This window comes from Chiloscyllium plagiosum, unplaced genomic scaffold (genome assembly GCF_037043375.1).
Source record: "Chiloscyllium plagiosum isolate Xiang-an unplaced genomic scaffold, Cpla_swu_hap1 HiC_scaffold_41, whole genome shotgun sequence".
In the NCBI taxonomy this organism is placed as follows: Eukaryota; Metazoa; Chordata; class Chondrichthyes; order Orectolobiformes; family Hemiscylliidae; genus Chiloscyllium; species Chiloscyllium plagiosum.
Window position 1 is genome coordinate 41,781,601 of NW_028270179.1, and position 69,134 is coordinate 41,850,734.

The 69,134-nt window shown below is 56.4% G+C and overlaps 2 protein-coding genes across 4 annotated transcripts in view; both read left to right on the plus strand.

The window, feature by feature from the left end:
- LOC148138261 (RING finger protein 112-like) overlaps nucleotides 1-5,762 on the plus strand; it is a 149,726-nt gene extending 143,964 nt beyond the window's left edge. Inside the window, exons 9-10 of the mRNA XM_087981906.1 lie at nucleotides 4,209-4,283; nucleotides 5,238-5,762. Coding sequence (XP_087838032.1) covers nucleotides 4,209-4,283; nucleotides 5,238-5,762 — 600 coding nt within the window. The remainder of the gene's footprint in view (nucleotides 1-4,208; nucleotides 4,284-5,237) is intronic.
- Nucleotides 5,763-27,505: 21,743 nt separating this feature from the next.
- LOC122548197 (interferon-inducible GTPase 5-like) lies at nucleotides 27,506-39,522 on the plus strand. 3 transcript variants are annotated; one of them, XR_015754031.1, is made up of 3 exons: nucleotides 31,037-31,200; nucleotides 33,943-36,651; nucleotides 36,706-39,522. XR_015754031.1 is itself a non-coding variant. In XM_043686741.2 (2 exons), exon 2 carries the CDS (start codon nucleotides 33,950-33,952, stop codon nucleotides 35,327-35,329), a length of 1,380 nt encoding a protein of 459 aa, XP_043542676.2. In that variant the 5' UTR covers nucleotides 27,506-27,603; nucleotides 33,943-33,949; the 3' UTR covers nucleotides 35,330-39,522. The 3 variants fall into 3 exon arrangements, 2 of the variants coding, with proteins under 2 accessions (XP_043542676.2, XP_043542675.2); XM_043686741.2 differs by lacking the exon at nucleotides 31,037-31,200 and adding an exon at nucleotides 27,506-27,603 and having other exon boundaries at nucleotides 33,943-39,522; XM_043686740.2 differs by having other exon boundaries at nucleotides 33,943-39,522.
- Nucleotides 39,523-69,134: the final 29,612 nt, after the last annotated feature.

A 69,134-nucleotide genomic window follows, 5' to 3' on the forward strand; every position in this document is an offset into this window, starting at 1 on the left:
ACTAAGAGACACCAGTCAGTGTACAGATATCTCCCTGAGAGAGAGAGGGGCCTGAGAGACACCAGTCAGTGTATAGATATCTCTCTGAGAGAGAGAGGGGGGCCTGAGAGATCAGTCAGTGTACAGATATCTCCCTGAGAGAGAGAGGGGGTCTGAGAGACACCAGTCAGTGTACAGATATCTCTCTGAGAGAGAGAGGGGGGCCTGAGAGATCACATTCAGTGTACAGATATCACCCTGAGAGAGAGAGGGGGACTGAGAGACACCAGTCCGTGTACAGAAATCTCCCTGAGACAGAGGGGACTGAGAGACGCCAGTCAGTGTACAGATAGCTCCCTGAGAGAGAGAGAGGGTACTGAAAGACACCAGTCAGTGTACAGCTATGTCCCTAAGAGTGAAGGGTCTGAGAGACACCAGTCAGTGTACAGATATCTCCCTGAGAGAGAGAGAAGGGACTGATAGACACCAGTCAGTGTACAGATATCTCCCAGAGACAGAGAGGGGACTGAGAGACACCAGTCAGTGTACAGACATCTCCCTGAGTGATAGAGAGACAGGACTGATAGACACCAGTCAGTGTACAGATATCTCCCTGAGAGAGAGAGTGAGGGGACAGAGAGAGACCAGTCAGTGTACAGATATCTCCCTGTCAGGGAGAGGGGTCTGAGAGACACCAGTCAGTGTACAGATATCTCCTGGAGAGAGAAGGGTGTACTGAGAGACACCAGTCAGTGTACTGATATCTCCCTGAGAGAGAGAGGGGACTGAGAGACACCAGTCAGTGTCCAGATATTTCCCTGAGAAAGAGAGGGAACTGAGAGACACCAGTCAGTGTACAGATATCTCCCTGAGAGAGGGAACTGAGAGACACCAGTCAGTGTACTGATATCTCCCTGAGAGAGAGAGGAGACTGAGAGACACCAGTCAGTGTACAGATATCTCCCTGAGAGAGAGAGAGGGGACTGAGAGACACCAGTCAGTGGACAGATATCTCCCTGAGAGAGAGAGAGGGGACTGTGAGACACCAGTCAGTGTACAGATATCTCTCTGAGAGAGAGAGGGGGGCCTGAGAGATCACAGTCAGTGTACAGATATCTCCCTGAGAGAGAGAGGGGGTCTGAGAGACACCAGTCAGTGTACAGATATCTCCCTGAGAGAGAGAGAGGGGACTGTGAGACACCAGTCAGTGTACAGATATCTCTCTGAGAGAGAGAGGGGGGCCTGAGAGATCCCATTCAGTGTACAGATATCACCCTGAGAGAGAGAGGGGGACTGAGAGACACCAGTCCGTGTACAGAAATCTCCCTGAGACAGAGGGGACTGAGAGACACCAGTCAGTGTACAGATATCTCCCTGAGAGAGAGAGTGAGGGGACTGAGAGAGACCAGTCAGTGTACAGATATCTCCCTGAGAGAGAGAGGGGGGACTGAAATACACCAGTCAGTGTACAGATATCTCCCTGAGAGAGAGAGGGGGGACTGAGAGACACCAGTCAGTGTACAGATATCTCCCTGAGAGAGAGAGAGGGGACTGAGAGACACCAGTCAGTGTACAGATATCTCCCTGAGAGAGAGAGGGGGGACTGAGAGACACCAGTCAGTGTACAGATATCTCCCTGAGATAGAGAGAGGGGACTGAGAGACACCAGTCAGTGTACAGATATCTCCCTGAGAGAGAGAGTGAGGGGACTGAGAGAGACCAGTCAGTGTACAGATATCTCCCGGAGAGAGAAGGGGGTACTGAGAGACACCAGTCAGTGTACTGATATCTCTATGAGAGAGAGAGAGAGGGGACTGAGAGACACCAGTCAGTGTACAGATATCTCTCTGAGAAAGAGAGGGGACTGAGAGACACCAGTCAGTGTACAGAAATCTTTCTGAGACAGACAGGGGACTGAGAGACGCCAGTCAGTGTACAGCTGGCTCCCTGAGAATAAAGAGAGGAGGGACTGAGAGATCACAGTGTACAGATATCTCCCTGAGAGAGAGAGAGACGGGACTGAGAGACGCCAGTCAGTGTACAGATATCTCCCTGAGAGAGAGAGGGGACTAAGAGACACCAGTCAGTGCACAGATATCTCCCTGAGAGAGAGAGGGGGGACTGAGAGACACCAGTCAGTGTATAGATATCTCCGAGAGAGAGAGAGAGGGGCCTGAGAGACACCAGTCAGTGTACAGATATCTGCCCGAGAGAGAGAGAGAGAGGGGGGACTGAGAGACCCCAGTCAATGTACAGAAAGCTCCCTGAGAGAGAGAGAGAGAGAGAGAGAGAGGGGGGAGACTGAGAGACACCAGTCAGTTTACAGATATCTCTCTGAGAGAGAGAGGGGGGACTGAGAGACACCAGTCAGTGTACAGATATCTCCCTGAGAGAGAGAGAGAGAGAGAGAGGGGACTAAGAGACACCAGTCAGTGTACAGATATCTCCCTGAGAGAGAGATAGGGGACTGAGAGACACCAGTCAGTGTACAGATATCTCCCTGAGAGAGAGGGTGGGGGGGAACTGAGAGACACAAGTAGTGTACAGATATCTCCCTGAGAGAGAGGGGGGGGACTGGTAGACACCTGTCAGTGTACAGATATCTCCCTGAGAGAGAGAGAGGGGACTGAGAGACACCAGTCGGTGTACAGATATCTCCCTGAGAGAGAGAGGACTGAGAGACACCAGTCAGTGTACAGATATCTCCCTGAGAGAGAGAGAGAGGGGACTGAGAGACACGAGTCAGTGTACAGATGTCTCTGAGAGAGAGAGAGGGGTCTGAGACACCCCAGTCAGAGTACAGATATCCCCCTGAGAGAGAGAGGGGACTGAGACACACCAGTCAGTGTACAGATATCTCCCTGATGGACAGAGGGGCCTGAGAGACATCAGTCAGTATCCAGATATCTCATCTGAGAGAGAGAGGGGGGACTCGTAGACACCAGTCAGTGTACAGATATCTCTCTGAGAGAGAGAGAGGGGACTGAGAGACACCAGTCGATGTACTGATATCTCCCTGAGAGAGAGAGAGAGAGAGGGGACTGAGAGACACCAGTCAGTGTACAGATATCTCCCTGAGAGAGAGAGAGAGAGGACTGAGAGACACCAGTCAGTATATAGATATCTCCCTGAGAGAGAGAGAGGGGACTGAGAGACACGAGTTAGTGTAAAGATACCTCCCTGAGAGAGAAAGGGAGGACTGAGAGACACCAGTCAGTGTACAGATATCTCCCTGAGAGGGAGAGAGAGAGAGAGAGAGATAGAGGGGACTGAGCGACACCAGTCACTCTCCAGATACCTCCCTGAAAGAGAGAGGGGGTACTGAGAGACACCAGTCAGTGTACAGAAATCTCCCTGAGAGAGAGGTTCTGGGAACTGAGAGACCCCAGTCAGTGCACAGAAATCTCCCTGAGAGAGAGAGGGGGTACTGGTAGACACCAGTCAGTGTACAGATATCTCCCTGAGAGAGAGAGAGAGAGAGGGGACTGTGAGACACCAGTCAGTGTCCAGATATCTCCCTGAGAGAGAGAGAGAGGGGGGACTGGTAGACACCAGTCAGTGTACAGATATCTCCCTGAGAGAGAGAGGGGACTGTGAGACACCAGTCAGTGTACAGATATCTCCCTGAGAGAGAGAGAGAGAGGGGGACTGAGAGACACCAGTCAGTGTACAGATATCACCCTGAGAGAGAGGTGGGGGGAACTGAGAGACACCAGTCAGTGTACAGATATCACCCTGAGAGAGGGGGGACTGAGAGACACCAGTCAGTGTACAGATATCTCCCTGAGAGAGAGAGGGGACTGAGAGACACCGGTCAGTGTACAGATATCTCCCTGAGAGAGAGAGAGGGGACTGAGAGACACCAGTCAGTGTACAGATATCTCCCTGAGAGAGAGAGAGGGGACTGAGAGACACCAGTCAGTGTACAGATATCTCCCTGAGAGAGAGAGAGGGGACTGAGAGACACCAGTCACTGTACAGATATCTCCCTGAGAGAGAGAGAGGGGACTGAGAGACACCAGTCAGTGTACAGATATCTCCCTGAGAGAGAGGGGGGACTGAGAGACACCGGTCAGTGTACAGATATCTCCCTGAGAGAGAGAGAGGGGGGACTGAGAGACACCAGTCAGTGTACAGATATCTCCCTGAGAGAGAGAGAGGGGACTGAGAGACACCAGTCAGTGTACAGATTGTAATTTAATTTTTATGGTCAATGATTGTTTTAACAGATGGCCAGTTTGCTTTGGAACGTGAATCGTCAGAACATAATAATTCAGGATTTTGATGAAATCCTCAAACTACAGGTACCTGTTCATCCATATTCCCTTTCCCTGGGAGTGTTTGATGGTGGAACAGCGTAGAGTGACCTTTACTCTGTATCAACACCGTGCTGTCCTTGTCCCTGGGAGTGTTTAATGGGAGGACAGTGTAGAGGGAGCTTTACTCTGTATCTAACACCGTGCTGTCCCTGTCCCTGGGAGTGTTTGATGAGGGGACAGTGTAGAGGGAGCTTTATTCTGTATCTAACCCCGTGCTGTCCCTGGGAGTGTTTGATGGGGGACAGTGTAGAGGGAGCTTTACTCCGTATCTAACCCCGTGCTGTCCCTGTTCCTGGGAGTGTTTGATGGGCGGGACAGTATAGAGGGAGCTTTACTCTGTATCTCACCCTGTGCTGTCCCTGTCCCTGTGATGGGGAGACAGTGTAGAGGGAGCTTTACTCTGTATCTAACCCCGTGCTGTCCCTGTCCTGGGAGTGTTTGATGGGGGGACAGTGTAGAGGGAGCTTTACCCTGTATCTAACCCTGTGCTGTCCCTGTCCCTGGGAGTGTTTGATGGGGGGACAGTGTAGAGGGAGCTTTACTCTGTATCTAACCCCATGCTGTCCCTGTCCCTGGGAGTGTTTGATGGGGGGACAGTGTAGAGGTAGCTTTACCCTGTATCTAACCCTGTGCTGTCTCTGGGATGGGAGGACAGTATAGAGGGAGCTTTACCCTGTATCTAACCCTGTGCTGTCTCTGGGATGGGGGGAACAGTGTAGAGGGAGCTTTACCCTGTATCTAACCCCGTGCTGTCTCTGGGATGGGGGGACAGTGTAGAGGGAGCTTTACCCTGTATCTAACCCCGTGCTGTCTCTGGGATGGGGTGACAGTGTAGAGGGAGCTTTACCCTGTATCTAACCCCGTGCTGTCTCTGGGATGGGGTGACAGTGTAGATGGAGCTTTACCCTGTATCTAACCCTGTGTGTCCCTGGGTTGTAGGAGCAGGACTCGGATGGGTTGTTTAATAGTGTGAAGACCAGGCCGAGTCAGATGAGGATGTTGCTGGAGGTGAAGGAGAAGGATCTGATGGAGAAGTTTGAGAAGGCGGTGAGAGGGAGTGTGGAGGAGAGGGACCGAGCGATAACCGAGCTGCAATACCGGCTGCACAGGGAGAAGGAGACCTTCTGCAGGAAGCACAGCGACAACTTCAGGAAGGGCGTGATCAAGTGTGGCATCATGGCAGGCACTGGCACCATTGGGGCAGTGGGGGCTGTGGTGGGGGGTATTGTAGTAGGCCCTGCCCTGGCAGCAGGTGCTGCTGTAGTGGGTGTTGTTCAGGGAGCCGGGGTGGCCCTGGGGCTGGGGGTCGGGTTGGGGGTGGGGGCTGGGGTGGGTGCCGGGGTGGGGGCCGGAGTGGGGGGTGCCCTGTCATCGTCCCAGGCAGCTGGTGATGCCACACCGAGCAGATCAGCCGAGAACAGGGAGGACAAGGAGGCACTGCTGAAGGAGCAGGACGGAGAGTGAGCTCCGAGCTGTGTCATGGGGGGAGTGTTGGCGAGGGTGGAGGGGGGGTGAGGTGGGGGCGGGAGTGTTGGCGAGGGGGGAGGGGGAGTGAGGGGGGAGTGTTGGCGAGGGGGGGGAGTGTTGGGGAGGGAGGAGGGCGGGGGGGGGGGGGGAAGTGTTGGCGAAGGGGGAGGGGGAGTGAGGGGGGAGTGTTGGCGAGGGGGGGGGGAGTGTTGGGGAGGGGGGAGGGGGGGGAGGAGGGCGGGGAGTGTTGGCGAAGGGGGAGGGGGAGTGAGGGGGGAGTGTTTGCGATGGGGGATTGGGGGTGTGGGGGGAGTGTTGGCGAGGGGGGATTGGAGGGGGTGGGGGGGGGAGTGTTGGCGAGGGGGGATTGGAGGGGGTGGGGGGGGGAGTGTTGGCGAGGGGGGATTGGAGGGGGTGGGGGGGGGAGTGTTGGCGAGGGGGGATTGGAGGGGGTGGGGGGGGGAGTGTTGGCGAGGGGGGAGGGGCGGGGAGTGTTGGCGAGGGGGGAGGGGCGGGGAGTGTTGGCGAGGGGGGAGGCGGAGCGGGGGGAGGGGGGAGTGTTGGCGAGGGGGGAGGGGGATTGGGGGGAGTGTTGGCGAGGGGGGAGGTGGGGGGAGTGTTGGCGGGGGTGGAGTGGGGGGGTGGGGGGAGTGTTGGCGAGGGGGGAGTGGGGGGGGGAGGGGGGAGTGTTGGCGAGGAAGGAGGTGGGGGGGAGGGGGGAGTGTTGGCGAGGGAGAAGGTGGGGGGAGTGTTTGCGAGGGGGGGCGGGGGATTGGTGTGGGGAGGTGCGGAGGAGAGGGTGCCTGCTGAAACCCATCACATGGTCTCCATCAGTGACCTGTGTCCACACTCACTCAGCAGAGACACCAGCTTCCCACACGGTAACAGGGAGCAGTAGACATTGCTGCCTCTCTGCCTGTTTCCCCCCCCCCCCGTCACTCCTGGGCACAGGCACAGAATCTGTCACACTGTCAATCCTGCTTCCAAACGTCCAATGGATCAGACCGTTCCAACAACAAACTGAACCACAAACTTATTCCCTGACCAGAAGTTACTCCGGAATAGATTCTCCTGCAACACAACAGCCTTTAGTGTCAGTGACAAGGGAATGTGTGCAGGGACATAGATATCATGTCACCCCTCGATACTTTCAGCGGTGTTACAGAACTGACATGGGAAGTGACGTTCAGATGAGCCTGGGAATGGAGAGCTGTTAATGAGTCCGGAATGACAATGAAAACTGATTGAGAAAGAACCGAAATTTCATGTCGTTAACATGAGTCTGTTTCACGAGGCTTCACAACACCGGGGAACACTGGCTCCACGCGCTGCCCTCTGACTGGGAATATGTCCACCCCGGGATTGGTCACTCTCTCCCCCAATTACCCCCACTCGCCACTCTCCCAGGACACACACACACCCACCCTCAGGGAGCCCCGCACTATCGGAGGGTCAGTGCTGAGGGAGCCCCGGACTGTGGGAGGGTCAGCACCGAGGGAGCCCCGCAATATGGGAGGGTCAGCGCTGAGGGAGACCCGCACTGTCGGAGGGTCAGTGCTGAGGGAGCCCCGCACTGTGGGAGGGTCAGTGCTGAGGGAGCCCCGCACTGTGGGAGGGTCAGCGCTGAGGGAGCCCCGCACTGTGGGGAGGGTCAGCGCTGAGGGAGCCCCGCACTGTGGGAGGGTCAGCGCCGAGGGAGCCCCGCACTGAGGGAGGGTCAGTGCTGAGGGAGCCCCGCACTGTGGGAGGGTCAGCGCCGAGGGAGCCCCGCACTGTGGGAGGGTCAGTGCTGAGGGAGCCCCGCACTGTGGGAGGGTCAGTGCTGAGGGAGCCCCGCACTGTGGGAGGGTCAGCGCTGAGGGAGCCCCGCACTGTGGGAGGGTCAGTGCTGAGGGAGCCCCGCACTGTGGGAGGGTCAGCGCTGAGGGAGCCCCGCACTGTGGGAGGGTCAGCACCGAGGGAGCCCTGCACTGTCGCAGGGTCAGTGCTGAGGGAGCCCCGCACTGTGGGAGGGTCAGCGCTGAGGGAGCCCCGCACTGTGGGAGGGTCAGCGCTGAGGGAGCCCCACACTGTGGGAGGGTCAGCGCTGAGGGAGCCCCGCACTGTGGGAGGGTCAGCACCGAGGGAGCCCCGCACTGTCGCAGGGTCAGTGCTGAGGGAGCCCCACACCGTGGGAGGGTCAGCGCCGAGGGAGCCCCGCACCGTGGGAGGGTCAGCGCTGAGGGAGCCCCGCACTGTGGGAGGGTCAGCACCGAGGGAGCCCCGCACTATCGGAGGGTCAGTGCTGAGGGAGTCCCGCACTGTGGGAGGGTCAGCGCCGAGGGAGCCCCGCACTGTGGGAGGGTCAGCGCTGAGGGAGCCCCGTACTGTGGGAGGGTCAGCGCCGAGGGAGCTCCGCACTGTGGGAGGGTCAGTGCTGAGGGAGCCCCGCACTGTGGGAGGGTCAGTGCCGAGGGAGCTCCGCACTGTGGGAGGGTCAGTGCCGAGGGAGCCCCGCACTGTGGGAGGGTCAGCGCTGAGTGAGCCCCGCACTGAGGGAGGGTCAGCGCCGAGGGAGCCCCGCACCGTGGGAGGGTCAGCGCTGAGGGAGCCCCGCACTGAGGGAGGGTCAGCGCCGAGGGAGACCCGCACTGTGGGAGTGTCAGCGCTGAGGGAGCCCCGCACTGAGGGAGGGTCAGCGCCGAGGGAGCCCCGCACTGTGGGAGGGTCAGCGCTGAGGGAGCCCCGCACTGTGGGAGGGTCAGCACCGAGGGAGCCCCGCACTGTCGGAGGGTCAGTGCTGAGGGAGCCCCGCACTGTGGGAGGGTCAGCGCTGAGGGAGCCCCGCACTGTGGGAGGGTCAGCACCGAGGGAGCCCCGCACTGTCGGAGGGTCAGTGCGGAGGGAGTCCCGCACTGTGTGAGGGTCAGCGCCGAGGGAGCCCCGCACTGTGGGAGGGTCAGCGCTGAGGGAGCCCCGCACTGTGGGAGGGTCAGTGCTGAGGGAGCCCCGCACTGTGGGAGGGTCAGCACTGAGGGAGCCCCGCACTGTGGGAGGGTCAGCGCTGAGGGAGCCCCGCACTGTGGGAGGGTCAGTGCTGAGGGAGCCCCGCACCATGGGAGGGTCAGCGCCGAGGGAGCCCCGCACCGTGGGAGGGTCAGCGCTGAGGGAGCCCCGCACTGTGGGAGGGTCAGCGCTGAGGGAGCCCCGCACTGTGGGAGGGTCAGCGCTGAGGGAGCCCCGCACCGTGGGAGGGTCAGCGCCGAGGGAGCCCCGCACTGTGGGAGGGTCAGCGCTGAGGGAGCCCCGCACTGTGGGAGGGTCAGCGCTGTGGGAGCCCCGCACTGTGGGAGGATCAGTGCTGAGGGAGCCCCGCACTGTGGGAGGGTCAGCGCTGAGGGAGCCCCGCACTGTGGGAGGGTCAGCGCTGTGGGAGCCCCGCACTGTGGGAGGGTCAGTGCTGAGGGAGCCCCGCACTGTGGGAGGGTCAGCGCTGAGGGAGCCCCGCACTGTGGGAGGGTCAGTGCTGAGGGAGCCCCGCACTGTGGGAGGGTCAGGGCTGAGGGAGCCCCGCACTGTGGGAGGGTCAGTGCTGAGGGAGCCCCGCACTGTGGGAGGGTCAGCACCGAGGGAGCCCCGCACTGTCGGAGGGTCAGCGCTGAGGGAGCCCCGCACCGTGGGAGGGTCAGCGCTGAGGGAGCCCCGCACTGTGGGAGGGTCAGCACCGAGGGAGCCCCGCACTGTCGGAGGGTCAGTGCTGAGGGAGCCCCGCACTGTCGGAGGGTCAGTGCTGAGGGAGCCCCGCACCATGGGAGGGTCAGCGCCGAGGGAGCCCCGCACCGTGGGAGGGTCAGCGCTGAGGGAGCCCCGCACTGTGGGAGGGTCAGCGCTGAGGGAGCCCCGCACTGTGGGAGGGTCAGCGCTGAGGGAGCCCCGCACCGTGGGAGGGTCAGCGCCGAGGGAGCCCCGCACTGTGGGAGGGTCAGCGCTGAGGGAGCCCCGCACTGTGGGAGGGTCAGCGCTGAGGGAGCCCCGCACTGTGGGAGGGTCAGCGCTGAGGGAGCCCCGCACTGTGGGAGGGTCAGCGCTGTGGGAGCCCCGCACTGTGGGAGGGTCAGTGCTGAGGGAGCCCCGCACTGTGGGAGGGTCAGCGCAGAGGGAGCCCCGCACTGTGGGAGGGTCAGCGCTGAGGGAGCCCCGCACCGTGGGAGGGTCAGCGCCGAGGGAGCCCCGCACTGTGGGAGGGTCACTGCTGAGGGAGCCCCGCACTGTGGGAGGGTCAGTGCTGAGGGAGCCCCGCACTGTGGGAGGGTCAGTGCTGAGGGAGCGCCGCACTGTGGGAGGGTCAGTGCTGAGGGAGCCCCGCACTGTGGGAGGGTCAGTGCTGAGGGAGCCCCGCACTGTGGGAGGGTCAGCGCTGAGGGAGCCCCGCACTGTGGGAGGGTCAGTGCTGAGGGAGCCCCGCACTGTGGGAGGGTCAGGGCTGAGGGAGCCCCGCACTGTGGGAGGGTCAGTGCTGAGGGAGCCCCGCACTGTGGGAGGGTCAGCACCGAGGGAGCCCCGCACTGTCGGAGGGTCAGCGCTGAGGGAGCCCCGCACCGTGGGAGGGTCAGCGCTGAGGGAGCCCCGCACTGTGGGAGGGTCAGCACCGAGGGAGCCCCGCACTGTCGGAGGGTCAGTGCTGAGGGAGCCCCGCACTGTCGGAGGGTCAGTGCTGAGGGAGCCCCGCACCATGGGAGGGTCAGCGCCGAGGGAGCCCCGCCCCGTGGGAGGGTCAGCGCCGAGGGAGCCCCGCACTGTGGGAGGGTCAGCGCTGAGGGAGCCCCGCACTGTGGGAGGGTCAGCGCTGTGGGAGCCCCGCACTGTGGGAGGGTCAGTGCTGAGGGAGCCCCGCACTGTGGGAGGGTCAGCGCAGAGGGAGCCCCGCACCGTGGGAGGGTCAGCACCGAGGGAGCCCCGCACTGTGGGAGGGTCAGCACCGAGGGAGCCCCGCACTGTGGGAGGGTCAGTGCTGAGGGAGCCCCGCACTGTGGGAGGGTCAGTGCTGAGGGAGCCCCGCACTGTGGGAGGGTCAGCGCCGAGGGAGCCCCGCACTGTGGGAGGGTCAGCGCCGAGGGAGCTCCGCACTGTGGGAGGGTCAGAGCCGAGGGAGCCCCGCACTGTGGGAGGGTCAGCGCTGAGGGAGCCCCGCACTGTGGGAGGGTCAGCGCCGAGGGAGCCCCGCACCGTGGGAGGGTCAGTGCCGAGGGAGCCCCGCACCGTGGGAGGGTCAGTGCTGAGGGAGCCCCGCACTGAGGGAGGGTCAGCGCCGAGGGAGACCCGCACTGTGGGAGGGTCAGCGCTGAGGGAGCCCCGCACTGAGGGAGGGTCAGCGCCGATGAAGCCGCGCACTGTGGGAGGGTCAGCGCTGAGGGAGCCCCGCACTGTGGGAGGGTCAGTGCTGAGGGAGCCCCGCACTGTGGGAGGGTCAGCGCTGAGGGAGCCCCGCACTGTGGGTGGGTCAGTGCTGAGGGAGCCCCGCACTGTGGGAGGGTCAGTGCTGAGGGAGCCCCGCACTGTGGGAGGGTCAGTGCTGAGGGAGCCCCGCACTGTGGGAGGGTCAGTGCTGAGGGAGCCCCGCACTGTGGGAGGGTCAGTGCTGAGGGAGCCCCGCACTGTGGGAGGGTCAGTGCCGAGGGAGCCCCGCACTGTGGGAGGGTCAGTGCCGAGGGAGCCCCGCACTGTGGGAGGGTCAGCGCTGAGGGAGCCCCGCACTGTGGGAGGGTCAGTGCTGAGGGAGCCCCGCACTGTGGGAGGGTCAGTGCCGAGGGAGCCCCGCACTGTGGGAGGGTCAGTGCCGAGGGAGCCCCGCACTGTGGGAGGGTTAGCGCTGAGGGAGCCCCGCACTGTGGGAGGGTCAGTGCTGAGGGAGCCCCGCACTGTGGGAGGGTCAGTGCTGAGGGAGCCCCGCACTGTGGGAGGGTCAGCGCTGAGGGAGCCCCGCACTGTGGGAGGGTCAGTGCTGAGGGAGCCCCGCACTGAGGGAGGGTCAGCGCCGAGGGAGCCCCGCACTGTGGGAGGGTCAGCGCCGAGGGAGCCCCGCACTGTGGGAGGGTCAGTGCTGAGGGAGCCCCGTACTGTGGGAGGGTCAGCGCCGAGGGAGCTCCGCACTGTGGGAGGGTCAGCGCTGAGGGAGCTCCGCACTGTGGGAGGGTCAGCGCTGAGGGAGCCCCGCACTGTGGGAGGGTCAGCACCGAGAGAGCCCCGCACTGTGGGAGGGTCAGCACCGAGGGAGCCCCGCACTGTGGGAGGGTCAGCGCTGAGGGAGCCCCGCACTGTGGGAGGGTCAGTGCTGAGGGAGCCCCGCACTGTGGGAGGGTCAGTGCTGAGGGAGCCCCGCACTGTGGGAGGGTCTGCGCTGAGGGAGCCCCGCACTGTGGGAGGGTCAGCGCCGAGGGAGCCCCGCACTGTGGGAGGGTCAGCGCCGAGGGAGCCCCGCACTGTGGGAGGGTCAGCGCCGAGGGAGCTCCGCACTGTGGGAGGGTCAGTGTTGAGGGAGCTCCGCACTGTGGGAGGGTCAGTGTTGAGGGAGCCCCGCACTGTGGGAGGGTCAGCGCCGAGGGAGCCCCGCACTGTGGGAGGGTCAGCGCCGAGGGAGCCCCGCACTGTGAGAGGGTCAGCGCCGAGGGAGCCCCGCACTGTGAGAGGGTCAGCGCCGAGGGAGCCCCGCACTGTGGGAGGGTCAGCGCCGAGGGAGCCCCGCACTGTGGGAGGGTCAGCGCCGAGGGAGCCCCGCACTGTGGGAGGGTCAGTGCCGAGGGAGCCCCGCACTGTGGGAGGGTCAGCGCTGAGGGAGCCCCGGACTGTGGGAGGGTCAGCGCTGAGGGAGCCCCGCACTGTGGGAGGGTCAGCGCCGAGGGAGCCCCGGACTGTGGGAGGGTCAGTGTTGAGGGAGACCCGCACTGTGGGAGGGTCAGTGTTGAGGGAGACCCGCACTGTGGGAGGGTCAGCGCCGAGGGAGCTCCGCACTTTGGGAGGGTCAGTGCTGAGGGAGCCTCGCACTGTGGGAGGGTCAGCGCCGAGGGAGCCCCGCACTGTGGGAGGGTCAGCGCCGAGGGAGCCCCGCACTGAGGGAGGGTCAGCACCGAGGGAGCCCCGCACTGAGGGAGGGTCAGCGCTGAGGGAGCCCCGCACTGTGGGAGGGTCAGCGCCGAGGGAGCCCCGCACTGTGGGAGGGTCAGCGCCGAGGGAGCCCCGCACTGTGGGAGGGTCAGCGCCGAGGGAGCCCCGCACTGTGGGAGGGTCAGCGCCGAGGGAGCCCCGCACTGTGGGAGGGTCAGCGCCGAGGGAGCCCCGCACTGTGGGAGGGTCAGCGCCGAGGGAGCCCCGCACTGTGGGAGGGTCAGTGCTGAGGGAGCCCCGCACTGTGGGAGGGTCAGCGCCGATGGAGCCCCGCACTGTGGGAGGGTCAGCGCCGAGGGAGCCCCGCACTGTGGGAGGGTCAGCGCCGAGGGAGCCCCGCACTGTGGGAGGGTCAGTGCCGAGGGAGCCCCGCACTGTGGGAGGGTCAGTGTTGAGGGAGCCCCGCACTGTGGGAGGGTCAGCGCCGAGGGAGCCCCGCACTGTGGGAGGGTCAGTGTTGAGGGAGCCCCGCACTGTGGGAGGGTCAGCGCCGAGGGAGCTCCGCACTTTGGGAGGGTCAGTGCTGAGGGAGCCCCGCACTGTGGGAGGGTCAGCGCTGAGGGAGCCCTGCACTGTGGGAGGGTCAGTGCTGAGGGAGCCCCGCACTGTGGGAGGGTCAGCGCCGAGGGAGCCCCGCACTGTGGGCGGGTCAGCGCCGAGGGAGCCCCTCACTGTGGGAGGGTCAGCGCTGTGGGAGCCCCGCACTGTGGGAGGGTCGCTGTCATGTTAATAGCCTCTGCAATGTTTGTTGGATCAGACTGAGACATCCCAGCTCTGAATTGTAGCCATATGCACAGAGACAGCAGTAACACTCCTTCAGCCGCAAGATCAACAGGTTTCGGACCACCCAGAGAGCGTCCTTCACCGAGTTGATGATCCTCCAGTCACAGTTGATGTTCGTCTCGGTGTGTGTCCCGGGGAACAGGCCGTAGAGCACGGAGTCCCGCGTCACGGCGCTGCTCGGGATGATACACCACTGCATTCCTCTGCAGACTTCCACTGCGTAGGCACATTCCAGAAGGAGGTGTGTGACAGTCTCGTCCCCCCCCCCCCCCCCCCCCCCGCAGCAGCTTCGAGGGCCGCGTGCGGTGCGGCTGAGAGTCTGGGCCTGCATAAAGGATCTCACAGGCAGAGCCCTTCTCACCACCAGCCAAGCCATGTCTTGGTGCCTGTTGGAAAGTTCTGGCGATGAGGCATTCTGCCAAGTGGCTTTGACAGTCTGCTCAGGGAACCGCTCGATAGGATCCGCCCTCTCCTTTTCCCGAAGGAGAGGGATCCCCGCACTGTGGGAGGGTCAGCGCTGAGGGAGCTCCGCACTGTGGGAGGATCAGCGCTGAAGGAGCTCCGCACTGTGGGAGGGTCAGCACTGAGGGAGCTCCGCACTGTGGGAGGGTCAGCGCTGAGGGAGTCCCGCGCTGAGGGAGCCCCGCACTGTGGGAGGGTCAGGACTGAGGGAGCCCCGCACTGTGGGAGGGTCAGCGCTGAGGGAGCCCCGCACTGTGGGAGGGTCAGTGCTGAGGGAGCCCCGCACTGTGGGAGGATCAGCGCTGAGGGAGCTCCGCACTGTGGGAGGGTCAGCGCTGAGGGAGTCCCGCGCTGAGGGAGTCCCGCACTGTGGGAGGGTCAGTACCGAGGGAGGGTCAACGCTGAGGGAGCCCCGCACTGTGGGAGGGTCAGCACCGTGGGAGCTCCGCACTGTGGGAGGGTCAGCGCCGAGGGAGCCCCACACTGTGGGAGGGTCAGCGGCGAGGGAGCCCCACACTGTGGGAGGGTCAGCACCGAGGGAGCCCCGCACTGTGGGAGGGTCAGCGCCGAGGGAGCCCCGCACTGTGGGAGGGTCAGTGCTGAGGGAGCCCCGCACTGTGGGAGGGTCAGCGCTGAGGGAGCACCGCACTGTGGGAGGTTCAGTGTTGAGGGAGCCCCGCACTGTGGGAGGGTCAGCGCCGAGGGAGCCCCGCACTGTCGGATGGTCAGTGTTGAGGGAGCCCCGCACTGTGGGAGGGTCAGCGCCGAGGGAGCTCCGCACTTTGGGAGGGTCAGTGCTGAGGGAGCCCCGCACTGTGGGAGGGTCAGCGCCGAGGGAGCTCCGCACTGTGGGAGGGTCAACGCTGAGGGAGCCCCGCACTGTGGGAGGGTCAGTGCTGAGGGAGCCCCACACTGTGGGAGGGTCAGTGCTGAGGGAGCCCCGCATTGTGGGAGGGTCAGCGCCGAGGGAGCCCCGCACTGTGGGAGGGTCAGCGCTGAGGGAGCCCCGCACTGTGGGAGGGTCAGCGCTGAGGGAGCCCCGCACTGTGGGAGGGTCAGCGCTGAGGGAGATCCGCACTGTGGGAGGGTCAGCACTGAGGGAGCCGCGCACTATGGCAGGGTCAGCGCTGAGGGAGATCCGCACTGTGGGAGGGTCAGCGCTGAGGGAGCTCCGCACTGTGGGTGGGTCAGCACTGAGGGAGCCCCGCGCTGAGAGAGGGTCAGCGCCGAGGGAGACCCGCACTGTGGGAGGGTCAGCACCGAGGGAGCTCCGCACTGTGGGAGGGTCAGCGCTGAGGGAGCTCCGCACTGTGGGAGGGTCAGCGCCGAGGGAGCCCCACACTGTGGGAGGGTCAGCGGCGAGGGAGCCCCACACTGTGGGAGGGGCAGCACCGAGGGAGCTCCGCACTGTGGGAGGGTCAGTGCTGAGGGAGCCCCGCACGGTGGGAGGGTCAACGCTGAGGGAGCCCCGCACTGTGGGAGGGTCAGTGCTGAGGGAGCCCCGCACTGTGGGAGGGTCAGCGCCGAGGGAGCCCGACACTGTGGGAGGGTCAGCGCCGAGGGAGCCCCACACTGTGGGAGGGTCAGCACCGAGGGAGCCCCGCTCTGTGGGAGGGTCAGCGCCGAGGGAGCCCCGCACTGTGGGAGGGTCAGCGCCGAGGGAGCCCCGCACTGTGGGAGGGTCAGCGCCGAGGGAGCCCCGCACTGTGGGAGGGTCAGCGCCGAGGGAGCCCCGCTCTGTGGGAGGGTCAGCGCTGAGGGAGCCCCGCACTGTGGGAGGGTCAGCGCCGAGGGAGCCCCGCACCGTGGGAGGGTCAGCGCTGAGGGAGCCCCGCACTGTGGGAGGGTCAGCGCCGAGGGAGCCCCGCACTGTGGGAGGGTCAGCGCTGAGGGAGCCCCGCACTGTGGGAGGGTCAGCACCGAGGGAGCCCCGCACTGTCGGAGGGTCAGCGCTGAGGGAGCCCCGCACTGTCGGAGGGTCAGCGCTGAGGGAGCCCCGCACTGTGGGAGGGTCAGCGCTGAGGGAGCCCCGCACTGTGGGAGGGTCAGCGCTGAGGGAGCCCCGCACTGTGGGAGGGTCAGCGCTGAGGGAGCCCCGCACCGTGGGAGGGTCAGCGCCGAGGGAGCCCCGCACTGTGGGAGGGTCAGCGCTGAGGGAGCCCCGCACTGTGGGAGGGTCAGCGCAGAGGGAGCCCCGCACTGTGGGAGGGTCAGCGCAGAGGGAGCCCCGCACTGTGGGAGGGTCAGCGCTGAGGGAGCCCCGCACCGTGGGAGGGTCAGCGCCGAGGGAGCCCCGCACCGTGGGAGGGTCAGCGCCGAGGGAGCCCCGCACTGTGGGAAGGTCACTGCTGAGGGAGCCCCGCACTGTGGGAGGGTCAGTGCTGAGGGAGCCCCGCACTGTGGGAGGGTCAGTGCTGAGGGAGCCCCGCACTGTGGGAGGGTCAGCGCTGAGGGAGCCCCGCACTGTGGGAGGGTCAGTGCTGAGGGAGCCCCGCACTGTAGGAGGGTCAGCGCTGAGGGAGCTCCGCACTGTGGGAGGGTCAGCGCTGAGGGAGCCCCGCACCGTGGGAGGGTCAGCGCTGAGGGAGCCCCGCACCGTGGGAGGGTCAGCGCTGAGGGAGCTCCGCACTGTGGGAGGGTCAGCGCTGAGGGAGCCCCGCACCGTGGGAGGGTCAGCGCTGAGGGAGCCCCGCACTGTGGGAGGGTCAGCGCTGAGGGAGCCCCGCACTGTGGGAGGGTCAGCGCCGAGGGAGCCCCGCACCGTGGGAGGGTCAGCGCTGAGGGAGCCCCGCACTGTGGGAGGGTCAGCGCTGAGGGAGCCCCGCACTGTCGGAGGGTCAGCGCTGAGGGAGCCCCGCACTGTCGGAGGGTCAGCGCTGAGGGAGCACCGCACCGTGGGAGGGTCAGCACCGAGGGAGCCCCGCACTGTCGGAGGGTCAGTGCTGAGGGAGCCCCGCACTGTCGGAGGGTCAGCGCTGAGGGAGCCCCGTACTGTGGGAGGGTCAGCGCCGAGGGAGCTCCGCACTGTGGGAGGGTCAGCGCCGAGGGAGCTCCGCACTGTGGGAGGGTCAGCGCCGAGGGAGCCCCGCACTGTGGGAGGGTCAGCACCGAGGGAGCCCCGCACTGTGGGAGGGTCAGCGCTGAGGGAGCCCCGCACTGTGGGAGGGTCAGCGCTGAGGGAGCCCCGCACTGTGCGAGGGTCAGCACCGAGAGAGCCCCGCACTGTGGGAGGGTCAGCACCGAGGGAGCCCCGCACTGTGGGAGGGTCAGCACCGAGGGAGCCCCGCACTGTGGGAGGGTCAGCGCTGAGGGAGCCCCGCACCGTGGGAGGGTCAGCGCCGAGGGAGCCCCGCACCGTGGGAGGGTCAGCGCCGAGGGAGCTCCGCACTGTGGGAGGGTCAGCGCTGAGGGAGCTCCGCACTGTGGGAGGGTCAGCGCTGAGGGAGCCCCGCACTGTGCGAGGGTCAGCACCGAGAGAGCCCCGCACTGTGGGAGGGTCAGCACCGAGGGAGCCCCGCACTGTGGGAGGGTCAGCGCTGAGGGAGCCCCGCACTGTGGGAGGGTCAGTGCTGAGGGAGCCCCGCACTGTGGGAGGGTCAGTGCTGAGGGAGCCCCGCACTGTGGGAGGGTCTGCGCTGAGGGAGCCCCGCACTGTGGGAGGGTCAGCGCCGAGGGAGCCCCGCACTGTGGGAGGGTCAGCGCCGAGGGAGCCCCGCACTGTGGGAGGGTCAGCGCCGAGGGAGCTCCGCACTGTGGGAGGGTCAGTGTTGAGGGAGCTCCGCACTGTGGGAGGGTCAGTGTTGAGGGAGCCCCGCACTGTGGGAGGGTCAGCGCCGAGGGAGCCCCGCACTGTGGGAGGGTCAGCGCCGAGGGAGCCCCGCACTGTGAGAGGGTCAGCGCCGAGGGAGCCCCGCACTGTGGGAGGGTCAGCGCCGAGGGAGCCCCGCACTGTGGGAGGGTCAGCGCCGAGGGAGCCCCGCACTGTGGGAGGGTCAGTGCCGAGGGAGCCCCGCACTGTGGGAGGGTCAGCGCTGAGGGAGCCCCGGACTGTGGGAGGGTCAGCGCTGAGGGAGCCCCGCACTGTGGGAGGGTCAGCGCCGAGGGAGCCCCGCACTGTGGGAGGGTCAGTGTTGAGGGAGACCCGCACTGTGGGAGGGTCAGCGCCGAGGGAGCTCCGCACTTTGGGAGGGTCAGTGCTGAGGGAGCCCCGCACTGTGGGAGGGTCAGCGCCGAGGGAGCCCCGCACTGAGGGAGGGTCAGCGCTGAGGGAGCCCCGCACTGTGGGAGGGTCAGCGCCGAGGGAGCCCCGCACTGTGGGAGGGTCAGCGCCGAGGGAGCCCCGCACTGTGGGAGGGTCAGCGCCGAGGGAGCCCCGCACTGTGGGAGGGTCAGCGCCGAGGGAGCCCCGCACTGTGGGAGGGTCAGCGCCGAGGGAGCCCCGCACTGTGGGAGGGTCAGCGCCGAGGGAGCCCCGCACTGTGGGAGGGTCAGTGCTGAGGGAGCCCCGCACTGTGGGAGGGTCAGCGCCGATGGAGCCCCGCACTGTGGGAGGGTCAGCGCCGAGGGAGCCCCGCACTGTGGGAGGGTCAGCGCCGAGGGAGCCCCGCACTGTGGGAGGGTCAGTGCCGAGGGAGCCCCGCACTGTGGGAGGGTCAGTGTTGAGGGAGCCCCGCACTGTGGGAGGGTCAGCGCCGAGGGAGCCCCGCACTGTGGGAGGGTCAGTGTTGAGGGAGCCCCGCACTGTGGGAGGGTCAGCGCCGAGGGAGCTCCGCACTTTGGGAGGGTCAGTGCTGAGGGAGCCCCGCACTGTGGGAGGGTCAGCGCTGAGGGAGCCCCGCACTGTGGGAGGGTCAGTGCTGAGGGAGCCCCGCACTGTGGGAGGGTCAGCGCCGAGGGAGCCCCGCACTGTGGGCGGGTCAGCGCCGAGGGAGCCCCTCACTGTGGGAGGGTCAGCGCTGTGGGAGCCCCGCACTGTGGGAGGGTCGCTGTCATGTTAATAGCCTCTGCAATGTTTGTTGGATCAGACTGAGACATCCCAGCTCTGAATTGTAGCCATATGCACAGAGACAGCAGTAACACTCCTTCAGCCGCAAGATCAACAGGTTTCGGACCACCCAGAGAGCGTCCTTCACCGAGTTGATGATCCTCCAGTCACAGTTGATGTTCGTCTCGGTGTGTGTCCCGGGGAACAGGCCGTAGAGCACGGAGTCCCGCGTCACGGCGCTGCTCGGGATGAAACACCACTGCATTCCTCTGCAGACTTCCACTGCGTAGGAACATTCCAGAAGGAGGTGTGTGACAGTCTCGTCCCCCCCCCCCCCCCCCCCCCCCGCAGCAGCTTCGAGGGCAGCGTGCGGTGCGGCTGAGAGTCTGGGCCTGCATAAAGGATCTCACAGGCAGAGCCCTTCTCACCACCAGCCAAGCCATGTCTTGGTGCCTGTTGGAAAGTTCTGGCGATGAGGCATTCTGCCAAGTGGCTTTGACAGTCTGCTCAGGGAACCGCTCGATAGGATCCGCCCTCTCCTTTTCCCGAAGGAGAGGGATCCCCGCACTGTGGGAGGGTCAGTGCTGAGGGAGCCCCGCACTGTGGGAGGGTCAGCGCTGAGGGAGCCCCGCACTGTGGGAGGGTCAGCACCGAGAGAGCCCCGCACTGTGGGAGGGTCAGCATCGAGGGAGCCCCGCACTGTGGGAGGGTCAGCGCTGAGGGAGCCCCGCACTGTGGGAGGGTCAGCGCTGAGGGAGCCCCGCACTGTGGGAGGGTCAGCGCCGAGGGAGCCCCGCACTGTGGGAGGGTCAGCGCCGAGGGAGCCCCGCACTGTGGGAGGGTCAGCGCCGAGGGAGCTCCGCACTGTGGGAGGGTCAGTGTTGAGGGAGCTCCGCCCTGTGGGAGGGTCAGTGTTGAGGGAGCCCCGCACTGTGGGAGGGTCAGCGCCGAGGGAGCCCCGCACTGTGGGAGGGTCAGCGCCGAGGGAGCCCCGCACTGTGAGAGGGTCAGCGCCGAGGGAGCCCCGCACTGTGGGAGGGTCAGCGCCGAGGGAGCCCCGCACTGTGGGAGGGTCAGCGCCGAGGGAGCCCGACACTGTGGGAGGGTCAGCGCCGAGGGAGCCCCGCACTGTGGGAGGGTCAGCGCCGAGGGAGCCCCGCACTGTGGGAGGGTCAGCGCCGAGGGAGCCCCGCTCTGTGGGAGGGTCAGCGCCGAGGGAGCCCCGCTCTGTGGGAGGGTCAGCGCTGAGGGAGCCCCGCACTGTGGGAGGGTCAGCGCCGAGGGAGCCCCGCACTGAGGGAGGGTCAGCGCTGAGGGAGCCCCGCACTGTGGGAGGGTCAGTGCTGAGGGAGCCCCGCACTGTGGGAGGGTCAGCGCCGAGGGAGCCCCGCACTGTGGGCGGGTCAGCGCCGAGGGAGCCCCTCACTGTGGGAGGGTCAGCGCTGTGGGAGCCCCGCACTGTGGGAGGGTCAGCGCTGAGGGAGCCCCGCACTGTGGGAGGGTCAGTGCTGAGGGAGCCCCGCACTGTGGGAGGGTCAGCGCCGATGGAGCCCCGCACTGTGGGAGGGTCAGCGCCGAGGGAGCCCCGCACTGTGGGAGGGTCAGCGCCGAGGGAGCCCCGCACTGTGGGAGGGTCAGTGCCGAGGGAGCCCCGCACTGTGGGAGGGTCAGTGTTGAGGGAGCCCCGCACTGTGGGAGGGTCAGCGCCGAGGGAGCCCCGCACTGTGGGAGGGTCAGTGTTGAGGGAGCCCCGCACTGTGGGAGGGTCAGCGCCGAGGGAGCTCCGCACTTTGGGAGGGTCAGTGCTGAGGGAGCCCCGCACTGTGGGAGGGTCAGCGCCGAGGGAGCCCCGCACTGTGGGAGGGTCAGCGCTGAGGGAGCCCCGCACTGTGGGAGGGTCAGTGCTGAGGGAGCCCCGCACTGTGGGAGGGTCAGCGCTGAGGGAGCCCCGCACTGTGGGAGGGTCAGTGCTGAGGGAGCCCCGCACTGTGGGAGGGTCAGCGCTGAGGGGGCCCCGCACTTTTGGAGTGTCAGTGCTGAGGGAGCCCTGCACTGTGGGAGGGTCAGTGCTGAGGGAGCCCCGCACTGTGGGAGGGTCAGCGCCGAGGGAGCCCGACACTGTGGGAGGGTCAGCGCCGAGGGAGCCCCGCACTGTGGGAGGGTCAGCGCCGAGGGAGCCCCGCACTGTGGGAGGGTCAGCGCCGAGGGAGCCCCGCTCTGTGGGAGGGTCAGCGCCGAGGGAGCCCCGCTCTGTGGGAGGGTCAGCGCTGAGGGAGCCCCGCACTGTGGGAGGGTCAGCGCCGAGGGAGCCCCGCACCGTGGGAGGGTCAGCGCTGAGGGAGCCCCGCACTGTGGGAGGGTCAGCGCCGAGGGAGCCCCGCACTGTGGGAGGGTCAGCGCTGAGGGAGCCCCGCACTGTGGGAGGGTCAGCACCGAGGGAGCCCCGCACTGTCGGAGGGTCAGCGCTGAGGGAGCCCCGCACTGTGGGAGGGTCAGCGCTGAGGGAGCCCCGCACTGTGGGAGGGTCAGCGCTGAGGGAGCCCCGCACCGTGGGAGGGTCAGCGCCGAGGGAGCCCCGCACTGTGGGAGGGTCAGCGCTGAGGGAGCCCCGCACTGTGGGAGGGTCAGCGCAGAGGGAGCCCCGCACTGTGGGCGGGTCAGCGCCGAGGGAGCCCCGCACTGTGGGAGGGTCAGCGCCGAGGGAGCCCCGCACCGTGGGAGGGTCAGCGCTGAGGGAGCCCCGCACCGTGGGAGGGTCAGCGCTGAGGGAGCTCCGCACTGTGGGAGGGTCAGCGCTGAGGGAGCCCCGCACCGTGGGAGGGTCAGCGCTGAGGGAGCCCCGCACTGTGGGAGGGTCAGCGCTGAGGGAGCCCCGCACTGTGGGAGGGTCAGCGCTGAGGGAGCTCCGCACTGTGGGAGGGTCAGCGCTGAGGGAGCCCCGCACCGTGGGAGGGTCAGCGCTGAGGGAGCCCCGCACTGTGGGAGGGTCAGCGCTGAGGGAGCCCCGCACTGTGGGAGGGTCAGCGCTGAGGGAGCCCCGCACTGTGGGAGGGTCAGTGTTGAGGGAGCCCCGCACTGTGGGAGGGTCAGCGCCGAGGGAGCCCCGCACTGTGGGAGGGTCAGCGCCGAGGGAGCCCCGCACTGTGGGAGGGTCAGCGCTGAGGGAGCCCCGCACTGTGGGAGGGTCAGCGCCGAGGGAGCCCCGCACCGTGGGAGGGTCAGCGCTGAGGGAGCCCCGCACTGTGGGAGGGTCAGCGCTGAGGGAGCCCCGCACTGTCGGAGGGTCAGCGCTGAGGGAGCCCCGCACCGTGGGAGGGTCAGCGCTGAGGGAGCCCCGCACTGTGGGAGGGTCAGCACCGAGGGAGCCCCGCACTGTCGGAGGGTCAGTGCTGAGGGAGCCCCGCACTGTCGGAGGGTCAGCGCTGAGGGAGCCCCGTACTGTGGGAGGGTCAGCGCCGAGGGAGCTCCGCACTGTGGGAGGGTCAGCGCTGAGGGAGCTCCGCACTGTGGGAGGGTCAGCGCTGAGGGAGCCCCGCACTGTGGGAGGGTCAGCACCGAGAGAGCCCCGCACTGTGGGAGGGTCAGCACCGAGGGAGCCCCGCACTGTGGGAGGGTCAGCGCTGAGGGAGCCCCGCACTGTGGGAGGGTCAGCGCTGAGGGAGCCCCGCACTGTGGGAGGGTCAGCGCCGAGGGAGCCCCGCACTGTGGGAGGGTCAGCGCCGAGGGAGCCCCGCACTGTGGGAGGGTCAGCGCCGAGGGAGCTCCGCACTGTGGGAGGGTCAGTGTTGAGGGAGCTCCGCCCTGTGGGAGGGTCAGTGTTGAGGGAGCCCCGCACTGTGGGAGGGTCAGCGCCGAGGGAGCCCCGCACTGTGGGAGGGTCAGCGCCGAGGGAGCCCCGCACTGTGAGAGGGTCAGCGCCGAGGGAGCCCCGCACTGTGGGAGGGTCAGCGCCGAGGGAGCCCCGCACTGTGGGAGGGTCAGCGCCGAGGGAGCCCCGCACTGTGGGAGGGTCAGTGCCGAGGGAGCCCCGCACTGTGGGAGGGTCAGCGCTGAGGGAGCCCCGGACTGTGGGAGGGTCAGCGCTGAGGGAGCCCCGCACTGTGGGAGGGTCAGCGCCGAGGGAGCCCCGCACTGTGGGAGGGTCAGTGTTGAGGGAGACCCGCACTGTGGGAGGGTCAGCGCCGAGGGAGCCCCGCACTGAGGGAGGGTCAGCGCTGAGGGAGCCCCGCACTGTGGGAGGGTCAGTGCTGAGGGAGCCCCGCACTGTGGGAGGGTCAGCGCCGAGGGAGCCCCGCACTGTGGGCGGGTCAGCGCCGAGGGAGCCCCTCACTGTGGGAGGGTCAGCGCTGTGGGAGCCCCGCACTGTGGGAGGGTCAGCGCTGAGGGAGCCCCGCACTGTGGGAGGGTCAGTGCTGAGGGAGCCCCGCACTGTGGGAGGGTCAGCGCCGATGGAGCCCCGCACTGTGGGAGGGTCAGCGCCGAGGGAGCCCCGCACTGTGGGAGGGTCAGCGCCGAGGGAGCCCCGCACTGTGGGAGGGTCAGTGCCGAGGGAGCCCCGCACTGTGGGAGGGTCAGTGTTGAGGGAGCCCCGCACTGTGGGAGGGTCAGCGCCGAGGGAGCCCCGCACTGTGGGAGGGTCAGTGTTGAGGGAGCCCCGCACTGTGGGAGGGTCAGCGCCGAGGGAGCTCCGCACTTTGGGAGGGTCAGTGCTGAGGGAGCCCCGCACTGTGGGAGGGTCAGCGCTGAGGGAGCCCCGCACTGTGGGAGGGTCAGTGCTGAGGGAGCCCCGCACTGTGGGAGGGTCAGCGCCGAGGGAGCCCCGCACTGTGGGCGGGTCAGCGCCGAGGGAGCCCCTCACTGTGGGAGGGTCAGCGCTGTGGGAGCCCCGCACTGTGGGAGGGTCGCTGTCATGTTAATAGCCTCTGCAATGTTTGTTGGATCAGACTGAGACATCCCAGCTCTGAATTGTAGCCATATGCACAGAGACAGCAGTAACACTCCTTCAGCCGCAAGATCAACAGGTTTCGGACCACATTCCATACTAGTGGTGGGTCACTGCTTGTGTGGAAGGTTAAATATAAATCTTACCCGAATGTACAATGTCAGTCAGAATATTACTCTTCGTCACTTCTCTATCTGGCTGTTTGACATATTTCACATATAAAGCTTCAATAAGTCTTTACCTAACAGTGATAAAAGAATTTTTTTAACAACTCGAAGACTTGGGAGTCACCTAATCTCCACAGTGGTCTCCCAAAGTAGTGACACTCTAAATCAAATTCACCATTTCTCAATATTCACATCTCCCCTGATGAACACAATAAGCAATTAATGAGAGCAAGAAGTGACCATGAAATAACCTTGGGAAAAGGGATAAGTAAAATCCCAAGGCATTCTATACCAACATTACAAGGAAGAGGATAACTAGGGAGAAGGTCGGACCACGCAAGGATAAAGGAGGGAACTTGTGCCTGGAGGCAGAGGGTGTGGGTGAGATCCTAAATGAGTACTTTGCATTGGTGTTCACCCAGGAGAAGGTTATGGAGGACAGTGAGATTTGTGTGAGTGTGCTACTGTGCTAGGGTATTTTAAGATCAAGAAAGAAGTGATGTTGGGTCTCCTGAAGAGTATTGAGACAGGCAAGTCCCCAGGACCTGATGGTATATATCCCAGGATACTGAGAAAGGCAAGAGAAGAGATTGCTGGCACCTTGACCAAGATCTTTGTATCCTCACTAGCCACTGGGGAGATCCCAAAGGACTGGGGAGCAGCTGATGCAGTTCTTCTGCCACCGGGGCAACACGATGGCTCAGTGGTTAGTCCTGCTGCCTCATAGTGCCAGGGACCTGGGTTCAATTCCAGCCTCGGGCAACTGCCTGTGTGGAGTTTGCACATTCTCCTCGCGTCTGCGTGGGCTTCCTCTGGGTGCTCTGGTTTCCTCAAACAGTCCAAATACGTGCATGTTAGGCGCATTAGTCAGGGGTAAATATAGGGTAGGGGGAATGGGTTTGGGTGGGTTGCTCTTCGGAGGGGCGCTGTGGACTTGTTGGGCCGAAGGGCCTGTTTCCACACTGTAGGGAATCTGTGAATGCTGTTCAAAAAAAGGAAATAGGGATAATCCAGGAAACTATAGACTGGTGAGTCTCACATCGTTGGTTGGGAAGCTAGTGGAGAGAATTCTTCGGGATAGGATGTACACACAGTTGGAAAAGCATTGCCTACATAAGGACAGTCAGCATGGCTTTGGGCTGGCCAGGTCATGTCTCACTAACTTAATTGAATTTCTAGAGGAGGTAACCGAGATGATTGATGAGGGTCGTGCAGTGGATGTTAATTACATGGATTTTAGTAAGGCTTTCGATAAGGTTCCACATGGTAGGCTCACACAAAAGGTTAATATGTTTGGGAACTAGGGTGACTTGACCGCGTGGTGGATTCAGAATTGGCTTGCCGATAGAAGGCAGAGGGTAATGGTGGAAGGAAATCTGTAACCAGCCATGTTCTGTAAGGTGTCCATAACTGAACTCCAAGTGTGGCCTCACCAAACATCCTGTATAACTGCAACATCACTTCCCAACTTGTGTACTTAATGCCCTGTCTGATGAAGGCCAGTGTGCCGAAAGCCTTCCTCACTGCCCTGTCTACCTGGGGCTCCACTTTCAGAGAACTGTGAACCTCTGTTCCACTGTTGCACTCCTTAAAGGGCCCTACCATTCACCATGAAACTCCTCCCCTGATGTGACTTTCCAAAATGCAAGTTCTCACATGCATCTGGTTTAAACTCCATTTGCCATTTCTCGGCCCACTTTCCCCAGCTGATCAAGGTCCGGCTGAAATTTCTGATAATCTTCCTCACTGTCCACGATACCGTCGATTTTAGTGTCATCACCAAACTTACTAATCATGCTTTGTACATTCTCATCCAAATCACTGATATAGGTAACAAACAGTAGTGGGCCCAGCACTGACCCCTGAGGCACTCCACTAGTCACAGGCCTCCAGTCTGACAAGCATCCTTCCACCATTACCACCTGCTTCCTCCCACCAAACCAATTGTGTATCCAATTTGCCACCTCCCCCTGGATTCCGTGTGATCTGACCTTCCAGAGCAGCCAGCCATATGGAACCTTATCAAAGGCCCTAGTGAAATCCATACAGATTTCACTACCTCCCACAGTGACCCTCCCACAGTGCGGATCTCCCTCAGCGCTGACCCTGCCATAGTGCGGGGCTCCCTCACCACCAGACGCCTGGAGGAAGAACGCCTCATCTTCCGCCTCGGAACACTTCAACCCCAGGGCATCAATGTGGACTTCAACAGCTTCATTTCCCCTTCCCCCACCTCATCCTAGTTTCAAACTTCCAGTCCCCTTGACTTGTCCGGACTTGTCCGACCTGCCTAGCTCCTTTTCCACCTATCCACTCCACCCTCTCCTCCCTGACCTATCACCTTCATCTCCTCCCCCACTCACCCATTGTACTCTATGCTACTCTCTCCCCACCCCCACCCCCCTCTAGCTTATCTCTCCACACTTCAGGCTCTCTGCCTTTATTCCTGATGAAGGGCTTTTGCCCGAAACGTCAATTTTGCTGAAGCTCCTCGATGCTGCCTGAACTGCTGTGCTCTTCCAGCACCATTGATCCAGAATCTGATTTCCAGCATCCGCAGTCATTGTTTTTACCTCCTTCTGGAATGTGCCTACGCAGAGGAAGTCTGGAGAGGAATGCAGTGGTGTTTCGTCCCGAGCAGTGCCATGACGCGGGACTCCGTGCTCTACGGCCTGTTCCCCGGGACGCACACCGAGACGAACATCAACTGTGCCTGGAGGATCATCAACTCGGTAAAGGACGCTCTCTGGGCGGTCCGAAACCTGTTGATCTTCCAGCTGAAGGAGTTGACCCTGACTGAGTGTTGCAGACTGGCACATTCCAAGGTCCAGCACGATGTGTTGAGGGACGCGCTGAAGCTTGGGGCAGCTTCTGCCAAGGCGCGGGGGGAAAGACCACCGTGTAATGTCTGCCTGCCTAAGAACAGGGGGCCGACGCAGTAAGGGGGCTCTGCTGACCCCCCTGTTAAATATATAATCGTACAGACCTGTCTATATGAATGATTTCTGTGTCTCTGTACACCAAGAAATGGAATGTTTACAGAGGTATGGCAGGACCAATTGTACAGATCAGCAAAACATTTTATGAATAAAGTATATTTTTGAAAAAAATAAAAATCACGTGGTTTCCCAGAATCTGTGGGACAGACTCAATTTGGAGTCTGAGTACGTGACACTTTTAGACTGAGCCACACCTTGCATTTCCCAGACTATGCAGGTATCTCACTGGGGACTGACTCCAACGTTCTCACTCCTGGAGAGAGCTCGGACTGAGTGAGAGGGTCTGATCCCAGCTGGATCTGTCCAGGACCATCTTCCTGTCTCCTTGCTGCCAGCCTAGGTTACACCGGCTCGTCACCAGGTACTGCCTCCTCTGTCTGTGTGTGTGAGAGACTCAGGTACGGCGAGGGCTTAAAGGAACAGCAGACACGACTTCTCCAATTCCTTATCCTGTACCATCTCCCCCTGAAAATCTCTCAGTCTGCCTCTCTTACTGACAGACTGATACTTCGGACAGTGGCTTTGTTGTCTCTGTACTTATGGCTATAATTCAGAGCTGGGATGTCTCAGTCTGCTCCAACAAACATTGCAGAGGCTATTAACATGACAGCGAGCCTCCCACAGTGCGGGGCTTCCACAGCGCTGACCCTCCCACAGTGCAGGGCTCCCTCAGCGCTGATCCTCCCACAGTGCGAGGCTCCCTCAGCACTGACCCTCCCACAGTGCGGGGCTCCCTCGGCGCTGACCCTCCCACAGTGCGGGGCTCCCTCAGCGCTGACCCTCCCACAGTGCGGGGCTCCCTCAGCGCTGACCCTCCCACAGTGCGGGGCTCCCTCAGCACTGACCCTCCCACAGTGCGGGGCTCCCTCAGCACTGACCCTCCCACAGTGCGGGGCTCCCTCAGCACTGACCCTCCCACAGTGCGGGGCTCCCTCAGCACTGACCCTCCCACAGTGCGGGGCTCCCTCAGCACTGACCCTCCCACAGTGCGGGGCTCCCTCGGCGCTGACCATCCCACAGCGCGGGGCTCCCTCAGCGCTGACCCTCCCACAGTGCGGGGCTCCCTCAGCGCTGACCCTCCCACAGTGCGGGGCTCCCTCAGCACTGACCCTCCCACAGTGCGGGGCTCCCTCAGTGCTGACCCTCCCACAGTGCGGGGCTCCCTCAGCGCTGACCCTCCCACAGTGCGGGGCTCCCTCGGCGCTGACCCCCCCACAGTGCGGGGCTCCCTCAGCGCTGACCCTCCCACAGTGCGGGACTCCCTCGGCGCTGACCCTCCCACAGTGCGGGGCTCCCTCGGCGCTAACCCTCCCACAGTGCGGGGCTCCCTTGGCGCTGACCCTCCCACAGTGCGGGGCTCCCTCGGCGCTGACCCTCCCACAGTGCGGGGCTCCCTCAGCACTGACCCTCCCACAGTGTGGAGCTCCCTCAGCGCTGATCTGCCCACAGTGCGGGGCTCCCTCAGCACTGACCCTCCCACAGCGCGGGGCTCCCTCGGCGCTGACCTTGTAACAGTGTGATGACAATTATTTACTCTGTGTCTTACTCACAGAAAGATAGAGAGTGAGAATGTGTCACAGCCACTGAGGGGTGTGGAGCGGAAGATCCCACAGAGAGGGAGAGTGTGTCAGAGTCAGTGAGGGGTGTGCAGAGGAAGATCCCAGAGGGAGGGAGAGTGTGTCAGAACCAGTGAGGGGTGTGCAGAGGAAGATCCCAGAGGGAGGGAGAGTGTGTCAGAACCAGTGAGGGGTGTGCAGAGGAAGATCCCAGAGAGGGAGTGAGAGAGAGAGAGAGTGTCAGAGCCAGTGAGGGGTATGCAGAGGAAGATCCCAGAGAGAGTGAGAGAGAGTGTCAGAGCCAGTGAGGGGTGTGCAGAGGAAGATCCCAGAGAGAGAGTGAGAGAGAGAGTGTCAGAGCCAGTGAGGGGTGTGCAGAGGAAGATCCCAGAGAGAGAGAGAGAGAGAGAGAGTGTCAGAGCCAGTGAGGGGTATGCAGAGGAAGATCCCAGAGAGAGAGTGAGAGAGAGAGTGTCAGAGCCAGTGAGGGGTGTGCAGAGTAAAATCCTGAGGAGATAGATCGGGGTTTGTTGAGAGGGCTGTTGTCTAGTAAATGGTGCCTTTAGGAGTCTGCAGACTCCTTGCTCTGTTTCTACATTATTAGTTTCCTGTTACCTTGGTGTGAATCAGGAAAAGGTCACAGTCCAAGAGGTCACAGTCAGTGACACAGAATGTAACTCTATACAAAAACAACACTTTCAAGCGTGGAGAAGCACGGTGGCACAATGGTTAGCACTGCGGCCTCACAGCACCAGAGACCCGGGTTCAATTCCCACCTCAGGTGACTGACTGTGTCTGCGTGGGTTTCCTCCGTGTGCTCCGGTTTCCTCCCACAGGCCAAAGATGTACATGTTAGGTGAATTAGCCATGCTAAGTTGCCTGTAGTGTGGGTTAGGTGCATCATTCGGGGATGAATGTAGGGAAGGGGAATGGGCCTGGGTGGGATAATCTTCAGGGGGTCAGTGTGAACTTGTTGGGTAGAACAGCCAGCTTCGGCACTGCAGTGATTCTATGAAAACTTAATGTTTGAACAGCTTTACCTGTCCCCACTGGAGTAGAGTCATAGAGCTGTACAGCACAGAAACAGACCCTTCAGTCCAACTAGATGTCCTAACCTAATCTAGTCCCATTTGCCAGCGTTTGGACTATATCCCTCTAAACATTTCCTATCCATGTCCCCATCCACAGATGCCTCTTAAATGTTGTAATTGTACCAGCCTCCACCACATCCTCTGGCAGCTCATTCCATACACGTACCACCCACTGTGTGAAAAAGTTACCCCTTAGGTCTCTTTCATAGCTTTCCGTTCTCACCCCAAACCCTCTAGTTCTGGACTCCCCCACCCCAGGAGGAAAATACCTTGTTTATTTACCCTGGCAACATCCTTGTAAATCTTTTCTGAACCCTTTCAAGTTTCACAACATCTTTCCGATAGGAAGGAGACCAGAATTGCACACAATATTCCAACAGTGGCCTAACCAATGTCCTGTACAGCCACAACGTGATCTCCCAACTCCTGTAGGTAAAAGCAAGGACTGCAGATGCTGGAGATTACAATCTAGATTAGAGTGGTGCTGGAAAAGCACAGCAGGTCAGGCAGCATCTGAGCAGGAGAATTGACGCTTCAGGCAAAAGCCCTCCATCAGTACTCAATACTCTGACCAATAAAGGAAAGCCTACCAAACGCCTTCTTCACTATCCTATCTACCTGCAACTCCACTTTCAAGGAGCTATGAACCTGCACTCCAAGGTCTCTTTGTTCAGCAACACTCCCCAGGACCTTACCATTAAGTGTATAAGTCCTGCTAAGATTTGCTTTCCCAAAATGCAGCACCTCGCATTGATCTGAATTAAACTCCATCTGCCACTTCTCAGCCCATTGGCCCATCTGGTCCAGATCCTGTTGTAATCTGAGGGTAACCCTCTTCGCTGTCCACTACACCTCCAATTTTGGTGTCACCTGCAAACGAATCCCATCAGAGCGGCTGTATCGGAAGGAACAGGGAGAGGGGGTGGAGATGAATTGCTGACAGACTGTCGAGCTCAGTGGGAGAGGATGGGGGTCAATCCAGGCTCTCTATCAGACTGTCCAATCCAATGTGGTTCATGTATTCCATGCACTGGGAGAGCAGTGGGACAGTCACGTGATTTCCCAGAATCTGTGGATCAGACTCAATTCGGAGAAAACGAAACTGAGTGCAGTGAGTACGTGGCATCTTTCGACAGAGCCACACCTTGCATTTCCCAGACTATGCAGGTATCTCACTGGGGACTGACTCCAACGTTCTCACTCCTGGAGAGAGCTCGGACTGAGCGAGAGGGTCTGATCCCAGCTGGATCTGTCCAGGACCATCTTCCTGTCTCCTTGCTGCCAGCCCAGGTTACACCAGCTCGTCACCAGGTACTGCCTCCTCTGTCTGTGTGTGTGAGAGACTCAGGTACGGTCATCGAGGGCTGAAAGGAAAAGCAGACACGACTTCTCCAATTCCTTATCCTGCACCATCTCCCCCTGAAAATCTCTCAGTCTGCCTCTCTTCCAGACATACTGGAACTTGGGACAATGTTACTGCTGTCTCTGTACATATGGCTACAATTCAGGGCTGGGATGTCTCAGTCTGATCCAACAAACATTGCAGAGGCTATTAACATGACAGCGAGCCTCTCACAGTGCAGGGATCCCTCAGCGCTGACCCTCCCACAGTGCGGGGCTCCCTCAGCCCTGACCCTCCCACAGTGCGGGGCTCCCTCAGCGGTGACCTTCCCACAGTGCAGTGCTCCCTCAGCGCTGACCCTCCACAGTGCGGTGCTCCTTCGGCACTGACCCTCCCACAGTGCGGGGCTCCCTCAGCACTGACCCTCCCACAGTGCGGGGCTCCCTCAGCACTGACCCTCCCACAGTGCGGGGCTCCCTCAGCACTGACCCTCCCACAGTGAAGGGCTCCCTCGGCGCTGACCCTCCCACAGTGCGGGGCTCCCTCAGCACTGACCCTACCACAGTGTGGGGCTCCCTCAGTGCTGACCCTCCCACAGTGCGGGGCTCCCTCGGCGCTGACCCTCCCACAGTGCGGGGCTCCCTCAGCGCTGACCCTCCCACAGTGCGGGGCTCCCTCAGCGCTGACCCTCCCACAGTGCGGGGCTCCCTCAATGCTGACCCTCCCACAGTGCGGGGCTCCCTCGGCGCTGACCCTCCCACAGTGCGGGGCTCCCTCGGCACTGACCCTCCCACAGTGCAGGGCTCCCTCGGCACTGACCCTCCCACAGTGCGGGGCTCCCTCAGCACTGACCCTCCCTCAGTGCGGGGCTCCCTCAGCGCTGACCCTCCCACAGTGCGGGGATCCCTCGGCACTGACCCTCCCACAGTGCGGGGCTCCCTCAGCACTGACCCTCCCACAGGGCGGGGCTCCCTCAGCACTGACCCTCCCACAGTGCGGGGCTCCCTCAGCACTGACCCTCCCACAGTGCGGGGCCGCCTCAGCACTGACCCTCCCACAGTGCGGGGCTCCCTCAGCGCTGACCCTCCCGCAGTGTGGGGCTCCCTCAGCGCTGACCCTCCCACAGTGCAGGACTCCATCGGCGCTGACCCTCCCACAGTGAAGGGCTCCCTCAGCACTGACCCTCCCACAGTGCGGGGCTCCCTCAGCACTGACCCTCCCTCAGTGCGGGGCTCCCTCAGCGCTGACCCTCCCACAGTGCGGGGCTCCCTCGGCACTGACCCTCCCACAGTGCGGGGCTCCCTCGGCACTGACCCTCCCACAGTGCGGGGCTCCCTCGGCACTGACCCTCCCACAGTGCGGGGCTCCCTCAGCGCTGACCCTCCCACAGTGCGGGGCTCCCTCAGCACTGACCCTCCCACAGTGCGGGACTCCCTGAGCGCTGACCCTCCCACAGTGCGGTGCTCCCTCAGCCCTGACCCTCCCACAGTGCGGGGCTCCCTCGGCACTGACCCTCCCACAGTGCGGGGCTCCCTCAGCACTGACCCTCCCACAGTGCGGGGCTCCCTCGGCACTGACCCTCCCACAGTGCGGGGCTCCCTCGGCACTGACCCTCCCACTGTGCGGGGCTCCCTCAGCACTGACCCTCCCACAGTGCGGGGCTCCCTTGGCACTGACCCTCCCACAGTGCAGAGCTCCCTCAGCGCTGACCCTCCCTCAGTGCGGAGCTCCCTCAGCACTGACCTTTCCCCTCGCTGGGACCGGGGTGTGTTAGATACACTGTCCTTACCCCCCCCACCCGTCTCTCTGGGACCGGGGTGTGTTAGATACACTGTCCTTTCCCTCCCCCACTCTCTCTCTGGGACCAGGGTGTGTTAGATACACTGTCCTTACCCCCCCCACCCGTCTCTCTGGGACCGGTGTGTGTTAGATACACTGTCCTTTCCCTCCCCCCACTCTCTCTCTGGGACCGGGGTGTGTTAGATACACTGTCCTTTCCCCCCTCTGGGACAGGGGGGACATGGTGTGTTAGATACCACTGTCCTTTCCCCCCTCTGGGACAGGGGCGTCACGGTGTTTTAGATACACTGTCCTTTCCCCCCTCTGGGACTGGGGGGTCACGGTGTGTTAGATTCACTGTTCTATCCCCCCTCTGGGACAGGGGGGTCACGGTGTGTTAGATACACTGTCCTTTCCCCCCTCTCTCTCTGGGACCGGGGTGTGTTAGATACACTGTCCTTTCCACCCCCCCCTCTCTCTCTGGGACCGGGGTGTGTTAGATACACTGTCCTTCCCCCCCTCTCTCTCTCTCTCTCTGGGACCGGGGTGTGTTAGATACACTGTCCTTTCCCCCGTCTCTCTCTCTGGGACCGAGGTGTGTTAGATACACTGTCCTTTCCCCCCTCTGGGCCTGGGGGGGGGTCACGGTGTGTTAGATACACTGTCCCTTTTCTGGGAGTGAGCTGTCATGGCGTGTTCTATACCCTGTCCTTTCCCCTCTCTGTGCCCGGGGGTCACAGTGCGTTAGATGCTTTAACCCTCAGCAGTGTACTTAGTACATGGATTTGAATGAATTTATTATTGTTCAGACTCTTGTGGACATTTTCGATTTGTCCATGTGGATTCTAATTCACCCTGCTATTTTTTGCTGTATAAATTTAGGATGGAAATCTGAGGTTTCACTCCTCCTCATGTTTCATTTCCACCCTCAGATATACCATGGCCACTGGCAGCAGGGTGTCGAAATTGAAGGATATGTTTGAGACAAATGCTGAGGAACAAGTTGATCAAAGAAGGCAGCGTAGCTTTGAGAAGTATCAGACTTCAACGGCTCTCTCTGAAGAGTCTAATCTGACAAAGTTGAGTCATCTTCAACTGGATCCAGCTGGTGATGAGGCAATGCTGTCAGATCTGAAAAAGTCTGGGAGTGACCATATTTTCTCCAATGCAAGGAAATTCATGGCTTTGTTTAAGACAGGCGGATTAGACTCAGTCATTCTTGAAATACAGTCAGAATTGAAGAGGTTTCAGGATACAGTGGTTCACATTGCAGTGACCGGAGAATCAGGCACTGGGAAATCATCTTTCATTAACGCCTTACGGGGTGTCAGTGACACTGATACGGAAGCTGCTGGAATAGGTGAAATGGAAACAACCATGGAACCTACAAAGTATAAGTATCCGAACTGGGACAGAGTGGCTGTCTGGGATCTTCCTGGGATTGGAACACCGAATTTCCAAGCTGCCACGTATTTGGAGCGTGTGGAGTTTGACCGATATGATCTCTTCCTAATCGTCAGCACCACTCGCTTTAAAGAGAACGATATGTTCCTGGCTAAGGCAATTCAGGAGAGGGGGAAGAAATTTTATTTCATCCGCAACAAGATAGATCAAGATTTGAAGTCTAAGAAACGACGCAGCATGTCACAATATGACCAGAAGGAAGCTCTCAGGGAATTATACAAATCCTCCTTGGACAATTTGACAAAGGGCGGGATTGAATCCCCTCAAATCTTCCTGATCTCCTGTTGGTACATGGAGAAATTTCACTTCGAGGCACTCCTTGAGGTTTTGGAACAGGGCCTTCCAGATCTCAAGAGACGTCTCTTCTCATACTCTCTACCCAATGTCACCTCCAAAGTCATAGACAGGAAGAAAGTAGTCATGTTGAGTGAAATCTGGAAGGATGCTTTTTACTCAGCTGTAGCTGCTGCGGCCCCAGTCCCGGGTCTGACCACAGCCTACAACATTACCTCGTTGGTCACAAAACTCTCCCAATGTCGCGCCGACTTTGGGCTGGATGATAATTCCCTCCGGAGACTGGCAAACAGAATGAGGAAGAAACCAGACGAGCTCAAATTGGTCGTGCAGTCCACATTTGGGGTGGAGGTGTCTGCAGGACTCATTAAAAATGAGCTTTCCAAACTGTCAGGGCCAGTGGGTAAGCTGCAGAAAGCTGTGAAATACCTGCCTTTTGTTCGGCAGGTGACAGCAGGGAAAGGTACTTATACCACAACATATTCCTTGCTGAAGACAGCTATTGAGGAGATGGCAGAAGATGCCAAAAGGGTGATTGTGACAGCCTTCAGTGAGAACTAGTGGGATGCAGCTGCCTCTGATTCCAGGAAACTTACCCAAATGCTCCTCACACCGATCAGACACATTTACAAGCACTTCGCTTTGAATTTAGGGTGCCCTGTAAAGTAGAATCCTTTCCGAATTTAGACTCATGCTTTGAACATGAGACCTCATTTAAAGTAGACGCTAGCTTTCAAAAATGTGAAACAAATCTCGAGCTGTCGAAATGCGAGCAAGGTCACGAGAGTGACCAAGGTCATGATCTTCCATTGGATGGGTATGAAAGATTTACCTGGTGCTCTATGTACCCTCTTATCAATGCAGTGCTGGGGAAATGAAATTTTAACTCTTCGATAGAATGATAAAGCAACTTCGACTGAAGAGCGGCAAGTGGAGAAGACCAGAAGAAACGAGAAGCCTGCGCAGTCACTCTGAGATCACTCTGATCCTCAATTCCACATTTGTGGCCTTCTACCATAACCCTGGATATTTTTTCTGATCAGAACTCTTGATGGCTCAGCCTTGAAGACACTGAATAACCCAGCCTCAATGGTCCTCTGTGGTACTCTCTGAGAGAGGAAATTCCTCCTCAGCTCTGTCCCAATTGGGTGATTTCTTACTCTGAGATGATGCACTCTGGTCCTAGACTCTCTCACAAAGGGGAAACAGTCTTTCCACATCTACCCTGTTAATTCCAATAAGAATCTGTTATGTTTCAATAACCTCTCCTCTCATTCTTCTAAACTCCAGTGAGTACAAGCTCAACCCACTCAACCTCTCCCCAAAAGGAAATCCTTCCATTCCCAGGATCAATGGAGAAAACCTTCTCTCTGAACAGCCTCTGATGCCAATTTCTCATTACTTATATAAGGAGACAAATGCTTTCTTAAACCTGATGGTGTCCTGTTTAGACAATAGTCGTCCTGACCTGAATAGATTGGGACAGCATGGTGGCACAGTGGTTAGCCCTGCTGCCTCACAGCGCCAGGGACCAGGGTTCGATTCCAGCCTCGGGCAACTGTCTGTGTGGAGTTTCCTCCAGGTGCTCCGGTTTCCTCCCACAGACCAAAGATGTGCAGGTCAGGGTGGATTGACCGTGGGAAATTGTCCCGTAGTACCCAAGGATGTGCAGGTTAGGGTGGGTTGGCCATGGGAAATTGTCCCGTAGTACCCAGGGATGTGCAGGTTAGGGTGGATTAGCCGTGGGAAATTGTCCCGTAGTGCCCAGGGATGTACAGGTTAGGGTGGTTGGCCGTGGGAAATTGTCCCGTATTGCCCAGGGAAGTGCAGGTTAGGGTGGATTAACCGTGGGAAATTGTCCCGTAGTGCCCAGGGGTGTGCAGGTTAGGGTGGATTGGCTGTGGGGAAATTGTCCCGTAGTGCCCAGGGATGTGCAGGTTAGGGTGGGTTGTCCCATTGTGCCCAGGGGTGTACAGATTAGGGTGGATTGGCAGTGGGGAAATTGTCCCGAAGTGCCCAGGGATGTGCAGGTTAGGGTGGGTCGGCCGTGGGGAATTGTCCTGTAGTGCCCAGGGATCTACAAGTTAGGGTGGATTGGCCATGCTAAATTGTCCCATTGTGCCCAGGGATGTGCAGGTTAGGGTGGATTGGCCATGGGGAAATTGTCCTGTAGTGCCCAGGGATATGCAGGTTAGGGTGGATGGGCCGTGGGGAAATTGTCCTGTAGTGCCCAGGGATGTGCAGGTTAGGGTGGATTGGCTGTGGGGAAATTGTCCTGTAGTGCCCAGGGATGTGCAGGTTAGGGTGGATGGGCTGTGGGGAAATTGTCCTGTAGTGCCCAGGGATGTACAGGTTAGGGTGGATTGGCTGTGGGGAAATTGTCCCGTAGTGCCCAGGGATGTGCAGGTTAGGGTGGATGGGCTGTGGGGAAATTGTCCTGTAGTGCCCAGGGATGTACAGGTTAGGGTGGATTGGCCGTGGGGAAATTGTCCCATAGTGTCCCGGGATGTGCAGGTTAGCCGTGGGAAGCTCCCCATTATATTCAGAGATGTATAGGTTAGGATGGATTAGTTACAGGAAATGCAAGCTTGTCGGGGGTAGGAGGATGTGGGTGGGACTGTGTGGGTTGCTCTTCGGAGGGTTGGTGTGGACTTGTTGGGCCGAAGGGCCTACTTCCACATTGTGGGGATTCTATGTCCCTTGGCCATTTACTGGCAGGATTCAAATAGGTTTTTAACACAGAGTACATTACCAGGTCCTGAAAACAGGGTATGTCAGGAAGTGCTGAGAATCTCCTCAGGAACTTGTCTTCTCCAGATGGAAGATGGACCAGAAGCAGAGCAGAAAGAACCTGGCAAGAGTTCCCGAACACCTCGACTGAGGTCTGAGTTTAAGGATAAGGAGTGAACTTCTTAGGACTGAGGTGGCCAGACGTTTCTTTACCCAGAGTGGTGAATCTGTACAAGTCACAACGACAGAGAGTGATTAAGGCTAAAACATCATGTGTTTTCAAGGAGATAGGTATAGCTCTAAAGGGGATCAAGGGATATGGGGAGCATGGGATTAATGTTGGATGATCAGCCATGATCACATTGAATGGTGGAGAAGACTTGAGGAGTTTTAATGACCGACTCCTGCCCCTAACGCCTCTGTTTCGACGAAGAGATGCCCACAAATGGAGAAGAGGCCATCCGCTGCACCAGATGTGGCCTCCTCTTTATTGGGGAGACAGGCCGCCTACTTGCGGAACGTTTCAGAGAACACCTCTGGGACACCCGCACCAACCACCCAGTGGCTCAACACTTCAACTCCCCCTCCCACTCCGCCAAGGACATGCAGGTCCTTGGCCTCCTCCATCGCCAGACCACAACAACACGACGCCTGGAGGAAAAGTGCCTCATCTTCCACCTAGGAACCCTCCAACCACAAGGGATGAATGCAGATTTCTCCAGCTTCCTCATTTCCCCTCCCCCTACCTTGTCTCAGTCCCAACCCTCGGACTCAGCACCACCCTCTTGACCTGCAATCTTCTTCCTGACCTCTCCGCCCCCACCCCTTCTCCGGCCTATCACCCTCACCCTCATCTCCTTCCACCTATCGCATTTCCAATGCCCCTCCCCCAACCCCCTCCTCCCTACCTTTTATCTTAGCCTGCTTGGCACACCCTCCTCATTCCTGAGGAAGGGCTCATGCCCGAAACGTCGACTCTCCTGATCCTTGGATGCTGCCTGACCTGCTGCGCTTTTCCAGCAACACATTTTTAAGCTCTGATCCCCAACATCTGCAGTCCTCACTTTCTCCCACACCCACAAACAATTATACATTGGTGCAAGATATGAAATATTACCAGTTTACTGCATTTTGCTCAGAGAGAGGAATGCTTTCCTTGTGCTGTTTTAACATTATAAATTCAATTATGAATGTTCAGAAATAGAGGGAATAATAACACACAGTACGTGTATCTCCAGCTAGGGACCCTCTGCCTCATAAGTATGCCAGGGGAATGAAAAACTGGGGATACCTGTGCACCATTTGGAAATCAGCCTCCTGCCTCCAGTACACCGTGACAATTTCATAGGAAGTCACTCTTAGTCGAACCTCACAGAAAATCTCCATTCAGAATGAGACCCAATTCTCTCCATTGACCAATACCTCAGAAAATAAATCCCAGCAGCACAATGAGACAGAAGAAGGAATTCAGAAACTCGAAGGACCTGATATGACTTGATGCATTATGTCAATCCAGCCCCATGGTTGAGGGGATTGGCTTTGTGCTTAGGAGAAATGGAAAGCTTCATAGTAACTGTCCCTGTAGCTTTTTTAGATTAGATTACAGTGTGGAAAAAGGCCCTTCGGCCCAACAAGCCCACACCGACCCGCCGAAGTGCAACCCACCCATACCCCTACATTTACCCCTTACCGAACATTGCGGGCAATTTAGCATGGCCGATTCACCTGAACTGCACATCTTTGGACTATGGGAGGAAACCGGAGCACCCGGAGGAAACCCACACTGACACGGGGAGAACGTGCAAACTCCACACAGTCAGTCGCCTGAGGCAGGAATTGAACCTGGGTCTCTGGCGCTGTGAGGCAGCAGTGCTAACCACTGTGCCGCCCACACGGTGTATGCTATTTGCTGTATATTATCAATATGTTAGAGAATCAAACTTGTATTTTAGACGTGGCTAGGTCGGTCACAATTAGTTGTCAGAAATCAGTGAGTTAGAAAGTAAAAACCTCTTTATTTTTGTGTTTTGTATTTCATATTTCCTGTGTATCATCAGACATGGTAACACCTCAACTTAACATGAGACACGTTACAGTCGTGCAACCTTCGACAGAGGTGAACAAATCTCCAGTATAAGAAAGGGAGCAGGAATCACAGAGGTCATCATATTCCATTGAACTGACAAGGAAGATTTATCTAGAACCCTATTATCTTTTTATTTTATTTTCTTTTTTTTAACCCCCAGCCTCCCGCCTAACTGTGGTAGTGCTTATTTTTTTCCCCAGCCCCCATGGTGCGTGTGTGTGTGTAGGTGTGAGACACAGTGAGAGACACAAGGTGCACGAATCTTTATTCAAATTCCCACCACCAGGAAGGTAGGAAAACACCCGAGTGATCAGTGACAAGCAGTGCAACGCTTGAGTGATCAAAACAGTGAAGGGGGAGGGTAGGGACTAAATCAAAATAGAGTTGGAGGGAGAAATAATGCACTCCACTCCCTGCGGCGCCCACCTCTCCCTGAACAACTCCAGGGTGTTGGTGGACACCGTGTGCTCCTTTTCCAGAGACAACCGGGCCCTAACGTAACCGCAGAAGAGGGGCAGGCAGTCGGCCCTAACGACCCCCTCCACGGCCCGCTGCCTGGACCTGTTGATGGCCAGTTTGGCCAGGCCCAGGAGCAGAGGAACCCTATGGTCAAGAACATCATGTCCCATGCCCATTGGCTGGGAGGGTTCAAATGGGTGCTTAACACTGCATAAGCTACCCGCCACTAGAACGAGGGTATATCGGTAAGTGTTCAGAATCAGGTGGTCATCCTCAGCCCTGGCAGTCTGTGTAGGTGTCTACTCTGTCAGGGAGTCATCTTTTTCCAGATGGAAAATGGACCAGAGGAAAAGCAGGAAGATCCAGGAAAGAATTCTCTTGCACCTCGATCCAACACTTGAACAAGACTGATACATTCTGTGCCCACAAACCCTTTGCTCTCTGGTATCAGTTGTCAAGGTCATATGCGTCTTTTTCTCAATTAACTAATATATCATTAACGTAAACTCCTTCTTCTTAACAAAGTCAATGAACTATCTGAAAATTGCTAACGAATGGGTCGACTGGCTGTGTTGAGATTGTAGGAGAAAGTGAGGTCTGCAGATGCTGGAGATCAGAGCTGAAAATGTGTTGCTGGAAAAGCGCAGCAGGTCAGGCAGCATCCAGGGAACAGGAGAATCGACGTTTCGGGCATAAGCCCTTCTTCAGGAATGTGTTGAGATTGTAGTTTGTGAATCCTCATGAGACGGTAAGACAAAGGAGCAGAAATAAGGCCATTTGGCCCATCGGGTCTGCTCTACTATTCAATTATGGCTGATAGGTTTCTCAACCCCATTGTCTTGCTTTCTCCCCATAAACCTTGACCCGCTTGACAATCAAGAACGTATCTATTTCTGTTTTAAATATACTCAGTGACTTGGCCTTCCCCCACCTTCGGTGACAGTGAATTCCACAGACTCATCACTCTCTGGCTGAAGAAATTTCTCCTCATCTCCATTCTAAAAGGTCTTCCTTTTACTCTAAGGCTGTGCCTCCGGTCTACACCTCTCCTGCCAACGGAAACATCTTCCTAACATCCATTCTGTCCATGTCGTGCAGTATTCTGTAAGTTTCTATTAGGTCCTCCCTCATCTTTCTGAACTCCATCGAGTATAGGGATCATTGCCGCCAACCTCCTCTGGACCCACTCTCCAGGGCTGGTACATCTTTCCTGAAGTATGAAGCCCAAAATTGCCCACTATACTCTAATGTAACGCTGACATAAATAAGAATTACCATACCCAGAGTGTTGTGAATGTCTGGAACTCTCTATCTCAGTGAGTTGTGGAGGCGAGGTTATTAAAACTATTCAAAGAGAGGTAGATAGATTTTCGGCATATTGAAGAGGTGAGGAGATGGCACAAAAGGGAGAAAGTGAGGACTGCAGATGCTGGGGATCAGAGCTGGAAAATGTGTTGCTGGAAAAGCGCAGCAGGTCAGGCAGCATCCAAGGAGCAGGAGAATTGGTGTTTCGGGCATGAGTCCTGCTCCTTGGATGCTGCTTGACCTGCTGCGCTTTTCCAGCAACACATTTTCCAGCTCTGATCTCCAGCGTTTGCAGTCCTCACTTTCTCCTCGAAAATTTTCCTGAAGAAGGGCTCATGCCCGAAACGTCGATTTCCCCTGCTCCTTGGATGCTGCCTTGTTGAGTGGTGGGGCAGGGTGGCACAGTGGTTAGCACTGCTGCCTCACAGCGCCAGAGACCCGGGTTCAATTCCCGCCTCAGGCGACTGACTGTGTGGAGTTTGCACGTTCTCCCCGTGTCTGCGTGGGTTTCCTCCGGGTGCTCCGGTTTCCTCCCACAGTCCAAAGATGTGCAGGTCAGGTGAATTGGCCATGCTAAATTGCCCATAGTGTTAGGTAAGGGGTAAATGTAGGGGTATGGGTGGGTTACGCTTTGGTGGGTCGGTGTGGACTTGTTGGGCCGAAGGGCCTGTTTCCATACTGTAATGTAATCTAATCTAATATTATATATATAAAATCATTGAAAGGTGTGAGGAGAATATGAGAAAATAAAAAAGGCTATTTTCAGTCCTACAATTTGGTACCAGGAGTACATAGACAATGGTTCTGAAATGTAAGAAAGAAACCTGTTGGACTTATATCGCGTTTAATAGAATTTAAATAGAGCAACTTCGATAGATGGATGAGAGCACTGAAGATAGAAACAACTTCTGAGGCTCGTAGAGATACTATCCTACTGGAAGAGTTTATAAACGAATTGCCTGCAGTGATAAGAACTCAAGATGAGGAACAGAGAGTTTAAACAGTGAGAAGAGCTGCAGAGATGGCGGATGCATACACATTGGCACATAAAAAGAAATCTAGCTCCCGACAGCAATTTCATTCTGTTAGGGAGAAGGATTGGGAAAGAGGGAGATCCTTCAATGAAGGATTAAACATAGGTCACACTGGGAACAGTTTGAGCACAGGTGAAAAAAGTAAGCCAAGAGGCTGGAAAAGAGGCGAAAGACTTCAGGTGTTTTCACTGCAAATAAGGTGGGACACACAATGTCATATTGCTGCTGGTTTAAGAAGGGCGCTGGGAAAAAGAAGCTGGTAAAACTGGCAAAACCATTGGGATGAGTGAAGGTAGGAAAGAAATCCCAGGAGAAGTGGTGGAACTGCAGGACGGTGCACAGCGTAATTGGGGATGAGTAGTGAGATGGTGCCTGATGTCGACAAAGACTTCACCTTTTGTGAGTAAGATTTACTGAGGTGGAACAGGGAGAGAAGGGAAAGAAGTTAATATACGGGAGCTAGTCAGTCTCGAACAGTAAGAGCCAAAAGTATTTTCACTCCTCCTGAAATATTGCCCGATGGAGTGGTATAAACAGAGAGAGATTCAGTGCTCCCCTGTATAAGGGAAGGCTCGAAACTCGAATCAAGACTGGGGAGGTGACAGTAGGAGTGATTGAAGGAGCGGCTATTCCAGGAAACGGTACAGCCAGATCAAAGGTGGGAACGATGCCCGTTGTAGTGGAGAGGAGAAAGGAAAACCAGGGAACCCCGTGCTGTTCCTGTCCTGGGGGGTTTGACGGGGGGACAGTGTCGAGGGAACTTTACTCTGTATCTAACCCCGTGCTGCCCCTGTCCCTGGGAGTGTTTGATAGGAGACAGTGTAGAGGGAGCTTTACTCTGTATCTAACCCCGCGCTGTCCCTGGGAGTGTTTGATGGGGGGGACAGTGTAGAGGTAGCCTTACTCTGTATCTAACCCCGTGCTGTCCCTGGGAGTGTTTGATGGGGGGGGGACAGTGTAGAGGGAGCTTCACTCTGTATCTAACCCCATGCTGTCCCTGTCCCTGGGAGTGTTTGATGGGGGAACAGTGTAGAGGGAGCTTTACTCTGTATCTAACCCCGTGCTGTTCCTGTCCCTGGGAGTGTTTAATGGGGGACAGTGTCAAGGGAGCTTTGCTCTGTATCTAACCCCGTGCTGTCCCTGTCCCTGGGAGTGTTTGATGGGGGGTGACAGTGTAGAGGGAGCTTTACTCTGTATCTAACCCCGTGCTGTCCCTGGGAGTGTTTGATGGGGGGGGACAGTGTAGAGGGAGCTTCACTCTGTATCTAACCCCGTGCTGTCCCTGTCCTTGGGAGTGTCTGATGGGGGGAACAGTGCAGAGGGAGCTTTACTCTGTATCTAACCCCGTGCTGTCCCTGTCCCTGGGAGTGTTTGATGGGGGGGGACAGTGTAGAGAGAGCTTCACTCTGTATCTAACCCCGTGCTGTCACTGTCTCTGGGTGTGTTTGATGGGGGGACAGTGTAGAGGGAGCTTCACTCTGTATCTGACCCCGTGCTGTCCCTGTCCTTGGGAGTGTCTGATGGGGGGAACAGTGCAGAGGGAGCTTTACTCTGTATCTAACCCCGTGCTGTCCCTGTTCCTGGGAGTGTTTGATGGGGGGACAGTGCAGAGGGAGCTTTACTCTGTATCTAACCGCGTGCTGTCCCTGTCCCTGGGAGTGTTTGATGGGGGGGGACAGTGTAGAGAGAGCTTCACTCTGTATCTAACCCCGTGCTGTCACTGTCTCTGGGTGTGTTTGATGGGGGGACAGTGTAGAGGGAGCTTTACTCTGAATCTAACCCTGTGCTGTCCCTGTCCCTGAGCTGGTGGGACAGTGTCAAGGGAGCTTTACTCTGTATCTGACCCCGTGCTGTCCCTGTCCCTGGGAGTGTCTGATGGGGGGACAGTGTAGAGGGAGCTTTACTCTGTATCTAACTCTGTGCTGTCCCTGTCCTGGGAGTGTCCTGTGCTGTCCCTGTCCGTGGGATGAGGAGGGTGGTGTGGGTGGGAAGGATTGACAGTTTAGAGGGAGTGTGTGTGTGTGATGACGAAAGGAACAGTTTCTCATGAATTCATCTCTGCCCAATCTCATCCCCAGAAAGGTTACCAAATGCCCATTTTGCCATATCCTTGACACAATTTATCTACATATTCCTTCATTTCAGTTGCGATCAATTCTATTTTCTTTCTCATTTCCGGTCACATATACCTGAAATTCTGCTGTTTGTTCTTCAGCCTTGGTCTGCAGTATTTCTCTCATCGTTTTTGCTTCTGGTCTCATTCATGTCCAGGGACTATCAGCCCCGAGAGTAAACAAACAGCAAGGCAGGAAATACAGAGTGAAGCTTCCTCTGCACTGTCCCCCCATCAAACACTCCCAGGGACAGGGACAGCACGGGGTTAGATACAGAGTGAAGCTCCCTCTACACTGTCCCCCCATCAAACACGCCCAGGGACAGGGACAGCACGGGGTTAGATACAGAGTAAAGCTCCCTCTACACTGTCCCCACCCATCAAACACTCCCAGGGACAGGGACAGGGACAGCACGGGGTTAGATACAGAGTGAAGCTCCCTCTACATTGTCCCCGCCCATCAAACACTCCCAGGGACAGGGACAGCACGGGGTGAGATACAGAGTAAAGCTCCCTCTGCACTGTCTCCCTCCCATCAAACACTCCCAGGGACAGGGACAGCACGGGGTTAGATACAGAGTAAAGCTCTCTCTACACTGTCCCCCATCAAACACTCCCAGGGACAGGGACAGCACGGGGTTAGATACAGAGTAAAGCTCCCTCTACACTGTCCTCCCATCAAACACTCCCAGGGACAGGGACAGCACGGGGTTAGATACAGAGTAAAGCTCCCTCTACACTGTCCCCCCATCAAACACTCCCAGGGACAGGGACAGCACGGGGTTAGATACAGAGTAAAGCTCCCTCTACACTGTCCCCCCCATCAAACACTCCCAGGGACAGGGACAGCACGGGGTTAGATACAGAGTAAAGCTCCCTCTACACTGTCCCCACCTTCAAACACTCCCAGGGACAGGGACAGCACGGGGTTAGATACAGAGTGAAGCTCCCTCTACACTGTCCCCACCTTCAAACACTCCCAGGGACAAAGACAGCACGGGGTTAGATACAGAGTAAAGCTCCCTCTACACTGTCCCCCCCATCAAACACTCCCAGGGACAGGGACAGCACGGGGTTAGATACAGAGTGAAGCTCCCTCTACACTGTCCCCCCATCAAACACGCCCAGGGACAGGGACAGCACGGGGTTCGATACAGAGTAAAGCTCCCTCTACACTGTCCCCCATCAAACACTCCCAGGGACAGGGACAGGAACAGCACAGGGTTAGATACAGTGTAAAGCTCCCTCTACACTGTCCCCCATCAAACACTCCCAGGGACAGGGACAGCACGGGGTTAGATACAGTGTAAAGCTCCCTCTACACTGTCCCTCATCAAACACTCCCAGGGACAGGGACAGGGACAGCACGGGGTTAGATACAGGGTAAAGCTCCCTCTACACTATTCCCCCCCTTCAAACATTCCCAGGGACAGGGACAGCACAGGGTTAGGTACAGAGTAAAGCTCTCTCTGCACTGTCCCCCAATCGAACACTCCCCGGGACAGGAACAGCACGGGGTTAGATACAGAGTAAAGCTGCCTCTACACTGTCCCCTCATCAAACTCTCCCAGGGACAGGGACACCACGAGGTTAGATACAGAGTAAAGCTCTCTCTGCACTGTCCCCCCCCCAAACATTCCCAGGTATAGGGACATCACGGGGTTAGATACAGAGTAAAGCTCCCTCTACACTGTCCCCCCATCAAACACTCCCAGGGACAGGGACAGCACGGGGTTAGATACAGAGTAAAGCTTCCTCTGCACGGTCCCCCCATCAAACACTCGCAGGGACAGGGACAGCACGGGGTTAGATACGGAGTAAAGCTCCCTCTACACTATTCCCCCATCAAACACTCCCAGGGACAGCACAGGGTTAGATACAGAGTAAAGCTCCCTCTACACTATCCCCCCATCAAACACTCCCAGTGACAGGGACAGCACGAGGTTAGATGCAGAGTAAAGCTTCCTCTACACTGTCCCCCCCCAACCCTTGGGACAGGGACAGTACGAGGTTAGATACAGAGTAAAGCTCCCTCTACTCTGTCCCCCCATCAAACACTCCCAGGACAGGGACAGCAAGGGGTTAGATACAGAGTAAAGCTCCCTCTACACTGTTCCCCCCCCATCCCAGGGACATGGACCGCACAAGGTTAGATACAGAGTAAAGCTCCCTCTGCACTGTCCCCCCCCCCCAAACATTCCCAAGTACAGGGACAGTACTGGGTTAGATACACAGTAAAGCTGCCTCTGCACTGTCCTCCCATCAAACACTCCCAGGGACAGGGACAGCACGGGGTTAGATACGGAGTAAAGCTCCCTCTACACTATTCCCCCATCAAACACTCCCAGGACAGGGACAGCACGGGGTTAGATACGGAGCAAAGCTCCCTCTACACTATCCCCCCATCAAACACTCCCAGTGACAGAGACAGCACGAGGTTAGATGCAGAGTAAAGCTTTCTCTACACTGTCCCCCCCCAACCCTTGGGACAGGGACAGTACGAGGTTAGATACAGAGTAAAGCTCTCTCTACACTATCCCCCCATCAAACACTCCCAGGACAGGGACAGCAAGGGGTTAGATACAGAGTTAAGCTCCCTCTACACTGTCCCTCCCCCCCATCTCAGGGACAGGGACAGCACGAGGTTAGATACAGAGTAAAGCTCCTTCTTCACTGTCCCCCCCCAACCCTTGGGACAGGACAGCACGGGGTTAGATACAGAGTAAAGCTCTCCCTACACTGTCCCCCCGTCAAACCCCCCAGGACAGGAACAGCACGGGGTTCCCTGGTTTTCCTTTCTCCTCTCCACTACAACGGGCATCGTTCCCACCTTTGATCTGGCTGTACCGTTTCCTGGAATAGCCGCTCCTTCAATCACTCCTACTGTCACCTCCCCAGTCTTGATTCGAGTTTCGAGCCTTCCCTTATACAGGGGAGCACTGAATCTCTCTCTGTTTATACCACTCCATCGGGCAATATTTCAGGAGGAGTGAAAATACTTTTGGCTCTTACTGTTCGAGACTGACTAGCTCCCGTATATTAACTTCTTTCCCTTCTCTCCCTGTTCCACCTCAGTAAATCTTACTCACAAAAGGTGAAGTCTTTGTCGACATCAGGCACCATCTCACTACTCATCCCCAATTACGCTGTGCACCGTCCTGCAGTTCCACCACTTCTCCTGGGATTTCTTTCCTACCTTCACTCATCCCAATGGTTTTGCCAGTTTTACCAGCTTCTTTTTCCCAGCGCCCTTCTTAAACCAGCAGCAATATGACGTTGTGTGTCCCACCTTATTTGCAGTGAAAACACCTGAAGTCTTTCGCCTCTTTTCCAGCCTCTTGGCTTACTTTTTTCACCTGTGCTCAAACTGTTCCCAGTGTGACCTATGTTTAATCCTTCATTGAAGGATCTCCCTCTTTCCCAATCCTTCTCCCTAACAGAATGAAATTGCTGTCGGGAGCTAGATTTCTTTTTATGAGCCAATGTGTATGCATCCGCCATCTCTGCAGCTCTTCTCACTGTTTAACTCTCTGTTCCTCATCTTGAGTTCTTATCACTGCAGGCAATTCGTTTATAAACTCTTCCAGTAGGATAGTATCTCTACGAGCCTCAGAAGTTGTTTCTATCTTCAGTGCTCTCATCCATCTATCGAAGTTGCTCTATTTAAATTCTATTAAACGCGATATAAGTCCAACAGGTTTCTTTCTTACATTTCAGAACCATTGTCTATGTACTCCTGGTACCAAATTGTAGGACTGAAAATAGCCTTTTTTATTTTCTCATATTCTCCTCACACCTTTCAATGATTTTATATATATAATATTAGATTAGATTACATTACAGTATGGAAACAGGCCCTTCGGCCCAACAAGTCCACACCGACCCACCAAAGCGTAACCCACCCATACCCCTACATTTACCCCTTACCTAACACTATGGGCAATTTAGTATGGCCAATTCACCTGACCTGCACATCTTTGGACTGTGGGAGGAAACCGGAGCACCCGGAGGAAACCCACGCAGACACGGGGAGAATGTGCAAACTCCACACAGTCAGTCGCCTGAGGCGGGAATTGAACCCGGGTCTCTGGCGCTGTGAGGCAGCAGTGCTAACCACTGTGCCACCCTGCCCCACCACTCAACAAGATCATTGCTAATCCATCCTAGGCCAGCAGGGTCAGGCAGCATCCAAGGAGCAGGGGAAATCGACGTTTCGGGCATGAGCCCTTCTTCAGGAAAATTTTCGAGGAGAAAGTGAGGACTGCAGATGCTGGAGATCAGAGCTGGAAAATGTGTTGCTGGAAAAGCGCAGCAGGTCAAGCAGCATCCAAGGAGCAAGACTCATGCCCGAAACGCCAATTCTCCTGGGGAACGTTATCAAACGCCTTACTAAAATCCATATATACCACATCTACCGCTTTACCCTCGTCTACCTCCTTAGTCACCTTCTCAAAGAATTCAAGCCCTTCACAAAACCATGCTGACTATCCTTGATCACATTATTCCTATCTAGATGTGCATAAATCCTACCCCTTACAATTCTCGCTAAGACTTTGCCCACAACAGAAGTGAGACTCACCGATCTATAGTTACTAGGGTTATCCCTACTCCCCTTCTTGAACAAGGGAACCACATTTGCTATCCTCCAGTCTTCTGGCACTATTCCTGTAGACAACGAGGACATAAAAATCAAGGCCAATGGCTCTGCAATCTCCTCTCTTGCTTCCCAGAGAATCCTAGGATAAATGCCATCAGGCCCAGAGGACTTATCTATTTTCACCCTTTCCAGAATTTCCAACACCTCTTCTCTACATACCTCAAAGCCATCCATTCTACTTAATTGTGACTCAGTATTCACATTGGCAACAATGTCCTGTTCCTGAGTGAATACTGACGAAAAGTATTCATTCAGTGTCTCCCCAATCTCTTCAGCCTCTACACGCAACTTCCCACTACTATCCTTGACTGGACCTATTCCTACCCTAGTCATTCTTTTATTCCTGACATACCTATAGAAAGCCTTAGGGTTTTCCCTGATTCTACCAACTAAGGATTTTTCATGTCCCCTCCTTGCTGCTTTCAGCTCTCTCTTCAGATCCTTCCTGGCTACCTTATAACTCTCAATCGCCCCAATTGAACCTTCACGCCTCATCTTTACATAGGCTGCCCTCTTCCCTTTAACAAGGGATTCCAATTCCTTATTAAACCATGGCTCCCTCACATGACCCTTTCCTCCCTGCCTGACGGGTACATACTTATCAAGGACACTCAATAGTTGCTCCTTGAACAAGCTCCACATATCAATTACGCCCTTCCCTTGAAGCCTACTTTTACAAGCCACGCATCCTAAGTCATGCCTCACCGCTTCATAATTTCCCTGCCCCCAGCTATAACTCTTGCCCTGCAGTGCACACTTATCCCTCTCCATCACTAGAGTAAAAGTCACCGAATTGTGGTCACTGTCCCCAAAGTGCTCACCTACCTCCAATTCTAATACCTGGCCTGGTTCATTACCCAGAACCTCATCTCTTGTTGGCCTGTCTACATATTGTGTCAGAAAACCCTCCTGCACACATTGGATAAACACCGACCCATCTAACGTACACGAGCTATAGCTTTCCCAGTCAATATCTGGAAAGTTAAAGTCCCCATAACAACCACCCTACTACTTTCACTCTTCTCCTGAATCATCCTCGCAATCCTTTCTTCTACGTCTCTAGGACTATTAGGAGGCCTGTAGAAAACTCCTAACAGGGTGACCTCAACTTTCCTATTTCTAACCTCAGCCCAAATTACCTCAGATGGCAAGTCTTCATCCATCGTCCTTTCCACCGCTGTAATACTATCTTTGACAAGCAATGCCACACCTCCCCCTCTTTTACCCCCACCTCTGACCCTACTAAAACATTTAAACCCTGGAACCTGCAACAGCTAATCCTGTCCCAGTTCTACCCATGTCTCCATAATAGCCACAACATCGAAATCCCAGGTACCAACCCACACTGCAAGTTCACCTACCTTATTTCGTATACTTCTCGCATTGAAGTATACACACTTCAAGCCACTTTCCTGTTTACAGGCACCCTCCTTCGAGATTGATGCCATGTTCCTAACCTCCCTACACTCAAGGTCCTGCATCCTAAAGCTACAGTCTAGGTTCCCATGCCCCTGCAGAGTTAGTTTAAACCCCCCCCAAGAGCACGAGCAAACCTCCCCCCAGGGTTACTGGTGCCCCTCAGGTTCAGGTGTAGACCATCCTGTTTATAGAGGTCCCACCTTCCCCAGAAAGAACCCCAGTTATCCAGATACCGGAATTCCTCCCTCCTGCACCATCCCTGTAACCACGCATTTAACTGTTCTCTCTCCCTATTCCTCGACTCTCTATCACGTGGCACGGGTAACAAACCAGAGACAACAACTCTGTTCGTTCTAACTTTGAGCTTCCAACCTAGCTCCCTGAAAGCCTGCCTAACATCCTCATCCCTCCTCCTACCTATGTCGTTGGTGCCAATGTGGACCACAACTTCGGGCTGCTCCCCCTCCCCCTTAAGGACCCGGAAAACACGATCACGTACCCTTGCACCTGGGAGGCAACATACCAATCGTGAGTCTCTCTCGCCCTCGCAAAACCACCTATCTGTGCCCCGAATTATCGAGTCCCCAATAACTATTGCTCTGCGCTTCTCCACCCTTCCCTTCTGACCAACGGGGACAGGCTCCGTGCCAGAGGCCTGAGCCCGTTACTTACCCCTGGTAAGTCCCCCCCCCCCCCCCCCCCACAAGTATCCAAAACGGTATACTTGTTCTTGAGGGGAATGACCGCAGGGGGTCCCTGCACTGGCTGCTTCCTCCCAGTCCCCCTCACTGTCACCCATCTGTCTGCAATCTTTGGAGTTACTACTTCCCTAAAGCTCCGATCTATGACCCCCTTTGCCTCCCGAATGATCCTAAGTTCATCCAACTCCAGCTCCAGTTCCCTAACACCATCTTGGAGGAGCTGGAGATGGGTGCACTTCCTGCAAGTGTAATTAGCAGGACGAATATGGCATCCCTCACCTCAAACATGTTGCAAGAGGAACATTGCACTGCCTTCACTGCCATCCCTCTAAAAGTAACCTGTAAAAAAATAGGTCTAAAGAATAAAACAAGCAAAATGCAGCACTTACCTGCTTACCACAACGGGTCTTATTATTAGGTTAGAGGAGGAGGGCAGGTGGGAGGCACTACCCCTGTACTGCCTCGGGTTCCTTTCCTGTGCGCCTTTATTGGGAAAACCTACCCCGGTAAGCTTGCGCTACACCAGCTTCCGGGTCCGCTCCGCGCTTTTAAAAAAACTTTTAAATTTAAACCATTAAAAAACAACTGAACCGCGACTACAAAGAGACACCGCCAAACAGCCTTTACCTGCTCCGCCGAGAGAGTGAGGCCTAGGCCTTGGAACTGCGCGCCTTAATTGGGAAAACCTACCCAGGTAACCTACCCTGGTGGTCCAGGTTGCTGGGAGATCACATTCCTGGCTGGGGTGTTGCGATGGCCCTAGATCAGATAAGTGACCTTGTGTATGACATCGAAAAAACTTGCCAACTCAACTGCCCATGCTTTGAAGTTGGTGAATAAAGAGTTACAGGAGACCTGGATGATGACACTTCAGAATTTGTGGGGTGAGTTTGTACTTGCAGAATTAAATTGTATTTTGCTCAAAAAACTGCTTGAATCCATGTAAGATTCTGTAAATCTGTTTTTAGAGATTAGAATCAGTTTGACCATAGCGGTACAAAGAGTCTCCAAACCAGGGCAACTCACATCTTAAATGCATTCTCTGGGCCGACATGACACCAATTGTTAAAGTTCACTCGAGAATGTAACTTTTAAAAAAGTTTTGCGATTTACACATGAAAGAACTGAAACCAACATGGTCACTCTAAAAGATGAGAGACTTAACAAATAATCAAGGTCTTTTTCAATATATCATTTCAGTTACATCACACTGCATACTTTTGCTAAAAGTTTTGTGTCTTACAATCTTATACTCTTCAACCACCTGATGAAGGAGCAGCGCTCTGAAATCTAGTGCTTCCAAACAAACCTGTTGGACTATAACCTGGTGTTGTGTGATTTTTAACTAGAGAGAGCTTTACTCTATATCTAACCCCGTGCTGTCCCTGTCCTGGGATGGGCGGGGGGGGGGGGGGGGGGGGGGGGGGCAGTGTAGAGGGAGCTTTACTCTGTATTTAACCCTGTGCTGTCCTTGTCCTGGGAGTGTTTGATGGAGGGACAGTGTAGAGGGAGCTTTACTCTGTATCTAACCCCGTGCTGTCCCTCTCCTGGGATGGGCGGGGGGGGGGGGGGACAGTGTAGAGGGAGCTTTACTCTGTATCTAACCCTGTGCTGTCCTTGTCCTGGGAGTTTTTGATGGAGGGACAGTGTAGAGGGAGCTTTACTCTGTATCTAACCCCATGCTGTCCCTGTCCCTGGGGGTGTTTGATGGAGGGACAGTGTAGAGGGAGCTTTACTCTGTATCTAACCCTGTGCTGTCCTTGTCCTGGGAGTGTTTGATGGAGGACAGTATAGAGGGAGCTTTACTCTGTATTGAACTCCGTGCTGTCCCTGTCCCTGGGGGTGTTTGATGGAGGGACAGTGTAGAGGAGCTTTACTCTGTATCTAACCCTGTGCTGTCCTTGTCCTGGGAGTGTTTGATGGAGGACAGTATAGAGGGAGCTTTACTCTGTATTGAACTCCGTGCTGTCCCTGTCCTGGAGTGTTTGATGGTGGGGGAACAGTGTAGACGGAGCTTTGCTCTGTATCTAACCCTGTCGTGTTCCCTGTCTGGGAGTGTTTGATGGGGTGGGGTGGGGTGGGGTGGGGACAGTGACCATTTGTCACACTTTTGAAATAGACAAACAGATGGCTGAGCTGACCTTCAAAGAAAGAAAACCAAAAGCAGATCGGGACGTTTCACACAATCATCTGTGTATCTCACAGTGGGATAACTTTTCAGTGTTATGCAATGCAGACTAGTACTTCATCCAGTGGATAATCTGCTCTTAACCCCTTTCACAATGCTGACCTCACAAACTCGCTGGGTGTCAGGAGTAATACAGCATCCAATTATACAACAGTCATTCACCTTTTTGAGTTATTGCAGTATTATCACACATGTTAGTTAAAACCATTATTAAAAAAAGCAAGCTCGGACCTAGGAATACACAATTTAAGTATTCCTGAAAAAAGCATTTGCAAGAATTCACTTTGAATTTCTATTCTTACGCAGCATCCTGATGATGGAAGATGAAACATTTTGAGAAAATATCAATGAGATCAGGCGATGGTATTTCAGAATACATGTAAATTAGGTAACTTCTGTATTACTGACCTGAGAACGGCGTGCATGCTGTGGTTCACACATGGTGGTGACATTTCTCCATCTCCCGAAACACGACTGTCTCCATCTGCAGAGGGACTGAAATATCCAGGTCCACATCGGTCCTGGACACATCGAGACCACAGTGTGGATTCCTCACGTTGCACTCATTTTTGACTGCTGCTGTTTACATCGTCCTCTCTGCTTTTCTTTCTCATCTGTTCTCTTTGGCTACCTTCCCAAATATCTGTCTCCCTCTCTTCTGTCCCTATTTATTTCTCTCACCGTCTCTCTCTCTCTCTCTGTTTACTTCTCCCTCCCTATCTCTTCCTGCCTGTGGTTTTCTCTGCCTTACTTTCTTTGCTGCTTTCTCTGTCTCTCCCACTGCTCAACTCTTTGATACTCTCTGCCTCTGTCTCAGTCTCACTTTGGTTCTCTATTTGTGTCTCTTCCTGTATCCATTTCTGTCCGTTACTTTCTTGTTGTCTGTCTCCCTCTCACCCCACTTTTCTGCATCTCTCTCTCCAATCCGCACCAACTCTCTATCTATAAATATTTACGCTCAAACACCTCTCTGTCTCTCATTAACTCTCAGTCTATCCCACTTCCATTTAGCCCAGTCTATGCCTCTCTCTCTCTTCCCCCCCTCCTTCACCACCTTCCCCCCAACCAGTTGTCTGTTGATCCATCCTCAATCCCACCTGTTTCTGTGTCCTCCTCCCACCACAGAATCAGTGAATTGTTATGATACAGACGGAGGAGAAAGTGAGGGTTGCAGATGCTGGAGATCAGTCGAGAGAGTGATGCTGGAAAAGCACGGCAGGTCAGGCAGCATCCCAGGAGGGGGAGAATCTGCCCTTCATCTGATGAACATTGACTCCCCTGCTCCTCGGATGCTGCCTGACCTGCTGTGCTTTTCCAGCACCACACACTGTTACAGAGGGAGGCCATTCACCATTCATCTTTTGGCCCTTCTCCTCTCTTTTTCCCTTGACCCAAAGAATGGTTTAAATTTAAACACTTGGCTGATGTCCTCTTGAATGCCTTCATTGCAGTGTCTCTGCCTTTTCTTGGGGTGAATCCGTCCTCATCTGCACATCCCTGGACCCTATGGAAAATATCCCACACCCCCTGCACCCTGACCTGTACATCCCTGGGCACGACGGGACAATTTCCCCACGGCCAATCCACCCAAACCTGCACATCCCTGGGCACTACGGGACAATTTCCCCACGGCCAATCCACCCTAACCTGCACATCTCTGGGCACTACGGGACAATTTCCCCACGGCCAATCCACCGTAACCTGCACATCCCTGGACACTACGGGACAATTTCCCCACGGCCAATCCACCCTAACCTGCACATCCCTGGGCACTACGGGACAATTTCCCCATGGCCAATCCACCCTAACCTGCACATCTCTGGGCACTACGGGACAATTTCCCCCACGGCCAATCCACCCAAACCTGCACATCCCTGGGCACTACGGGACAATTTCCCATGGCCAATCCACCCTAACCTGCACATCCCTGGGCACTACGGGACAATTTCCCCACGGCCCATCCATCTATACATCCCTGGGCACTACGGGACAATTCCCCATGGCCCATCCACCCTAACCTGCACATCTCTGGGCACTACGGGACAATTTCCCCACGGCCAATCCACCCAAACCTGCACATCCCTGGGCACTACGGGACAATTTCCCATGGCCAATCCACCCTAACCTGTACATCCCTGGGCACGACGGGACAATTTCCCCATGGCCAATCCACCCAAAACTGCACATCCCTGGGCACTACGGGACAATTCCCCATGGCCCATCCACCCTAACCTGTACATCCCTGGGCACTACGGGACAATTTCCCCACGGCCAACCCACCCTAACCTGCACAACCCTGGGCACTACGGGACAATTTCCCCATGGCCAATCCACCCTAACCTACACATCCCTGGGCACTACGGGACAATTTCCCATGGCCAATTCCACCCTAACCTGTACATCCCTGGGCATTACGGGACAATTTCCCATGGCCAATCCACCCTAACCTACACATCCCTGGGCACTACGGGACAATTTCCCACAGCCAACCCACCCTAACCTCCACATCCCTGGGCACTACGGGGCAATTTCCCACGGCCAATCCCACCCTAACCTGCACATCCCTGGGCACTACGGGACAATTTAGCACAGCCAATCCACCCTAACCTGCACATCCCTGGACACTACGGGACAATTTCCCCACGGCCAATCCACCCTAACCTGTACATCCCTGGGCACTACGGGACAATTTAGCACAGCCAATCCACCCTGACCTGTACATCCCTGGGCACTACGGGACAATTTCCCCACGGCCATTCCACCCGAACCTGCACATCTTTGAACTGTGGAAGGAAACTCACACAGACACAGTGAGAATGTGCAAACTCCACATAGACAGTCGCCCTGGGGGGTGGAATCAAACTCAAGTCCCTGGCTCTGTGAGGCCGCAGTGCTAACCACTCAGTCACTCTGCCTTGTACTTTTTTCTTTCTATTCCCCTCTCTCCAATTGTTCCACTTTGTCTTATAATTGAAGATAGTGCTGGGCAGTGGCAACTTTGCATTACTCACCATGCCCCTGTTCCTGTGTACACATAACAATGAAAATCTAATCCAAGCTCTCTCTCTCTGGTACGTTTTCTATCTCGAACCCTCTCTCTCGAAACGTGGCTCTCCTTCTCTATCCATCACCATTCCTCTCATTCTAACCTTTTCCCTCTCATCTGTCTCTAACCTCCTCCCTATCTACAACCCCCCTCTTTGAGTCTATCCCACTCTCTCCCTCTTTTTGTCTGCACCACTCCCTCTCTCCCTCCCTCCCTTTCGGTCATTATCCCTCCCTCTGTCTCAATCTCTCTCCCGCGCTCTGTCTCTATCTCCCTCCCTCTGTCTCGATCTCTCTCCCTCCCTCTGTCTCTATCTCCCTCCGTATGTCTCGATCTCTCTCACTCCCACTGTCTCGATCTCTCACCCTCCCTCTGTCTTGATCATTCCCGCTCTCTATCCTTTCCTTTCTCTATCCCCACTCTTTGTATCCATCTCAATCTCTTCCTTTCTGTCTGAATCCCTCCCTCTCTCACTGTCACCCGCCTCTCTATCCATTTACCTCTTTCAGTCTCTCTCCGTGCCCCTCTATCCTTTCCTGTCTCTCTCTCGCTCTCCCTCTATCCTTTCCTGTCTCTCTCTCTCTCCCTCTATCCTTTCCTGTCTCTCTCTCCCTCTCCCTCTATCCTTTCCTGTCTCTCTCCCTCTATCCTTTCCTGTCTCTCTCTCTCTCCCTCTCCCTCTATCCTTTCCTGTCTCTCTCCCTCTCCCTCTATCCTTTCCTGTCTCTCTCTCTCTCTCCCTCTATCCTTTCCTGTCTCTCTCTCTCTCTCCCTCTATCCTTTCCTGATCTCTCTCTCTCCCTCTATCCTTTCCTGTCTCTCTCTCCCTCTATCCTTTCCTGTCTGTCTCTCCTTCTATCCTTTCCTGTCTCTCTCTCCCTCTATCCTTTCCTGTCTCTCTCTCCCTCTATCCTTTCCTGTCTCTCTCTCTCTCTCCCTCTATCCTTTCCTGTCTCTCTCTCTCTCCCTCTATCCTTTCCTGTCTCTCTCTCCCTCTCCCTCTATCCTTTCCTGTCTCTCTCCCTCTATCCTTTCCTGTCTCTCTCTCTCTCCCTCCCTCTATCCTTTCCTGTCTCTCTCTCTCTCTCCCTCTATCCTTTCCTGATCTCTCTCTCTCCCTCTATCCTTTCCTGTCTCTCTCTCTCTCTCCCTCTATCCTTTCCTGTCTGTCTCTCCTTCTATCCTTTCCTGTCTCTCTCTCCCTCTCCCTCTATCCTTTCCTGTCTCTCTCTCCCCCTATCCTTTCCTGTCTCTCTCTCCCTCTATCCTTTCCTGTCACTCTCCCTCTCCCTCTATCCTTTTCTGTCTCTCTCTCTCCCTCTATCCTTTCCTGTCTCTCTCTCCCTCTCCCTCTATCCTTTCCTGTCTCTCTCTCTCCCTCTATCCTTTCCTGTCTCTCTCTCTCCCTCTATCCTTTCCTGTCTCTCTCTCTCTCCCCTTTCCTGTCTCTCTCTCTCTGTCTCTCCCTCTATCCTTTCCTGTCTCTGTCTCCCTCTCCCTCTATCCTTTCTTGTCTCTCTCTCTCTCTCTCTCTCCCTCTATCCTTTCCTGTCTCTCTCTCCCTCTCCCTCTATCCTTTCCTGTCTCTCTCTCTCCCTCTATCCTTTCCTGTCTCTCTCTCCCTCTCCCTCTATCCTTTCCTGTCTCTCTCTCTCCCTCTATCCTTTCCTGTCTCTCTCTCTCTCCCCTTTCCTGTCTCTCTCTCTCTGTCTCTCCCTCTATCCTTTCCTGTCTCTCTCTCCCTCTCCCTCTATCCTTTCTTGTCTCTCTCTCTCTCTCTCTCTCCCTCTATCCTTTCCTGTCTCTCTCTCTCTCTCTCTCCCTCTATCCTTTCCTGTCTCTCTCTCTCTCTCCCTCTATCCTTTTCTGTCTCTCTCTCTCTCTCCCTCTATCCTTTCCTGATCTCTCTCTCTCCCTCTATCCTTTCCTGTCTCTCTCTCTCTCTCCCTCTATCCTTTCCTGTCTGTCTCTCCTTCTATCCTTTCCTGTCTCTCTCTACCTCTCCCTCTATCCTTTCCTGTCTCTCTCTCCCCCTATCCTTTCCTGTCTCTCTCTCCCTCTATCCTTTCCTGTCACTCTCCCTCTCCCTCTATCCTTTTCTGTCTCTCTCTCTCCCTCTATCCTTTCCTGTCTCTCTCTCCCTCTCCCTCTATCCTTTCCTGTCTCTCTCTCTCCCTCTATCCTTTCCTGTCTCTCTCTCTCTCCCCTTTCCTGTCTCTCTCTCTCTGTCTCTCCCTCTATCCTTTCCTGTCTCTCTCTCCCTCTCCCTCTATCCTTTCTTGTCTCTCTCTCTCTCTCTCTCTCCCTCTATCCTTTCCTGTCTCTCTCTCCCTCTCCCTCTATCCTTTCCTGTCTCTCTCTCTCTCTCTCTCTCCCTCTATCCTTTCCTGTCTCTCTCTCCCTCTCCCTCTATCCTTTCCTGTCTCTCTCTCTCCCTCTATCCTTTCCTGTCTCTCTCTCTCTCCCCTTTCCTGTCTCTCTCTCTCTGTCTCTCCCTCTATCCTTTCCTGTCTCTCTCTCCCTCTCCCTCTCCCCTTTCCTGTCTCTCTCTCTCTGTCTCTCTCTCCCTCTATCCTTTCCTGTCTCTCTCTCTCTCTCTCTCCCTCTATCCTTTCCTGTCTCTCTCTCTCTCTCTCTCCCTCTATCCTTTTCTGTCTCTCTCTCTCTCTCTCCCTCTATCCTTTCCTGTCTCTCTCTCTCCCTCTCCCTCTATCCTTTCCTGTCTCTCTCTCTCCCTCTCCCTCTATCCTTTCCTGTCTCTCTCTCTCCCTCTATCCTTTCCTGTCTCTCTCTCTCTCTCCCTCTATCCTTTCCTGTCTCTCTCTCTCTCTCTCTCCCTCTATCCTTTCCTGTCTCTCTCTCTCTCTCCCTCTATCCTTTCCTGTCTCTCTCTCTCTCTCCCTCTATCCTTTCCTGTCTCTCTCTCTCTCTCTCTCCCTCTATCCTTTCCTGTCTCTCTCTCTCTCTCCCTCTATCCTTTTCTGTCTCTCTCTCTCTCTCCCTCTATCCTTTCCTGTCTCTCTCTCTCCCTCTATCCTTTCCTGTCTCTCTCTCTCCCTCTATCCTTTCCTGTCTCTCTCTCTCTCTCTCCTCTGTCCTTTCTTGTCTCTCTCTCTCTCTCCCTCTATCCTTTCCTGTCTCTCTCTCTCTCCCTCTATCCTTTCCTGTCTCTCTCTCTCTCTACCTCTATCCTTTCCTGTCTCTCTCTCTCTCTCTCTCCCTCTATCCTTTCTTGTCTCTCTCTCTCTCTCCCTCTATCCTTTCCTGTCTCTCTCTCTCTCCCTCTATCCTTTCCTGTCTGTCTCCCTCTCTCTCTATCCTTTCCTGTCTCTCTCTCTCTCCCTCTATCCTTTCCTGTCTCTCTCTCTCTCCCTCTATCCTTTCCTGTCTCTCTCTCTCCCTCTATCCTTTCCTGTCTCTCTCTCTCCCTCTCCCTCTATCCTTTCCTGTCTCTCTCTCTCTCTATCCTTTCCTGTCTCTCTCTCTCTCTATCCTTTCCTGTCTCTCTCTCTCTATCCTTTCCTGTCTCTCTCTCTCTCTCCCTCTCCCTCTATCCTTTCCTGTCTCTCTCCCTCTCCCTCTATCCTTTCCTGTCTCTCTCTCCCTCTCCCTCTATCCTTTCCTGTCTCTCTCTCTTCCTCTATCCTTTCCTGTCTCTCTCTCTCTCCCTCTATCCTTTCCTGTCTCTCTCTCTCCCGCTATCCTTTCCTGTCTCTCTCTCCCTCCCTCTATCCTTTCCTGTCTCTCTCTCTCTCCCTCTATCCTTTCCTGTCTCTCTCTCTCTCCCTCTATCCTTTCCTGTCTCTCTCCCTCTATCCTTTCCTGTCTCTCTCTCTCTCTCTCCCTCTATCCTTTCCTGTCTCTCTCTCTCTCTCCCTCTATCCTTTCCTGTCTCTCTCTCTCTCCCTCTATCCTTTCCTGTCTCTCTCTCTCCCTCTTTCCTTTCCTGTCTCTCTCTCTCCCTCTATCCTTTCCTGTCTCTCTCTCCCTCTATCCTTTCCTGTCCCTCTCTCTCCCTCTCCCTCTATCCTTTCCTGTCTCTCTCTCTCCCTCTATCCTTTCCTGTCTCTCTCTCTCTCCCTCTATCCTTTCCTGTCTCTCTCTCTCTCCCTCTATCCTTTCCTGTCTCTCTCTCTCTCCCTCTATCCTTTCCTGTCTCTCTCTCTCTCCCTCTATCCTTTCCTGTCTCTCTCTCTCTCCCTCTATCCTTTCCTGTCTCTCTCTCCCTCTCCCTCTATCCTTTCCTGTCTCTCTCTCTCCCTCTATCCTTTCCTGTCTCTCTCTCTCTCTCTCCCTCTATCCTTTCCTGTCTCTCTCTCTCCCTCTATCCTTTCCTGTCTCTCTCTCCCTCTCCCTCTATCCTTTCCTGTCTCTCTCTCTCCCTCTATCCTTTCCTGTCTCTCTCTCTCTCCCTCTATCCTTTCCTGTCTCTCTCTCTCTCCCTCTATCCTTTCCTGTCTCTCTCTCTCCCTCTATCCTTTCCTGTCTCTCTCTCCCTCTATCCTTTCCTGTCACTCTCTCCCTCTCCCTCTATCCTTTCCTGTCTCTCTCTCTCTCCCTCTATCCTTTCCTGTCTCTCTCTCCCTCTCCCTCTATCCTTTCCTGTCTCTCTCTCTCTCTCTCTCTCTCCCTCTATCCTTTCCTGTCTCTCTCTCTCTCTCCCTCTATCTTTTCCTGTCTCTCTCCATCTCCCTCTATCCTTTCCTGTCTCTCTCCCTCTCCCTCGATCCTTTCCTGTCTCTCTCTCTCTCTCCCTCTATCCTTTCCTGTCTCTCTCTCTCCCTCTATTCTTTCCTGTCTCTCTCCCTCTCCCTCTATCCTTTCCTGTCTTTCTCTCTCTCCCTCTATCCTTTCCTGTCTCTCTCTCTCCCTCTATCCTTTCCTGTCTCTCTCTCTCCCTCTATCCTTTCCTGTCTCTCTCTCTCCCTCTATCCTTTCCTGTCTCTCTCTCTCCCTCTCCCTCTATCCTTTCCTGTCTCTCTCTCTCTCCCTCTATCCTTTCCTGTCTCTCTCTCTCTCCCCCTCTATCCTTTCCTATCTCTCTCTCTCTCCCTCTATCCTTTCCTGTCTCTCTCTCTCTCCCTCTATCCTTTCCTGTCTCTCTCTCTCTCCCTCTATCCTTTCCTGTCTCTCTCTCCCTCTCCCTCTATCCTTTCCTGTCTCTCTCTCTCCCTCTATCCTTTCCTGTCTCTCTCTCTCTCTCTCCCTCTATCCTTTCCTGTCTCTCTCTCTCCCTCTATCCTTTCCTGTCTCTCTCTCCCTCTCCCTCTATCCTTTCCTGTCTCTCTCTCTCCCTCTATCCTTTCCTGTCTCTCTCTCTCTCCCTCTATCCTTTCCTGTCTCTCTCTCTCTCCCTCTATCCTTTCCTGTCTCTCTCTCTCCCCCTCTATCCTTTCCTGTCTCTCTCTCTCCCCCTCTATCCTTTCCTGTCTCTCTCTCTCCCTCTATCCTTTCCTGTCTATCTCTCTCCCTCTCCCTCTATCCTTTCCTGTCTCTCTCTCTCCCTCTATCCTTTCCTGTCTCTCTCTCTCTCTCCCTCTATCCTTTCCTGTCTCTCTCTCTCCCTCTATCCTTTCCTGTCCCTCTCTCTCCCTCTCCCTCTATCCTTTCCTGTCTCTCTCTCTCTCTCCCTCTATCCTTTCCTGTCTCTCTCCCTCTCCCTCTATCCTTTCCTGTCTCTCTCCCTCTCCCTCTATCCTTTCCTGTCTCTCTCTCTCTCTCTCCCTCTATCCTTTCCTGTCTCTCTCTCTCTCTCCCCCTCTATCCTTTCCTGTCTCTCTCTCTCTCTCTCTCCCTCTATCCTTTCCTGTCTCTCTCTCTCTCTCCCTCTATCCTTTCCTGTCTCTCTCTCTCTCTCCCTCTCCCTCTATCCTTTCTTGTCTCTCTCTCTCCCTCTATCCTTTGCTGTCTCTCTCTCTCCCTCTATCCTTTCCTGTCTCTCTCTCTCCCTCTATCCTTTCCTGTCTCTCTCTCTCCCTCTATCCTTTCCTGTCTCTCTCTCTCCCTCTATCCTTTCCTGTCTCTCTCTCTCCCTCTATCCTTTCCTGTCTCTCTCTCCCTCTCCCTCTATCCTTTCCTGTCTCTCTCTCTCCCTCTATCCTTTCCTGTCTCTCTCTCTCTCCCTCTATCCTTTCCTGTCTCTCTCTCTCTCCCTCTATCCTTTCCTGTCTCTCTCTCTCCCTCTATCCTTTCCTGTCTCTCTCTCCCTCTATCCTTTCCTGTCACTCTCTCCCTCTCCCTCTATCCTTTCCTGTCTCTCTCTCTCCCTCTCCCTCTATCCTTTCCTGTCTCTCTCTCTCTCTCTCTCTCTCTCCCTCTATCCTTTCGTGTCTCTCTCTCTCTCTCCCTCTATCTTTTCCTGTCTCTCTCCATCTCCCTCTATCCTTTCCTGTCTCTCTCCCTCTCCCTCGATCCTTTCCTGTCTCTCTCTCTCTCTCCCTCTATCCTTTCCTGTCTCTCTCTCTCCCTCTATTCTTTCCTGTCTCTCTCCCTCTCCCTCTATCCTTTCCTGTCTTTCTCTCTCTCCCTCTATCCTTTCCTGTCTCTCTCTTCCCCTTTATCCTTTCCTGTCTCTCTCTCTCCCTCTATCCTTTCCTGTCTCTCTCTCTCCCTCTCCCTCTATCCTTTCCTGTCTCTCTCCCTCTCCCTCTATCCTTTCCTGTCTCTCTCTCTCTCCCTCTATCCTTTCCTGTCTCTCTCTCTCTCCCTCTATCCTTTCCTGTCTCTCTCTCTCCCTCTATACTTTCCTGTCTCTCCCTCTCCCTCTATCCTTTCCTGTCTCTCTCTCTCTCTCTCTCTCCCTCTATCTTTTCCTGTCTCTCTCCCTCTCCCTCTATCCTTTCCTGTCTCTCTCTCTCTCCCTCTATCCTTTCCTGTCTCTCTCTCTCCCCCTCTATCCTTTCCTGTCTCTCTCTCTCCCTCTATCCTTTCCTGTCTCTCTCTCTCCCTCTCCCTCTATCCTTTCCTGTCTCTCTCTCTCCCTCTATCCTTTCCTGTCTCTCTCTCTCTCTCCCTCTATCCTTTCCTGTCTCTCTCTCTCCCTCTATCCTTTCCTGTCCCTCTCTCTCCCTCTCCCTCTATCCTTTCCTGTCTCTCTCTCTCTCTCCCTCTATCCTTTCCTGTCTCTCTCCCTCTCCCTCTATCCTTTCCTGTCTCTCTCCCTCTCCCTCTATCCTTTCCTGTCTCTCTCTCTCTCTCTCTCCCTCTATCCTTTCCTGTCTCTCTCTCTCTCTCCCCCTCTATCCTTTCCTGTCTCTCTCTCTCTCTCTCTCCCTCTATCCTTTCCTGTCTCGCTCTCTCTCTCCCTCTATCCTTTCCTGTCTCTCTCTCTCTCTCCCTCTATCCTTTCTTGTCTCTCTCTCTCCCTCTATCCTTTGCTGTCTCTCTCTCTCCCTCTATCCTTTCCTGTCTCTCTCTCTCCCTCTATCCTTTCCTGTCTCTCTCTCTCCCTCTATCCTTTCCTGTCTCTCTCTCTCCCTCTATCCTTTCCTGTCTCTCTCTCTCTCCCTCTATCCTTTCCTGTCTCTCTCTCTCCCTCTATCCTTTCCTGTCTCTCTCTCTCCCTCTATCCTTTCCTGTCTCTCTCTCCCTCTATCCTTTCCTGTCTCTCTCTCTCTCTCCCTCTATCCTTTCCTGTCTCTCTCTCCCTCTATCCTTTCCTGTCTCTCTCTCTCCCTCTATCCTTTCCTGTCTCTCTCTCTCTCCGTCTATCCTTTCCTGTCTCTCTCTCTCCCTCTATCCTTTCCTGTCTCTCTCTCTCTCTCCCTCTCTCCTTTCCTGTCTCTCTCTCTCTCTCCCCCTATCCTTTCCTGTCTCTCTCTCTCTCCCTCTATCCTTTCCTCTCTCTCTCCCTCGCCCTCTATCCTTTCCTGTCTCTCTCTCTCTCTCCCTCTATCCTTTCCTCTCTCTCTCCCTCTCCCTCTATCCTTTCCTGTCTCTCTCTCTCCCTCTATCCTTTCCTCTCTCTCTCCCTCTCCCTCTATCCTTTCCTGTCTCTCTCTCTCCCCCTATCCTTTCCTGTCTCTCTCTCTCCCTCTATCCTTTCCTGTCTCTCTCTCCCTCTATCCTTTCCTGTCTCTCTCTCTCTCTCTCCCTCTATCCTTTCCTGTCTCTCTCTCTCTCTCCCTCTATCTTTTCCTGTCTCTCTCCCTCTATCCTTTCCTGTCTCTCTCTCTCTCTCTCTCCCTCTATCCTTTCCTGTCTCTCTCTCTCCCTCTATCCTTTCCTGTCTCTCTCTCTCCCTCTATCCTTTCCTGTCTCTCTCTCTCTCCCTCTATCTTTTCCTGTCTCTCTCCCTCTCCCTCTATCCTTTCCTGTCTCTCTCTCTCTCCCTCTATCCTTTCCTGTCTCTCTCTCTCTCTCTTTCCTTTCCTGTCTCTCTCTCTCCCTCTATCCTTTCCTGTCTCTCTCTCTCTCTCCCTCTATCCTTTCCTGTCTCTCTCTCTCTCTCTCTCCCTCTATCCTTTCCTGTCTCTCTCTCTCCCTCTCTCCTTTCCTGTCTCTCCCTCTATCCTATCCTGTCTCTCTCTCTCTCCCTCTATCCTTTCCTGTCTCTCTCCCTCTCCCTCTATCCTTTCCTGTCTCTCTCTCTCCCTCTATCCTTTCCTGTCTCTCTCTCTCTCTCCCTCTATCCTTTCCTGTCTCTCTCTCTCTCCCTCTATCCTTTCCTGTCTCTCTCTCTCTCTCTCCCTCTATCCTTTCCTGTCTCTCTCCCTCTCCCTCTATCCTTTCCTGTCTCTCTCCCTCTCCCTCTATCCTTTCCTGTCTCTCTCTCTCTCTCTCCCTCTATCCTTTCCTGTCTCTCTCTCTCTCTCCCTCTATCCTTTCCTGTCTCTCTCTCTCTCTCCCTCTATCCTTTCTTGTCTCTCTCTCTCTCCCTCTATCCTTTCCTGTCTCTCTCTCTCTCCCTCTATCCTTTCCTGTCTCTCTCTCTCCCTCAATCCTTTCCTGTCTCTCTCTCTCCCTCTATCCTTTCCTGTCTCTCTCTCTCCCTCTATCCTTTCCTGTCTCTCTCTCTCTCCCTCTATCCTTTCCTGTCTCTCTCTCTCCCTCTATCCTTTCCTGTCTCTCTCTCTCTCTCCCTCTATCCTTTCCTGTCTCTCTCTCTCTCTCCCTCTATCCTTTCCTGTCTCTCTCTCTCTCTCCCTCTATCCTTTCCTGTCTCTCTCTCCCTCTATCCTTTCCTGTCTCTCTCTCTCTCTCCCTCTATCCTTTCCTGTCTCTCTCTCCCTCTATCCTTTCCTGTCTCTCTCTCTCTCTCTCCCTCTATCCTTTCCTGTCTCTCTCTCCCTCTATCCTTTCCTGTCTCTCTCTCTCCCTCTATCCTTTCCTGTCTCTCTCTCTCCCTCTATCCTTTCCTGTCTCTCTCTCTCTCCCTCTATCCTTTCCTGTCTCTCTCTCCCTCTATCCTTTCCTGTCTCTCTCTCTCTCTCCCTCTCTCCTTTCCTGTCTCTCTCTCTCTCTCCCCCTATCCTTTCCTGTCTCTCTCTCCCTCTCCCTCTATCCTTTCCTGTCTGTCTCTCTCTCTCTCTCTCCCTCTATCCTTTCCTGTCTCTCTCTCTCTCCCTCTATCCTTTCCTGTCTCTCTCTCCCTCTATCCTTTCCTGTCTCTCTCTCTCTCCCTCTATCCTTTCCTGTCTCTCTCTCTCTCCCTCTATCCTTTCCTGTCTCTCTCTCTCCCTCTATCCTTTCCTGTCTCTCTCTCTCCCTCTATCCTTTCTTGTCTCTCTCTCTCCCTCTATCCTTTCCTGTCTCTCCCTCTATCCTTTCCTGTCTCTCTCTCTCTCTCTCTTCCTCTATCCTTTCCTGTCTCTCTCTCTCTCTCTCTCTATCCTTTCCTGTCTCTCTCTCTCTCCCTCTATCCTTTCCTGTCTCTCTCTCTCTCCTTCTATCCTTTCCTGTCTCTCTCTCCCTCTATCCTTTCCTGTCTCTCTCTCTCCCTCTATCCTTTCCTGTCTCTCTCTCTCCCTCTATCCTTTCCTGTCTCTCTCTCTCTCCCTCTATCCTTTCCTGTCTCTCTCTCCCTCTATCCTTTCCTGTCTCTCTCTCTCTCTCCCTCTCTCCTTTCCTGTCTCTCTCTCTCTCCCCCTATCCTTTCCTGTCTCTCTCTCCCTCTCCCTCTATCCTTTCCTGTCTCTCTCTCTCTCTCTCTCTCTCTCTCCCTCTATCCTTTCCTGTCTCTCTCTCTCTCTCTCTCTCTATCCTTTCCTGTCTCTCTCTCTCTCCCTCTATCCTTTCCTGTCTCTCTCTCTCTCCCTCTATCCTTTCCTGTCTCTCTCTCTCTCTCCCTCTATCCTTTCCTGTCTCTCTCCCTCTCCCGCTCTCCTTTCCTGTCTCTCTCCCTCTATCCTTTCCTGTCTCTCTCTCCCTCTATCCTTTCCTGTCTCTCTCTCCCTCTATCCTTTCCTGTCTCTCTCTCCCTCTATCCTTTCCTGTCTCTCTCCCTCTCCCTCTATCCTTTCCTGTCTCTCTCCCTCTCCCGCTCTCCTTTCCTGTCTCTCTCTCTCCCTCTATCCTTTCCTGTCTCTCTCTCCCTCTATCCTTTCCTGTCTCTCTCTCCCTCTATCCTTTCCTGTCTCTCTCTCCCTCTATCCTTTCCTGTCTCTCTCTCCCTCTATCCTTTCCTGTCTCTCTCCCTCTCCCGCTCTCCTTTCCTGTCTCTCTCTCTCCCTCTATCCTTTCCTGTCTCTCTCTCCCTCTATCCTTTCCTGTCTCTCTCTCCCTCTAACCTTTCCTGTCTCTCTCTCCCTCTATCCTTTCCTGTCTCTCTCCCTCTCCCTCTATCCTTTCCTCTCTCTCTCCCTCTCCCTCTATCCTTTCCTCTCTCTCTCTCTCTCTCTCCCTCTATCCTTTCCTCTCTCTCTCCCTCTCCCTCTATCCTTTCCTCTCTCTCTCTCTCTCCCTCTATCCTTTCCTCTCTCTCTCCCTCTCCCTCTATCCTTTCCTCTCTCTCTCTCTCTCTCTCTCTCCCTCTATCCTTTCCTCTCTCTCTCTCTCTCTCTCTCTCCCTCTATCCTTTCCTCTCTCTCTCCCTCTCCCTCTATCCTTTCCTCTCTCTCTCTCTCTCCCTCTATCCTTTCCTCTCTCTCTCTCTCTCTCCCTCTATCCTTTCCTCTCTCTCTCCCTCTATCCTTTCCTGTCTCTCTCTCTCCCTCTATCCTTTCCTGTCTCTCTCTCCCTCTATCCTTTCCTGTCTCTCTCCCTCTATCCTTTCCTCTCTCTCTCCCTCTATCCTTTCCTGTCTCTCTCTCTCTCTCCCTCTATCCTTTCCTGTCTCTCTCTCCCTCTCCCTCTATCCTTTCCTCTCTCTCTCCCTCTATCCTTTCCTGTCTCTCTCTCTCTCTCCCTCTATCCTTTCCTGTCTCTCTCTCTCTCCCTCTATCCTTTCCTGTCTCTCTCTCCCTCTATCCTTTCCTGTCTCTCTCCCTCTATCCTTTCCTCTCTCTCTCTCCCTCTATCCTTTCCTGTCTCTCTCTCCCTCTATCCTTTCCTGTCTCTCTCTCCCTCTATCCTTTCCTGTCTCTCTCTCCCTCTATCCTTTCCTGTCTCTCTCTCCCTCTATCCTTTCCTGTCTCTCTCCCTCTATCCTTTCCTCTCTCTCTCCCTCTATCCTTTCCTGTCTCTCTCTCTCTCTCCCTCTATCCTTTCCTGTCTCTCTCTCCCTCTCCCTCTATCCTTTCCTCTCTCTCTCCCTCTATCCTTTCCTGTCTCTCTCTCTCTCTCCCTCTATCCTTTCCTGTCTCTCTCTCTCTCTCTCCCTCTATCCTTTCCTGTCTCTCTCTCTCTCCCTCTATCCTTTCCTGTCTCTCTCTCCCTCTCCCTCTATCCTTTCCTCTCTCTCTCCCTCTATCCTTTCCTGTCTCTCTCTCTCTCTCCCTCTATCCTTTCCTGTCTCTCTCTCCCTCTCCCTCTATCCTTTCCTCTCTCTCTCCCTCTATCCTTTCCTGTCTCTCTCTCTCTCTCCCTCTATCCTTTCCTGTCTCTCTCTCCCTCTCCCTCTATCCTTTCCTCTCTCTCTCCCTCTATCCTTTCCTGTCTCTCTCTCTCTCTCCCTCTATCCTTTCCTGTCTCTCTCTCCCCTCTCCCTCTATCCTTTCCTCTCTCTCTCCCTCTATCCTTTCCTGTCTCTCTCTCTCTCCCTCTATCCTTTCCTGTCTCTCTCCCTCTCCCTCTATCCTTTCCTGTCTCTCTCTCTCTCTCCCTCTATCCTTTCCTGTCTCTCTCTCTCTCTCCCCCTCTATCCTTTCCTGTCTCTCTCCCTCTCCCTCTATCCTTTCCTGTCTCTCCCTCTATCCTTTCCTGTCTCTCTCTCTCTCTCCCTCTATCCTTTCCTGTCTCTCTCCCTCTCCCTCTATCCTTTCCTGTCTCTCTCTCTCTCCCTCTATCCTTTCCTGTCTCTCTCCCTCTATCCATTTCCCATCATCCCTCTCTCTCTCTCTCTAACCAACAGCGCACGAGGGCGGCGCGGGGAACGGGAAAATCCGCGCGCTCTGATTGGAGGAGGGATCCGCCCCGCCCAGTCACCGCGCGACCAACCGACGTCAGCTCGAGCTCCACCCAAACCACGCCCCATTCAGGATTCCCCCATCCCCCACACCCTAACCCCGCCCCCCTCACCCTTACCCATACA

What these genes read in the sequence shown, in the direction of transcription:
- LOC122548197 (XM_043686741.2), top strand. Translation starts at nt 33,950, where the DNA reads ATGGCCACTGGCAGCAGGGTGTCGAAATTGAAGGATATGTTTGAGACA.